Source organism: Dendropsophus ebraccatus, unplaced genomic scaffold (assembly GCF_027789765.1).
Source record: "Dendropsophus ebraccatus isolate aDenEbr1 unplaced genomic scaffold, aDenEbr1.pat pat_scaffold_923_ctg1, whole genome shotgun sequence".
Lineage (NCBI taxonomy): Eukaryota > Metazoa > Chordata > Amphibia > Anura > Hylidae > Dendropsophus > Dendropsophus ebraccatus.
Window position 1 is genome coordinate 1 of NW_027210523.1, and position 66,390 is coordinate 66,390.

The 66,390-nt window shown below is 41.3% G+C and overlaps 1 pseudogene; it reads left to right on the plus strand.

Annotated features, from left to right (window-relative positions):
* Nucleotides 1-32,791: 32,791 nt before the first annotated feature.
* On the plus strand, nt 32,792-43,518 carry LOC138781075 (neuropeptide Y receptor type 1-like; annotated as a pseudogene).
* The last annotated feature ends 22,872 nt before the right edge of the window (nt 43,519-66,390 follow it).

Here is a 66,390-nt window from a genome sequence, read left to right on the forward strand (position 1 = left end):
TTGTAGGATGAACTTGGCTCCAATCAAGTGCCTGTCCACTGGTATGGCATGGCGGTGCAAAATTGAGTGATAGCATTCCTTATTTCAGATCCCTTTTAACCCTGTACCAAATCCTTCGACCTTACCATCACCAAAACAACCACAGAGCCATCAAATACATTCCTCCACCATGGCTTGTGAACAGATGGCCGTCAGTCATTCTTCCAGCATCTTTTCATTTGTTCTGCATCCCACAAACGTTCTTCTTTGTGATCCAAACACCTTAAACTTGGATTCATCCTCCACAAACACTTTTTTCCAGTCTTCCTCTGTCCAATGTCTTGTGTTCTTGTTGCCCATCCTTAATCTTTTCTTTTATTGCCAGTCTCAGATATGGCTTTTATTCTTTGCCACTCTGCCATGAAGCCCCAAAATCCTGACAGCCGCCTCTTCACTGTAGATGTTGACACTGTGTTTGTGCGGGTACTCTTAATGAAGATGCCACTTGGGACCTGTGAGGCATCTTTTTCTCAAACTAGAGACTCTAGCTGTGCTTATCTTCTTGCTTAGTTGTGCAACGCGGCCTCCCACTTCTTTTTCTACTCTGGTTAGAGCTGTTTGTGCTGTCCTCTGAAGGAGTAGTACACACCGTTGTAGGAAATCTTCAATTTCTTATCAATGTCTCGCATGGAATAGCATTTCATTTCTAAGAACAAGAATAGACTGGTCGAGTTCAGATGAATTTCTCTTTTCTGGCCATCTTGAGGTTTAATTGACCCCACAACGTGATGCTCCAGAAACACAATCTGCTCAAAGGAGGTCAGTTTTGTAGCTTCTGTAACGACTACACTGTTTTAGATTTGTGAACATGATTGCGCAAGGGTTTTCTAATCATCAATTAGCCTCTAAGCCAATGAGCAAACACTTGTCCATTAGAACACTGGAGTGATAGTTGCTGGAAATGGGCCTCTATACACCTATGTAGATATTGTATGGTTCTCAAACACTTTTCGGGCCCCCAGTCTTGAAGTATTCGGTATCCTGAAGGTTTTGTGAGCGTGGATGGTGGGTTGTACTGGTGAGTTTAGCAATGTGAGGCTTCATATACAGTACAGTAACTAATAAGACTGCTGGAGTGCATATACAGTACGTAGTAGTACAGTCAGTGCCACCACCTCTCCCATCCATTACAGTGCTGGGGTGGGGGGAGACTCTATACAGTAAAGGATGATTGAGGAGTTAGTGACTACTGTACTATAATTGCCTGGTTTTTTTTGAATGTTTCTTGTGTATAATGTCCTGTACAAGTATAGTACTGTTCTGTTCTGTACTTTAGAGATGACACTTGGAACTATACAATGTAATATATGGGTACTGTAGGTAATTATTGGTGGTGCTGGAACCAATTAAACACACTTACATATTTCCTATTGGAAGACCTGCGTGTTTGAGAACCAGAGGTACCACTGTATATATTTATATATATATATTATATATATATATATATTATATATATATAGATAGATATATATACACACAACACACACAGGGTGAGTCTAAAGGTAGGTGGACATTTTGTGTGGTACTATATTATATATATATATATATATATATTATATATCATATATACACATACACCGCAGTGGTGCCTTGGTTACGAGCATAATTCGTTCCGACCGTGCTTGTAATCCAAATCCACTCTTAAACCAAAGCACATTTTCCATAAGAAATCATAGAAATGCAGACAATTGGTTCCACCACCCAAAAAATACATGATTTATTATTCTGAATAACATGTAAAACAGATGAAACACACATTCAGTAACAGCAGAATATGTGATGATATAAGTTACTGTAGCAGTCATGGAGAGGATGGGAAACACAAGGGCTGACAGAGCTGCAGGAGCATGAAGGAATGAGCAGACAGATGTGGGTACATACATGCAGCACTCTGGGGAGAGAGGGGTTACAGCTATGGAGAGATTACCACCACAGTCCTGTCCTCTGATGTAAGCCCCAGCCTGAAGTGGATCTGCCATGATTTGGAAGGTAAGGGGGACTTCCTGGGTCGAGTACAGTGCTGTAGACCCCGCTATGCAGACCCTGCCCCTCCTCTACTCGCGCTTCCTTTCCAGTACAGGGAGCTATTAACCAAGTCACAATTTTGAAAAACTGTGACTCTTTAAACAAAAACGCTCTTAACCAAGTTATTCTTAAACTAAGGTACCACTGTCTTTAAAACTCATACAGTAGTAATCTCCAAAGGGGAAAGGAACGTTGTAATGATACACTATGTAAGGCATGCCTAATATATTGGTCCTATATAAATGAAATGAAACGAAATAAATACATGCTATCAATAATTTTAGAGGCATTGTCATTTTAAACAGCTAGCAGGAAGAGCAGGACAAAAAACACTATCCCCTCCACTAGCTTTTGCTCTCACAACAATACCTCTGTACAGTGAGCAGCAATGCATATAGCATGGATGCTTCCTTCCAGGCAGTCACACACATAATGCTGGACTTGGCCGCTGATGTGTCCAAGCTAATGTGTTCAGTGCCCAGAGGTAAATGATGATGCTGCTTATCCTGACTTGATCACTGGATGAATGTGAATGTTTGTTTCTTTGTCAGCTTCCAAATGATCTGCAAACTAAAATGGTCACTTCAGGCCAATCTACCTAATCTACCTAGAGATCCACCTGTCTCTAAGGCTGTGTCCTCACATGCTTTGAAATGTTGTTTGCTGAAGGTGTTCTAAATGACGCCTCCATTACTTCCCCAATACCCCCGTATGAATTTCTGTAAAGAAATGGGGGTGGGGGGGAGATAGTAGCTTTGAAGGGTAAAAACATGGATATACAGTGATATGATGCATTACTTTAAAAATAACAAGTTAAAGTTAAATTGTGAAACGTTTTCTTTTTTTATTTCCATCTAAACCTGGAAGTATTTCCCCAATAAACACTATTGATTTTCTATTAGGCTTGGGCTTCACTGGAATTTTTGAAGCACAACCTTTCATTTTAAAGAGCTACAGCTGCAGTCCATATGAATACTTAGAGTTACATACAGATCAATGCACTATTGTAGACTCCATATTTTAGTGAGACAGTGGGAAACCATGTTACAGACTTGGCCCCTAGCCAAGGAGTAGGGGGTGTTCTATTTTGCTATTATATAATAGGACCCTATTGAGTTTTTAAAAAACAAGAGAATAATACCATTGTAGAGTATGCAACAATGAAAGTGCTCAGTTAAAGAGGTAACAGGGATTAGAAGGGTCATGAATCACATTAATATCCTATAACCTTAAGGCTGTATTCCACGGACGTGGAATGCATGTACCGGAGTCGTCCCCCCCCCCCGCGCCGCAGACAGCATCTGTTATTATTTGCTGGAGCGGAGATACTGTATTCATATAAGCCGCCCAGTTATGTATCAGCCGCACGGATGCTGTTACTACAGCACGGCGCTTATGAATACAGTCTCCCCTGCTCCCAGCATCTAATAACATCTGCTGTCCGGGCGCGGGACTCTGGTACATTCATTCCACGTCCGTGATCCGTCAGGATCACTGAACGTGGAATGCAGCCTAAGGGGAATGTATCATCAGGAAATTACCTAGTTTTTTCAATCAAATTTTAACTGTTCTGAACAGTTTTTCTAATAAGTTGACACTTCTTGTTAGATACTGTAGATCAGGGTGTCAAACTCACCCCTCCTCTTGTTGCAAAAACTACAATTCACATCAACCTGGACAGCCAAAGCTCTAGCCAGGGGAAACCATGCTCTTAGCAAAGTTTACCATGGGTAAAAAAACATGTTTTCAGAGCGCAAACCTTTAATGCACCTATAATGAATGATGTATTTTTTGCATCTGGAGATACTGTATCAAGGTAACCATTTCTTATTAGTTTAGGTGGCCAATGTACTGTTCCATACAATTGCGTTTATAATCATACATCACAGCTTTCCCATTGGGCCCAGAGTATTTAAATATATGTCATAAGACGTCTGCACTTAGACAGCAAAAGATTTAAGTATAAGGTGACACCTGTAGGCACAAAATACTCCCAAGGTTCAGCCACTATCTTGCCACTGAAAATGTGGAAGGAAATCCCTGCCTAGCTTAAGGTTCTGGTCTACTGACCTATTCAGTGAGTAGATGGTAAGGTATACAAGACTCCAAGGACTCTATAATATGTAAATGGTGCTTTGGTTTCACTTTCTATGACCGTTTTTAAACACCTATATTTATGCTATGTTCACAAAAACATATGTTTTTGTAAAAGTACTCCCGCTGTTGAATGGCAACATGGCCATACTTTGTATGAGAACATACGTTGCCTGCTTTCAATGGGATCCCGGCCAGAGCATACACACATAGTATACGCTCCGGCTGGGATTCCTTGCCGCATCCGCAAAGAAACTGACATGTCAGTTTTCTTGGCCGCTATTCAGTGAATAGCGGCCGTAGAAAACCATGTCAGTGCACCTATTGAGCGAGCTGCTGCGGCCGCACGCTCCATATTGTGCAGTGGAGAGTTCTGAGTCGGGCGCGCACGGATGCGCCAGCCTTCAAAAACTCTGCGGCAAGAAAGATCATCCGGCCAGTACTGCAGTACAGCCGGGATGATCTTTTCAGAGAACGGGTACGGTTCTCACGTCTGGTGAACATAGCCTTAAATGTGTATATAATCAAGAAACAATTTGGGGGTGATTTATGAAGGGTGTAAATATACACCTGGTGGTAATTGCCCACAGCAACCAATCACAGCTCCTCTTATATTTTACCAGAGCTGAAAGCTGAGCTGTGATTGGTTGCTCTGCGGGCAGTTTAACACCAGTGTATATGTACACCCTCCCCCTTAAGAGTATTGTCAGTCTTTTTATTAAAAGGCTGTAAATAAAAGAATATAAAAATCTAATCTATCTGATGAAATGTTTAGCCACACTCGCACAGAGAATGGATTTGAACTTTGTCAAGCTACTGTACTTCCCTGTGCTTTATCTTATCAAATTAATAAATTGTAAGCTCTCCAAGGAAACTGCTTTGTGATTTCCTTTCTAGGGACGCTAAGTACATTCTTAGAACTTAGATGGAAAAAAACAAACCACATTGTTTATTTTGTGGTCATGGGGCTGAAACACGGGACTATACAGTAGATCAAAGTCGATAACATAGAGAACTTACAAAACATATATGATGAGTAAGCAATGCTTCCAGTCACTATCTTACATAGCCTTTGTATTGCTTTTCAGCAAACTGAGAGAAATGCATATATAACTGACAGGATAAACAAAGGTATGTTTAAAGAAACATTTACCCATATATGACTGCCTATTGCTTCTGAAGAGGATGTTCTTTAACATTGGTGCATTTAAAGTGAAGGCAGGAGAAAGCTGTACAATAAAGGTCACAACTAGCTAACAGCTGCACAGAATTTCACATTTCCTAATGGACTATATGCATTTTAAATATGAAATGCTTAGCAAACGCAGTATACATATTCCTGCAATAAACTAAGAACATTTAAGTGATACTGGATGGTAAACAAGCAGATTGCATCCGAGCTGTTAAAGAATTGACCTTACATTGGATAAAAATGGATCTAGTTTGTAACCCTGTTTTTTTTTCTATACACAATGAAACCATTTCTCCTGTTCATGACATTGTGTGTTTAGGTTTGAGCTCAATCTTGCACTCAATATCAGCTGATATGGAAAATAAAGATAGCCATCCGGCTCATTATTGATTCTAGCCTATAACAATACAGGGCAATTAGTCTTAATATAGGACTGGTTTCAAATCTGCTCTATTTATTATATTTATAGCAAACAGAATTTACCTGCTGGCTCCATCTGCAGATAAAGGTGCTTTGAATATTGCACCAGTTACAGGTTCTAGTATATATTGTATTGGCAAATTCAAAATTAATTTGTGCTTTTAAGGAGAGGCGCCAGCCATATGATCCCAAGTAATATTCATGTATAAAAAACCGACTATGGACAATATTGACTAGACAGTGGTTTCCTTCTTTATTACAGCTGGTATTTTAAGAATATATTTCAATATAGGAGAAGCTTGGTTTTTTAATTTATGATTTTTTAAGACATAGATTTAGTTATATTTATAAATATAATTACAAATTTTCTACTTTAAGGGTATATTCACACGAACGGGCTCGCAGCGAGATTCTCGTTGCGAGCCCGGCAGGTCCTGGCAGTTCCCATACACTAACTACTTGCTGCGGTCTAAACGACCGCAGCGAGTATACAATTCTGCCGCCCTTACCCCTTCTGCTCCCGCCCGGCTCCCCCGCTGTAAGCATACATTACCTTCCTCGCTGCACGGGTTCGGCGTCTTGCTCTCCCTCCCGGCCAATCAGTGGCTGCGGCATGGTCAACACACTAATTGGCCGGACAGGAGATCAGCTGCGAGCCCCGTTCGTGTGAATATACCTAAAACTAAAGAAGGCCAGATGGAAACAATAGTTTTATTTCTGTTAGCTTTTCGTCCCCTTTCACTTCTCTGAGCAGTTCTGCATCTTGGACAATTCATTTTCAGTTAGAGGGCTCCCATCAAGATGAGAGAGTCCATATCTCCAGGCATCTGGGACGTCACGAAGTTAGCTCCAAGCTATAGAAAGTTGTAAGCAAGGGACTCTCCTTCTGCAGCGCCATCATGGAAAAAGAGAAAAAAAGGAGCATTACAAATATCCCTGAATCAATGATCTAATTTATACAATACATATAGACATGCAGCTCACCCACAGTGACAGATGTTGTTGTGAAAACTCTCTGTCAACTTAGTTAATAGGTATATTAATTGTTAACTAAAACTGCTTGAAAAGGTAATCAAGAGGGGGGGAACTATTTTTAAAAAACTCTTTCAGAAGTTAAACAGATTTGTAAATTACTTCTGTTTAAAAAAAATTACTACAGTTAAAAATATCCAATTTTCAGTACCTATCCTGCTGTATGCCTTGCAGGAATTATGTTTCTTTCCAGTGTGACATAGTGCTCTATGCTGCCACTCTGTCCATGTCAGGAACTGTTGAGAGAGGTAGAAAATCCCCATATAAAACTTCTCCTTCTTTGAAAAGTTCCTGTTACAGATAGATGTGGCAGCAGAAACATTGTATCAGACTGGAAAAGAATTCCACTTCCTGCAGGAAAGCACATGCAAAGCACTTGAAGGCTAAATTTTTAATTGAGTTATTTACAAATCAGTATAGCCGACACCAGTTATTTGAAAACATTTATAACCTTTTATGACCAAGGCCAAAATGGCCTAATTGTCTAGGACAATTTTCCATTTTTGCATTTTAGTTTTTTCCTCCTCGCCTTAAAAGGCTGTAGTCTTTTATTTTTTTTCCTTTTACAGGGCCATGTAAGGGTTGTTTTTTTTTTGTTCAGAACAAGTGGAAGAAATGCAAGTTTGTAACTTTTGGAGGGTCGCCGTGTCAAATAATGCACTTTTTGCAGTAAAACTGACATGATATCTTTATGCTATATGTCCTTCCAAACACAATGATGCATGTTTCTAAGCTTTTTAATGTTTTTACTATTTTTTTTAATAATATGAATAAATTTGTGACTCCTATTATGTTTTTTTCTATGGTTTTAAATCTGACTTTTTGAACACTTTTTATTATTAAAAAAATATATATAACATAACTCTGCGCCCATCATTACCAGTGAGGGCCTGGTTGCTAATAGCAGCTGCTCTTACATCTGTGAAGCGAGCACCTGAGCTCACTTCATAGCTACACAGCAGATAAATTTGTAGGGTACAACCTGGTCATCTGGTCACAGTCCGCCCATGCATACCTGTATGACATGGTTTGTAGAGGTGAAAGTTGATTGCCTGACATCTCTTTTCATTCCCTAAATTGGCTTGGCAGGGATTAAACAAACTAAAAATGTTCTGTACCTCACCCACCATTTCAAAGGTTTCCACTACTCTACACATTTTGGTCTTCATGTTGCAACAAGAAATGTGCCCCCTCTGCGATATCAGCCAGTGATCGGCACTTCCTTGTGATGAGATGGTGACCAGAAAGTGGTGGGCAATGGGTTCCTAGCTTTTATCCAATTACTTCACATGCTCATGAAAGCAACCATATTACTTGAGCTTCTATTCTGACTTGTGAGGCAGAATTCACAAAGATTTCCATAAGAGAAGGTACCTATCATGGGTGCAATAATCTAATAACTAACTCAAGAACAAGGGGACGCAATCTGAGGTTAGTTGTGGAAAGATCATAAGCACATGAGAAAATATTACTTTGCTGGAAGAGTAGTAGGATGTGGTTGATAAATCTACAATAACTGAATTTAACCCTGCTGATATAAAACATAACATCTATCCTATGATAATAAGAATGGAAGTACTAAAAGGCAGACTAAATGGACCCAGTAGTCTTTTTTCTGCCAACAATCTTCTATGTTTTTATGAAACACTTCATTTTAGCTTCCACAGGAGGTGTTGTATGCACTTCTGTCAAATTGGTGAAGAAGAAAATAAGAGCTGTTCTCATCCTTTATTGTAAGTATTAAAAAGAAAACTGTTGAGAAGTGATCTTCAACAAACAGGAAGTGAACAGCTAATGTTAAGGCTTAGTGGTCAGCATACATATTTGAATTTTGAAGGGTAACTGTCACATAAATGCTGTTAACTCTACCACCATCCAAGTTATAGAGAATCAGCAGCTGATGACATACAGTTGTTATATGTCATTCTGGTGTAGGAGTCCTTGGTGGTCTAATCAATACTAGACTCACTGGACTGCTAATTCCAATACAAGCAAAAGTTTAAAAATCAAAAGATTCATCTGAAGAATTAATCTGTTTATCACCCCTACTACCCTATAAAATGATGCCTGCAGATTAAACGGATCTTCATGGTGACAGGTTACCTATAAGAATGAATATATTATTATTTCAGTGAGTTAGAAATTAAAATTTACAGCAACATGAAGACACACAATAAAATTGATGCAATAACTGAATAAATACTGTAATTAAACATTTTTAACATATTAGTAACATTCATTTTTGCATTTATAAAATCATGAGATATTTTAGCTATGGTGTTTGGCTACATTATATTGTGAAGAAATGTTTCCCCTTGTTGGCTGCCCTCATCTATTCTTCAGTATGATTGCAGACAGTTTTTTTTAATTTAGAGACTGCAGTTGAGCCAGTGAGTAATGTTAATGTACTAAATTAATCAAGAAGTTTGCATAAATTTAAGCAAAACTAATTTAATGACATGGAGACACAGAGAAAATCTGGCTACTTTTTAATATATTTTTTTTATATTGTGTCACAGTGTGGCAATTCTACATCTTTTCAGCTACTTACTGATTACATTTTTGGAAATGAATGTTATTAAGAATGAAAGTACCATCAGAAAATTAAGATTTTAGGCCTTTTTTTTTAGGAAAACATGGCCTTTACTATTTCACTAGAGATAAAAGTCATTGTTTAGTTGCTCAGTTCTCAGTATGTAAACGACGCCGATCTGCTAGTTCATCGCTCCTCTACAATCCTAATGCATGGCTCAACAAGGTGCAGCATGGGCTACATGGACATGGTAGCTCTGCTGCATAAATAGAAAGTAATAAACCAATGCTTTAGCTTCTCCGTGCTCCCTAGCATCCTTCCCACCCTTCTAGCTTCTCCCTGCAGATGTCTCTGAATTGAAAAGTGTCTCAGCCAATCACTGGCTTAGATGGGACAGAACAGTGCCAGTGATTGGTTTAGCAGCCTATCACTGCGAGACAGCTTCAGTGGCAGCTGAGGTGAGCGGGAGAAGCCGTAAGGACATTGGGGATTGTTGAGAAGTAAGTATACTTGTTATTTTCTGTGTACCTTTATTATCCGCTGACCGCAACACCTCCTATTACGGAGTGTGCGCGGTCTGTGACCAATAATTTTTGATACCTGCTGAAAGACAATGATTAGCCAATGACTGGTTCCTTACATGGGAAATATTTGCCAGCATCACATTGATTAGGCAGATATTGATCTGTGTAATATGACCCGTAGTTTTTACTTATGCTTTGAAGGCTAGTGTGTTTAATCGGCATCAACTTCTTATCATTGAAAGAAAGAAATGCAGTGACAGACACAGCTTTGTGTATCGCCAAAATCTCCATTAAAATGATAGATTCTGCCTTCTAGATATAGTAGGATTGTACATGGGCCCAGTGGGGCTTTTTCTTATAATGAACTTCCAACTTGTAACCAAAACAGGAGTGCATTGAAAAACAAAGAAGTGTTCACACACTGTTGAAATTGAGTGGATGAACGTCCAATTAACCCCCTTAAGGACAGAGCCTGAAATGGCCTTAGGACAGAGACAAATTTATTATATGATGTGTGTCACTTTATTCATTAATAACTTCGCGATGCTTTTTACCTATATCCGGCTGATTCTGAGATAGTTTTTCGTGACATATTGTACTTCACATTTCTGTAAATTGGAGTCGATAATATAACGAATCGTTATGAAAAAAAAAAAAAATAGGTGAAAATTGTGGAACAAACTCATTTTTCCAACTTTGAAACTCTTCTGCTTATACAGAAAATGGTTATGCCACATAAATTATATATTAAATAGCATTAGCAACATGTCTACTTTATGTTGGACCATTTATTAAACTATCTTTCCTTTTTTTAGACAATAGAAAGCTTAAAACATTAGCAGCAATTTTCCAAATTTCAGCAAAATTTCAAAATCAGATTTTTTTAGGGACCTGTTTGGGTTTAGCGATGTTCACACTACGTATATGTCCGACCGCATATTTTCCCACGGCCGGACATATACGTGTAAAACTCCGGCCGGAATTTACGCAAGTTGGGCTGGCTACGTACGGTCCGCGAACTCACGCCCGTAAGCTACGTACGCTTCCGAGCGGCGTACGTAGCACTCTGACAGCGGTATTTTACTGGGATATCTTTGGCAAGCCCCGTACACCCCACAGAACATTTTGGATCGGCAAAACAAAGTGGAAAAAAGAAGAAATCACCACTCCGTACGGGACCGCATGTCACGCTACGGGCGTATGTTACAGCATTTCCGTTTTTTTTTTTTTTTCCGAAACACTGGTCTGTTAATTTTTTATGGCGCCGCATACGATACGAGCGTAAGTTCGTACGTATGTGAACTGTGATCAGCCGTAGATCATATACTTTCCATTGTACGCAAACTACGTAATCTCCGCTTATTCACGTAGCGTGCTACGGCCGGAACTTACGTAGTGTGAACCTAGCCTTAAAGTGTATTTGAGGGACTGTATGTTAGAGAGGCCCCACAAAGCACCCCATTTCAGAAACTGCACCCCCACACTCAAAACACATTCAAAAGTTTTTTAAAATTTCTGTGCAGAGATTTATTATAATCCAATATTTTTCATGATTATAAACCCATTACCAGAGAAATGCACCCCAATACTCATTGCCCCCTTGCTGCAGTTTATAGAAATACCCCATTGTGGCCCTATTGCGCTATTTGACGCAACCACACGCCTCAGATATAAAGGAGCACCTAGTTGAATTTCAATGCCTCTGTTATATTTGGTCATTTTTGACCAATCACTTTGGTTGGCTAAGGGCTCTGGGGTGCCAAAATACTGGACCCCCCACAAGTGACCCCAGTGCTGGAAACTACACCCCTCAAGGAATGTAACAAGGGGTGCGGTGAGCATTATGACCCCCAGGTTTTCACAGATTTTCAGACATGTGGCGTGAAAAAATAATAATTTTTTTTTACACTGAAACGTTGTTCTTGCTTAAATTTTCATTTTCACAAAGGGATACAAGGAAAAAAAACAAAAAAAAAAAACGTGTATCACAGTTTCTCCCGAGTACGGAAATACCCCCCAATTGGACATAAGTGCTAAGCGGATGCAGGACGAGCCTCCAGAGGGAAGGAGCCGCCAATTGGCTTTTGGAAGCTGGATTTCACTGGCCTGGCTTTCCTGGCCATGTCGCCTTTACAGAGCACTTGTGCTGCCAAAACACTAGAAACCCCCACAAGTGACCCGATTTCTGGAACTACACCCCTCAGGAATCTAAAGCAAGGGTGCAGTGAGCATATGGACCCACTGGTGATGGCACAAATGTGGAACCATGTGACGTGAAAGTGAAAAATTTCATTTTTTCACTTTATGGAACAAATGTTCCTCTTATCAAGGGGTCCATATCCTCATTGCACCCCTTGTTAGGTTCCTTGAGGGTGTAGTTTCCAAATGGGGTTACTTGTGGGGTTCCAGTGTTTTGGCAGCACGACGGCTCTGTAAATGCGACATGGCCCATGAAATCCATTCCAGTGAAATCCAGCTTCCAAAGCCATTGGCGCTCCTTCCCTTTGGAGGCTTGCCCTGCGCCCACATGGCCTTTATGTCCACATGTAGGGTATTTTGGACTCGAGGAAACTGCTCTACACATTTTGTGTGTGTTTTTTCTCTTTTACCCTTGTGAAAATGAAAAATTCCAGGCTAAACAAACATTATAGTGTAAAAAAGGTATATTTCATTTTCGCTCCACATTGTTCCACATTTGTGCCCGTCACCAGTGGGGTCCATATGCTCACTACACCCTTGTTTCATTCCATGAGGGGTGTAGTTTCCATAATGGGGTCCCTTGTGGGGGTTTCATTGCTTTGGCAACAACAGGGAGTTTTTAAATGTAACATGGCCCTCGAAATCTATCTATACCCAAATACAGCCCCAAAAAGCTAAATGGCGCTCCTTCCCATTGGAGGCTGAACTTTGCACCCGCAAGGGCCTTAAGTCCACATATGGGGTATTTCTCTACATGTTTTGTTCTTTTTCTTCTCTTTAACCCTTGTGCAATGAGAAATGTCAAGACTAGATCATGATGTTGTGTAAAAATAAAAATTTGTACACTTAAACATTGCCTAGCCGTGACTTTTCCATTTTCACAAGGGTTTTTTAAAAAGAGTAAAAAAACACAAACGTGTATAGCAGTTCTGTCGCGATACGAAAATACCCCACATGTGGACGATAAGTGCCATGCGGCTGCAAACGGGCCTCTAAAGGGAAGGAGTGCCATTTGGCTTTTGATGCTGATTTGGCTGGATTTGCTGTCCATGGATTTCAAGGCACCAGTACAGTTGTATTCTGTACAAACCCCCATCTACAGACTACCGTACGGTAACCCCACCCCCAACACTTACCCCATCACTGGCCACCCATACACTTCACCACCCTCAAGAACCTACACCCCCAAAACATATAACAGAGTCCATGGAGCAACCATGCGACCCTCAAAGACTATACAAGAGTGCAGTGAGCATATGGACCCCCGGGTGATGGGCACAAATGGGGAACAATGTGACGTGAATAGTGATCAATGATAGTGATTGGTGCTGTCACGGAACCGGAAAATCGCTGTAGTTGCTGATTTGAATAATCATCCAATTACAGCGATCGTCAGCACGGGGTGTGTAATCCACCCCCCGTGCTGACAAGCTACGATGGTCTGCTGTGTATTACCGTTAAGGGGTTAATGGCAAATAACTTCTGTTGTTTCAAACTAATGGCCATTTTTTTTTAAATACAGCAATTATTGCCATTAAATGGCAGTCCATCCACTCAATTTCAGCAGTGTGCAACATAGCCTTTCTGTGTTTCATCCATCCACTGGTTTGGTTGCAAAATACTGACCAAAATACTTGGTGGGACATAGCCTTAACCCTTTAAGGACTTTCGTTTTTTTCCTCCTCATGTTTAAAATTCATAGTGCCTAGCATATTTTCCCATACAGACCCACATAAGCCCAGACATAATTTTTCTATAACATATTCTGAAAAAAAAGAAAAAATTATATGTGCAGTGAAATTGGAAAAAGGGTTGCAATTCCTTTATTTCAAGGGTTTCTTGTTCACGCCATCTTCCTATGGTAAAGCTGACATGTTATCTATGTTCTTCAAGTCAGTACAATTACAACAATATGTAACATGCATGACTTTTATATTATTTGATGGCTTTTAAAAAATTTAAACTTAAAAAAAACTAAATGTGTGAAAATTGCTCTATTCCCATCCTTATAACGCTTTATTGTTTGGTCTATGGGGCTGTGTGTGGAGTCTTTTTTTTTCGCCATGGTTTTTTCTTTCTTTCGTACCTTAATTGCTTATATGCGACTTTTTATTACATTTTTCCTGGATTTGATGTAAATAAAAATGTGCAATTTTTCACTTTGGCGAGTTTTTGTACTTACGCTGTTTACCATGCGAGATCAGAAATGTGATAATTTAATAGTTCGCGGCGATTACGCACGCGGCGATAAAAAAGTGTTTATTTTTTAATTAATTATCTATTTTTATTTATAAAATGGGAAAAGGGGGGTGATTTAAACATTTATTAGGGAGGGGGTTATTTATTAATAAAAACACTTTCACATACAGTATTAGAAGCCCCCTGGTAGACTTCTATATACAGAGCACTGATCTCCATTGAGATCAATGCTATGTATATATAGAGCAATGATCCATCAGATCATTGCTCTATTATACTGGTCTGCTGCAGACCGCTACATGGATTGCCGAGCCCCGACCAGCTCAGTACAAACGATCTCCCTCCGCGATCGCATCGCGCGCGGGGGGGGGGGGGTCCCCCCACTAGATAACAGGCACAGGGGGCACAGATCTATTCAAATGCAGCTGTCAGCTTTGACAGCTGCATTTGAATAGTTAATTAGCCGGACGCAGTGGCTAATGCGCGCGGTCCCTGGCACATAGCAACCGGGGACAGCGGGCTGCAGAGGGGGCTCATGCCGGGAGCCCTCTCTGATCACCCTTAATGGGCGCATGGCTGGAATACCCGTCATGCGTCATTAAGGGGTTAAAGGGGAACTATCAGAGGTTAGAGAAATCTTACTGCACAAGAGACGCCAAGGAGGAAGGTATGTGTCTTACCTTCCTCCTCTGCCCATTCTGGTCCAGTTAGTCTTTTGTTCAACGGTCTTGTGAGACCATTAGCAGCCATTGGGGCACCATTAGGAGCACTGCCAACCCCCATAGTGCCGGTCAGCTAGCTCTAGAGATGAGCGAACCTCGGCATGCTCGGTCCATCTGAACCCAACTTTCGGTATTTGAGTAGTGGTGGCTGCTAAACTTGGATAAAGCCCCTAAGCTATGTGGAAACATGGATATAGTCATTGACTGTATCCATGTTTTCCAGACAACCTTAGGCTTTATCCAAGTTCAGCAGCCACCGCTAATCAAATGAAGAACGTTCGGATTCGATGGACTCAAACCGAACCCGTTTTGCTCATCTCTAGCTAGCTCCATTCATTATCATTAGAAGAAGCAGCCCAGCTGGGGCAGAGCTATGGCAGCAGACAGTGCTACTAGCGGTCTCACCAGACGTGGAGCAAACGACTAACTGCACCGAAACTGCGCTGAGGAGGAAGGTAAGCCACATACTTCTCCTCAGCATCTCCGTGCAGTAGGGACATTTCTGCAGGTAACATTCATCTAACCTGCTGATAGTTTCCTGTAAGAAGCACATGCAATTGTGTAGTAATTCTGACAATATGCTGGGGGCATGGAAGCTGCACAGAGGGATCGAATATATATGTAAACTACACAGAGGGCCTAATATTATATTTGAGCACCACAGAGTTGTTAATCGATATGAGAGCAAAACAGGGGGGCCTAATACTTTATGGGAGCTGCACAGAGGGGTCTAATACTATATGGAGGCTACACAGATGTTCTAATACTAATAATGGGAGGGGGTACGGGCGGAGGGCTAAAACTTTATGGAGCTTCACAGAAGGATCTTATATTATTATGAAGGATAAACAAGAGGACCTAATACTATCAGGTGCTACACTGACACAGAAGAGCCGATACTATATGTATATAGCTGCACAGATTTGTTTTGTGTATTTCTGTGTTATCTATTCTTACATTTTTTATATACACACATAGTATTCTCGCTGAAAACTGCAGAATCCGCCGCTCTCTTCCCGCGCGCTCCTACTTGAAGTTTCGTCTGCACATAAGCTCCATTCTATGCTTGGGCGGATTCCGTTGTCCACCCCAAGAGATGCATGTCAATTCTTTGGACAGACAGCGGAATGCGTCTTACCATAAAAAATGGAGTCTATGAAGCCGGCTGAGAGGTAGTGGGAGCACGCAGACACGAGCAGCAGATTCTGTTGACAATTACTCTGTGTGCAAAAACCCTAAGAAAATAAAGAATATTTTTCTCTATGATTGCAATGACATTGTATTTTTGTGACCTCAAGAAAACCCACATCACACAGAGGTAATGTCACAGCTGCTTTAACCCTCTGAATAACATGGTCAGCATTGACCGTGGCACCTAGTTGGTAAGAAGGTGTGTGCCTCTACTAGAGATGAGTGGAACTTTCAAAAGTTCGGTCCGACTGGACTTCCAGATTTTTTCGGAAGGTTTCTGTCCGAACCGAATTTAGGATTTCTTCAGATTTTATAGTTTAAAGCATCTATATGATATAGGGGTATGTATTTGGTTGAATTTAGGGCTCTATATGTCAGTACATCATTATCTTTTCGATATCTCAAGTCAATTTTTTTTTTTTTTTTAGACTTTATATTCACGTTATAGGGTTCTATGCAGGAAATTCACCATTACAGGGTCTATGCAGGAAAGGTCACAATTGCAGTGAAGAGCAGCAGTAGTCATTGGAGGCCAGTGGAGGTCCAGCAATAGTCATTTGAGGCCAGTACAGGAGCAGCAGTAGTCAACATGGAAGCCAGGCGGAGCAGCAGTAGCCACTTGAAGCCAGGCAGGAGCAGCAGTAGCCAACATGGAGGCCAGGCAGGAGCAGCAGGAGCACATGGAGGGAAGGCAGGAGCAGCAGTAGCCAACATGGAGGGCAGGCAGATCAGCAGTAGCCAACATGGAGGAAGGCAGGAGCAGCAGTAGGCCAACATGGAGGCAGGCAGGAGCAGCAGTAGTCATTGGAGGCAGGCAGGATCAGCAGTAGCCAACATTGAGGCCAGGCAGGAGCAACAGTAGTCACATGGAGGGCAGGCAGGATCAGCAGTAGCCAACAGGAGGCCAGGTAATCAGCAGTAGCCCAAAATGGAGGCCAGGCAGAGCAGCAGTAGCCCACATGGAGGCCAGCATGCAGGAGGCACATAGCCACACTGAGGCAAGGGCAGCACAGCAGTAGTCAACCTAGATGCCAGTCAAGGCCCAGCAGTAGCCAACGGAGCAAGGGCAGGCACAGCAGTAGTCAACATTGATGCCAGTTAAGGCCCAGGGAAGTCGCCATGTCCGCCTGCATCAGAGGAATCAGTTAAGGCCTTCCTCTGCTCATAGAGCCGTCGCACGTGGAGGGTGGAGTTTCCACCGCGTTGCTACATCGCAAATGAGACGATGGTTTGGGAAGACTATTTCTCCGTTGCAGGTCGAGCAGGATGTGGTGAGAGCGACTTGAACGGCTAAAATGGTTACACAGCTTTCGAGCCATTGACAGCACAGTCTGTAATGGGATGAAGACTTTAGAAGTGTGTAACTATTAGGTTTAAAACATGTGCCATACACGGGGCGTGCCTCATACCTCTTCGATGCAGCGCGGAGAGAATGTTGATCCCGTTGTCACTCACCACCGTCCAACTTTAAGATGGCGTGGAGTCAGCCACGAGAGGATTTCAGTCTCGAGCAGGCAGTGCAGCTCTTCCCCGTGTGTCTCCTTCACCCACAGGCAGGCCAGGTGCAGCACAGCGTGACACCTCCTGCTACACCCAAGCGGTACAAGGGAGGAACACTGGCGGTTGAGGAGGTTTTGGACCTACTGGAGGAGGTGGAGGAGGACCGCGACACAGGAACCCTGCTGTGACAATGGGAGGGTGGTGTCATCGCCCTTCCCTGGCCAAGTGCTGGGGGTCCGCCGGCCATATTACATTTACCCCCTGAGCAGTATGGATATACAGTATACTGCCCTTGCCCGTAATTACAGCTCCAGATGTCTGTGGTTAAATGTACATCTGCTAACTGAATGGCTCAGCGAGTCAGCAACTTTTCGCGAAGATAGCTGTACATGGCCGGGATAGCTGTGTTGGAAAAGTAGTGTCGACAACTTTAAACGGCAGAGCCTGGAGCACCAGCAACTTGGCCAGTGGGCGTTCTCAGCTGACTGCTAAGGGATTTCTGGGTGCATATGTCTGCCACCAGTATAGGGACTCCATGATTGCCAGGCTGCCTACTGCTAGCAAAACAGGGCCCACGAGCAAAGAGGGAGTGAAGCCACACTCCCTTCCACAGAGGAGGTCTGACTCTCTGAAAGTCCCCCCCCTGACTACTGCTGCTTCCTGCTGCTGTGACCATGCTCGCCTGGGCCTGCTGTGACCCACTGTCACCCCGTTTCTCCCAGGCGGTAAGGTGGGTGGCGCTTCATATGGGCAGCCATGTCGCTGGTGCCAGGATGCAACTCTTGCTCTTTTAACCCCTTAACCCCTAATTTACGCCCTGATGCCGGTAAGGGAGCGACGACCCCGCTCTGAACCGCGGCGGTCCCCGGGTGCCGCGTGTAGCCTGGGACCGTAGGTATTAGCGGGCACGGTCCGATTGCTGTGCCCGCTAATACAGTAATCAATGCAGCTGTCAAACATGACAGCTGCATCCGATTACCGATTCCGCCGTTCCCTGGTGTCTAGTGGAGGAGATCGCTCCTCCGGGATGTTATCCCGGAGGAGCGATCTCCGTTTCTGAAGCCGGCCCGGGACCGCTCCAAGATGGCGCCGTCCCCGGCTCGGCACTCGTTTACTTCCGCTGCAGCAGCCCGAAAGCAACGAGTGCCGATCTCATGGATCCTCTGCGCATATCTATGCTGCAGAGATCTCTATGAGAGATCAAAGCACTTATACTAGAAGTCCCCCAGGGGGGCTTCTAGTATAAGTGTTAAAGTAAAAAAAAAAGTGTTGTTAATAGTAAAAAGCCCCCTCCCCTAATAAAAGTCTGAATCACCCCCCTTTTTCCAGGTTATAATAAAAGTAAATAAATAAATAAATAAATAAATAAATAACAAACATGTTTGCTATCGCCGCGTGCGTAATCGCCCAAAACTATTAATTAATCACTTCCTGATCTCACACGGTAAAACGGCGTCAGCGCAAAAAAATCCCAAAGTGCAAAAATTGCGCATTTTTGGTCGCATCAAATCCAGAAAAATTGTAATAAAAAGCGATCAAAAAGTTATATATGCGCAATCAAGGTACCGATAGAAAGAACACATCATGGCGCAAAAAATGACACCTCACACAGCCCCATAGACCAAAGGATAAAAGCGCTATAAGCCTGGGAATGGAGCGATTTTAAGTGACGTATATTTGTTGACAATGGTTTAATTTTTACAGGCCATCAGATACAATATAAGTTATACATGTTACATATCGTTTTAATTCGTAACGACTTGAGGAACATATATAACAAGTCAGTTTACCCAGGGCGAATGGCGTAAAAACACATTTCCCCCAAATAAACAAATGCTTTTTTTTTTCATTTCACCACACTTTGAATTTTTTTCTGGTTCGCAGTGTACTTTATGCAAAAATTCAGCCTGTCATTGCAAAGTACAATTAGTGACGCAAAAAAATAAGGGCTCATGTGGGTTCTAGGTGGAAAAATGCAAGTGCTATGGCCTTTTAAGCACAAGGAGGAAAAAAACTAAAACGCAAAAATCGAAATTGGCTCTGTCCTTAAAGGTTTAATGCGGCCTGTCACACAGGCGATAGATGACCACATAGGTATCCTCCAGGCACTTTTTAAAAACTGCCACACAGGCGAGGTGTAGAGTACTGTCAGGCTGCGAGGATGGGCGGGGGCTGACAATACTAGACTGCAGTGGAGGAGGATTCCCCAGTGGTCATCTGCTTGTCCCGGCTACGCTTCCGACTTGTTAGTTGACTACTGCTGCCGTCTGTTTTTTTAGTTTGTGGCGGCCTGCTGGCGGACAGATTCATGGTTGACGAATCCTGTTCCAGAATGATGCTATCATCCTCATCAGGCTCCGCCCAGTCCCTCTCTCGTCTACTGCCTACTGCTCTCCTGCCAGGCCTAACATGGCCTGCTCTGATATCGCCTCTGACACAGCTATGCCCTGCACTTGATTGTCCCATGACTCTTCCTCCATGTGCTCATCATCTCAAAGAGCAGTTCGCTGCTCATAGATGCCAACAGTTCCCTTGCAGGCGGTGGTTCAAAAGTTAGCAGGATGTTGCTGAGGAGATCAGATGGAGACGTGGGGGAATGCTGCGTGACCGTGCCAAGTCACGGTCTTGTCCGAGGTACCCAGAGATACCTGGCTGGCTGTCTCACTACTCATCCTTGAGGATGTCGAAGTGTGAGCCAGCCACTCCAGGACTTTGAATTAGACATGTGGACACGACCCTGATATGACAAAGGAAACTCAGGCCTGCCACTGGGCCCTCTTCCTGGGATAATTCCTCTTCTGCCCCTTGAGCCAGACTCTCTGCCATGCCCTCTGCCTGAAACGCTTTGTGAGGTTTCCTGCTGCCGCTGTGACATGGACTTTATATTCAAATTATGATTTCTACACTTCGTAGATGAGAACAGTATTTTCTGTAATATATAGGACTTGTGTGTATGTATATATATATATATATATAATATATATATATAGGGCAACTATAGAATTGTTCTATATATATATATATATATATATATATATATAGCATTTTTTTAAGATATAATGCTATACACCTGAACCAGGTATTTTAGTCTCTCAGGATAAGACGGATGTGATCTACACACTTTCAATCAGAAGAGTCCAAGTATAGAAATTGGGTATATAGCACTTTTTTTTAAGATACAATGCTATACACCTGAACCAGGTATTTGTGTCTCTCAGGATAGGAGGATGTGATATTACACACATGAGAAGCATAGGACTTGTATAATCTTACAGCACTTTTTGTTCCATGCACCCTTTGCTTTCCTATGCCTAATCTATCTATCTTTCACCCCTCTTCTATATTTCTCTCTCATCACTAGAGATTCTCCTCTCCTTTCACAATATCTTCTCAGTAGTCTGTAGTTGCTCCTCGCCTCCTTCTTTCTCCCACATATCTCTCCTCTCATCTCTGTAGTCACCTCAACCCCACAGGCTTCTCTCTCTTCTCTCTCCCCCTCCTCTCCCCTACCCGCTACACACTGCGTGGTGCGTACCGACGTCACACAAGGGGGTGGGCTAGAACAAGATCCCTGCTGATTGGATGTGTTCCGGGCATCATGGAAAAGCACTTTTCCCGCTCTGAACACTTCCTGCTTTCTAGAATGGCGGCTGCCATTTTAGAAAGCAGAAAAAAAAAATCGGAGCGGATCCCACAAATCCGAATCCGATCAGACTCGGATTTTTTGGGAAAATCTGAACCGATCCCATACTGGCGAACCAGTTCGCTTATCTCTACTCTTACTCTAGTCCATTGGTATCTTATGATTATTCACAGGTTGTGGCATTCAGGGGTCTTTTGAGGGCTAAAGCGACTCTGTACCACAATCTGACCCCCCAAACCACATGTACCTTTGGATAGCTGCTTTTAATCAAGATCTGTCCTGGGGTCCATTCGGCAGTTTATGCAGTTATTGTCATAAAAATAAGCTTTTAATCCTGCATCACTGTGTCTAACGGCTGGGGCTTACATTTGTATATGCATTAGGCTTGCACCACCTCTCCATCCTTCGTCCCACCCTCCTCATCATTAGGAATGCTCCAGGCATATTGCTTCCTATTCCCCACCTGTGTGTATAATGAACATGGTCTGGATCGTTAAAACACCTGTGCAAGCTCAGACAGAAGTAAATGTTCCTGGATCATTCCTAATGATGAGGAGGGTGGGGAGGAAGGACAGAGAGGTGGTGCCAGCCTAATGCATTCACAAATGTAAGCCCCTGCCGTTAGACAGAGCGCTTCAAGATTAAAAGGTACAAGTAGTTTGGGGGGTCAGATGTGGGTACGCGAGTTGCTTTAAGTGACTGCTTGGGTCCTTTTAGTGATGCCCCTTAGAAGAACTAAAAAAGTACTTTTTTTTGTCTATAAAAAAAAACAATAACAAAAACATAGTTGGTATTGCAGCAAGCAACTTTATGAAGATGAGAGATGAGAAGGAAACCTTATTACCTTCCAGGAGACTGTGGATTATCTCTAGCAGACAAACTGCTCAGCTTACAGGTGCACACCCTTTCTCCCTCTCTTCTCATCTAGCATATCATAAACCCTGCCCCCACTCTCTGTAATGTGCCCTGATCCGCTGTTACTAAAGACAGATATCCTTGAGAACAGGCAGTAAAAAGCAGAGAAGTGACACAATGAAAGAAAGTAGTTTTTAATAACAGTGTCCATTTAAATACTTATAGTTGGTATTTAAATCAAATAAGGACACATTTTCTTTGAAGTCCAGTAGTTTGGCCACTCGAAACCCTATTTAAAGGCGTGGTTACAGCTTTAGCACAAGTTCAAATAAATGTTCACAGTCCAGCACCCGATTTTCAAAGCAAAATATGAGAATTTAAAACTTGATCTTATTAAGAATCTATTTCAAATAAAGTGCACAAAAAAGTGTGTCAGGCTCCTAATGTGAGCATTTAAAGGGGTAGTGTGGCGCTAACCATTTATTCACAAATACACACATTACAAAGTTATACAACTTTGTAAGTGTGTTATGTATGTGAATGGCCCCCTATCCCCGTGTCCCCCCCACCCACACTCACCGGAAGTGTTGGTGCATTATACTTACCGCATTCGTGTCAACCCCCAGCCCGCCATCTTTGAGCAATGACTCAGTCTTCGGGAGGCCGGACGAAATGCTCCTCCGTCCCTCATGCCGGCCCCCCTATGCCGCGTCATCAGCTGCTCAGCTGTGATTGGCTGAGCACAGTTATGCTCAGACAATTGCGGGCTGAACAGCTGATGACACAGCATAGGGGTCCGGCTTTGAGGGATGAATGGAGCGGTTCGTCCGGCCTCCTGAAGGCCTATTAAAAAATCTCAAGTCTTCCAATACTTATTATCTGCTGTATGTCATGCAGGAATGTTTTATTTCAGTCTTACACAGTGCTCTCTGCTGACATCTCTGGCCAAGACCGGAACTGTCCAGAGCAGTAGAGGTTTTCTATGGGGATTCATATATAACCGAGGCAGAACTCCTGTCTTGGCCAGAAAGATTGTCAGCAGAGAGAACTGTGTCATACTGAAAATAAAACAACATTTCCTGTAGTACATACAGCAGCTAATAAGTATGGGAAGACTTGAGATTTTAATAGAAGTAAATTATACTTTGTGGTATCAGTTGATTTGAAAGAAAAAGACTTTAGCTGGACAACCCCTTTAATACTTTACCATTGGCCGTTTATCGCTCCTTGTAATAGTGCCCTAACCTAAGTGTTTGGACCTGAGGTTACTGCTCATTTCTAAGTATTAGAGAACAGCCAGCAGGGCCATTCCCATATTCTTATTTAACTTTGCTTTGTTCCTGTTTATTTCTTGTAGTTTTGTATGTTTTCTTTTCCGTTAAGTCACTATATTTATTCCTTAACTATTGTGTGATCTATTTATTCTTGCAGTCTTTAAATCCACTGTAAGCACCCAACTGGTCAGCAATGCATTGCTATAAGCCTGAAAATCCCAAGACACATATAATAGAATTACTGGTTCTTTACACTTCCTTGAAAATTAAAATAATAATATTGATTACAAACAATATGTTTTTGTAATGAATTGTACAAAAGTGATACAACCACCCTCTATTGCTCTGCCTTTTACTAAATTTGGTAGCGCCCCCCCCCCCCCCAAAAAAAAAGGGGGGCATGCTTGAATTTGCAATTAAGCAAAAAAACTGTACGCAAAAGTGGCAGGAAAGATACTAAATACTTATGTGAAGAAGCTTTATGTGAAGAAGTTTAAATGTTAATTATCACGTTTTAGTCTCTATGAAATCCCCTGCTGTGGACAACTGTGTTGATCATTTATAGTGCTGAAGTGAATGTGTCATTAAAAAAGACCCATTGTTTAATAGTGGTTTTTATGTTTAAAATATTTTTACAGATTTTTGGTTACTTTTTCTCATTTTCTATTTTTTTATCAGTATTAGTAAAATAACCCTAACATTTTACACATTTAATGTCATCACTTGGGGCTAAAACTAAGCTGAGACTTTGTTCTTATTGTGGTGATAAGAGGATGCTGATTTTAAACTGATCTGTACATCATTACAGCATCATATGACACCAATAGATAGAGAAGACAACAGCACTCCCTGTGTAGTTACCTCTTTAGGCTATGTTCACACTCACAATAATGGCCGTTGGTTGACACAGCAGTTGTTTACAGTGTCAACAACAGCCATTGTTTTACATGTGTATGCGACCGATACTGCATGATTGCCAGATGAACATTATTTTCAAATCATTATAATCCAGCCGCCCTTTGGTTGTTTCTGGAAATAATTTAACCATTGATCTCCATACGCTGTGTGGCTGTCAATAATTTTTGCCGCTGTTTGGAAACGGCTGTTGTTCAATACACTGTGTAAACAACAGCCATTGTTTCAATTGGCTTCAACGATGTTCATTTTTTAAGACAAGAACAGACGTTGTTTTAATTGGCAACAATGACCGTTCTTGTCACAGTGTGAACATACCTCAAAGATTACAGAGTATGCTCAGTAATGTTTACATTTATCTTAAGGGGACAGACTCTGCTATTGTCGTCTATGTTCATGAGTCTTGCTGTAATCATTTCACTAAATGACGTTAAAATCAGCTCAGGCAAGAAGGGCAGTTCCTATAACAATGCGCAAAAAATTCAATAAAAAAATGCAGTCAGAAATAGAAACAGATTAGGACATGTTTTCAGTATCAGGCTCTAATCATAAAACAAAATCTAGGTGGCCACTTTCCCATTAGGAGTTAAGCTTTACATAAAATTGTCAAATCTTAACTTTCTAACATAAAATAAATAAATAATCATGAAACAACATGCAATAGGCAAATATAAACAGACGATACAGCTGGGAAGATCTCAAATAGTTATGTATATGAGTGAAAATGCACAATTACAGTTAGAAGTGATTCTTATATTGCAAGCACATGATTGGAATTTATTTGGCTTGCTTTATTTTACTGGAAGGCATTTACTAAACGTTCATCTTTTACTAACTTTACAAGATCTGCTGAAGACGGAAACCTAAAATAAAATCCATAAAATTGTGATCACAGAACTGGCTTAAGGAAATATACAGTAAATTGTTCTGCATGGATCCATTTTCTTTGGTACTAAATAGTCTAATCTTTGTCCAAGGTGTTGTTCTATAATAGGACAGTAAAACTTTATTAATTATGCCACAATAACCACAAGTGGGGTGCTTTCCAGAATGGGGCCAGCTCTGTAAAGCTTGAGGAGGAAAGAAATGGAGATTAATACTGGCGCTGCCAACAATAATTATCAATAGAGAAGATACATTTAAAAGCATGGAAAGACTTTTATTCATAATAATAATAATAATAATAATAATATAATAATAATAATAATTTGGACCGAGAATCCCAGTGTGGGGTTGATGAGACCGTCACAGGCAATGAGAGCTGGGAGTTAAAGGGGTTGCTACTTTACAATAACATTGCCTCAGTGTACAAGTATTCGTAGTGTACTCACAGCCCTTACTGACAGCAGCTTCCTGGTTCACTGCTTGAAAAAGGCTACCATGCAGAAATGTCGCACTGGTGTGTAATAAACACTACAAGGACTATATTTGGATACCTGATGCCAGCCTGGTCCGGTTTGGTGAGGAGTGCCCCCGCATTTCATTGTATACTTGTGCTGCTGAAAGACTTTATGGTTGTAAACTCTCTAAGTCATAGCTCTGTGGGGTACACAGGGAGCTGCTGTCAGTAAGGGCTGTGAGAACACTTACTAATACTGTACACTGAGAAATGTTACTATAAGGTGTACAACCTTTTAAGAATTCAGCCCACTCTCCTAGTGATCATTTGAAGTCTGACACACATAACTCTCTAAAAGTCAAAAATGAAGAGTTTATGCATGGTGGGTTGTTAGGATCAGGACAGAGAGACACAAGGACAGGTGAACCCTGAAGCTAGCACCCGCCCCACTGCCCCTACCTGCTTGCCTCAGATGCTCTAATATAGCAACGGACAACTGGACGCAGTCCCTGATCTAACTACAGTGAAACACAAAACAACACAAGACAATACACAACAAATAAAGGGAAGTCAGAAGTCCGAGTCAAACCAGCCGAGCAACCAAGTACCAAATCGTGTCCAAAAGAATAGTCAAGTAGTCAAAGCTGAAGTCAGGTAACCAGGATATAATGCAGGGATGCTAGATCAGTAACACCAGGCAAGCCGGGACTTTCACAGGCGAAGCATAGTAAGAACTGTGGAGGATACTTATAGGTTCCAGACTCAAGATTACTGACAGCTGATTGGTAGTGTCAGCTGTCAATCACAATCAGCTAACCACACAACACCTATGCTGCTCAGCCAGGGCAGTGGAACCTGGCCTCTGCTACAATACAGAATAGGCAGAGCCGAGTAGGTAAAAAACACAAGAAGCAGTCCAGCTGCTATGAGTGCCGTCGTCGCGCCCTAGCAACCGGCCTGAGCGGTATTGTATGCTTTGACTGCATGCATCGGCGGTGCCAGGAGCCGAAAACGAGTCCTAACAGTGGTGACCACAGATATTTATATTTAAAGAAATGCATGACTATGCATCTAGCCCACAAAACTTTAGCCTGACTTCAGTTTCTTTTAAATTCTCTTTCTCACTCATCACAGAAGAATATTGAACTATACCACAAATGTAACTCCTTGTGTCTTACATTAGAAAAAGCTTAATGGTGACTTAGTGATTCTTAGCTAATCACCACTTGAAGAAGATGATTACTCTCGTTCTTAGTATTTTTTCATTTGGTCCATAAATTAATTGTTCTAATCAAGCATTCAAGTGAGCTACTCCTACATCTGGTCAAGCAGCACAAACTCATTACACTTGTTTCACCGACGTTCCATGTTTATTTTCAGTTAATTACTTTGTTTTGTGTCTGTTTTCTTAAAGTTTAAGCTTAGGAACTGCTTAACCTGAACTGAATATTATGATATCCACTATTAAAGAAGCCCTTTGCAAAGCGTATTGCTATATGTGTACCCATTTTGATAGTTTAGTTGTATTAAAGGGATTGTCGAGGGAAAAATCATACTTAACCATGCTGCCGGGGCTGCAGTTTTTTTTTTTTAAATAATAGTGGAAATAGCTTATCTAAAAGTAGTAAATATTAAAGAGGGTTGTCTGGGAAAAATTCATACTTTGCATGCTGCCGGGGCTGCAGAGCACTTGTCAGTAATGTACTGTATACTTACTTTCCTGCTCCCCCTACGCAACTGGTTCCAAGGCCAACCACTCTGTGCCGTTGTCAACTTTTGAAACTTCAGGTGACGTAATGCTCCCGCTGCAAATGTCTGCTCAGCATAGACTCTATGCTAACCAGTCATTTCTTATGGAAACGGGACATCATTGCATGTTATGAAAACACAACATGCGAGTGGGTGGTCCAGGAACTGACAGCGCAGGGGAGCGGGACAAGTAAAGTATACTAAAGAATTATAAAGTATTACTGACATGTCCCCTGCAGCCTCTGCAGCAAGGCTAAGTATGAATTTTTCTAGCTGTTGTGTGTAACCCATGTTCATTATTAGTTTACCAAGAAATCCAGTGCTTATAGAGCTATTAAAAAAAAAAAAAACGGTATAAATAAATATACACAATTTCAAATTTTTGTGAAAAATAGATTATTGGGTAAAAAAAACTTTATTGAGGGGATTGTTTGAGGAGGGACAAAAATCATTTCCTTTCTTCACTCTGAAGCTGCTCCCTTTCTCCTCCATGCACAGCCCTATAACTTTCTTCCACTTAAAGAGGACAGGCTGTGTTAGTGGAGTAGTACAATTTTGCAGCTACCACATTAGGCAAATCCCATACATGGTGGCCAATAGCCACAAGATGTTGTAGAAATATTGTATGACCATTGGCCTCTGCATGCAGACAATGTTTCACCTTCATGCAGTGGATGCACCATAGTACTTGCCCCAGTGATACAATACATCCGCCATACATGTTGGGAGCAAGGAAATGTAACATGTTTCCTTTTTCCATGACCTCTTTAAGGGGAGTGTGGAAGATGTTTTAACAATGTGGTTCAGTATTTAATGTCAGACAAAACCTGAAAATACAGTTTTTTGTCTAGAAGTATGAGTCTCCTTTTGCCTGCAAGGACTATTTACCAGGATAGGTACAGTATATCTAGGGCAGCTACGGGAAGCCTGAAGTACTATTAACGCAGTCTTTTTAGAACAGCTTATAGGTGGTGGCATCAGGATATCTCTAAACTCCAAGGATGGGTGAATATAGAAAACTTTGTATGCAATGTTAATAACCGTCGTAGGTTCTGTGGGCTGCGAGGCTACCAAGAGGGATAGATTATCCCTACTTACTCACTGCCAAAGCCACTTAAAAATATGGAACATCCCAGCAACTAATTCCATCTCTTCCCAGTAGATATCTGGATATGACCTTACAGTCTATAAACTTTGTATACCTAACATTAGTTTTGTAACTGGATTGTGGGTGGCTTAACCACAGTAAAACAAATATACCAAAACTTGAATATCCACACACGTTTAGGTCCCTAGTCCCTACGCAGGATACCCCTATTACCCCTTCAAGACTAAGCCTATTTGGGCCTTATGACCAGGCTCATTTTTCAAAGTCTGACCTGTCTCACTTTATGCGCTTATAGCTCAGTGATGCTTTAACGTATGCTAGCGATATAAGATTTGTTTTTTCGTCACTATGGCACTTTATAATAGTGGCAAAAGTTGGTCACTACTTTGTGTGTTTTTTTTTCAAAAACATCAAAATATCATGAAAAAAAAATAAAATTGCATTTATTGAAATATGAAATTCTCTGCTTCTAAAAAGAAAGTCTGTATCACATAATTAGTTACTAAGAGTCACATTACCAATATGTCCTGTTTATTCTGGCTTCATTTCATAAACATAATTTTACTTTTTAGGGTGTTACAAGGCTTAGAAATTATCAGCAATTACCACATTTTCGTGAAATTCCAAAACAATTTTTTTTAGGACCATTTTTTTTTTAAGTTAATTAGGAGGCTTGTATACTGGAAACCCCCATAGGTGACCCAATTTTGGAACTACAACCACCTTAAAGAACTAATCTTGGGGAATAATGAGCATTTAACCCTACAGGGGCTGGAGGAAAGTATTCACCATTAGGCCATAAAAAAAATGGAAAATTAAAATTTTACAAATAATATACGTTTAGATTAAAGTTTCTCATTTCAAAAGGAACATGAGAGAAAAAGCACCCCAAAATTTTTAACGCAGGTTCTCTTGAGTACAACGGTTCCCCATATGTGGGCGTAAACCACTTTTTGGGCACACAGCGGGGCTCAGAAGGGAAGAGCGCCATTTAGCTTTTCCATGCAGATTTGCTGAAGAAGTTTTCTAAAGCCAGTTGCGTTTTCAGAGCCCCTGTAGTGTCAGCAGAGAAAAAAAAAAAACATAAGTAACCCCATTTTGGAAAGAGCACACCCCTCAAAGAATTCATCTTGGGTAGGATGAGAATTTTGACCCCCACAAATATGAGGAAAGTATTCAAAATTAGACAGTAAAATGAAAAACTCAAATTTTATTAAATAATGTTTGGTTAGTTTGAAATTTCTTAATTTTCACGAGGAAAAAGAGAAAAAAAATACACAAATTTGTAACGCAGGTTTCTCCTGAGTAAAAAGTACCTCACATGTGGGCATAAACCACTGCATGGGCACACAGCGGGTCTCAGAAGGAAAGGAGCGCCATTAGCTTTTTCAATGCAGATTTTGCTGAAGGTATCTGAGCAGCAGGTGCGTTGCAGAGCCCCTGTGGTGCCAGCGGAGTAAAATCTCGCTATAAGTCACCCCATTTTGGAAAGTGCACCCAACAAAAAATTCATTTTGGGGTGTGGGTAGCATTTTGAACCCCCAGATATTAGTGAAAGTATTCAAATTAAGGCTATGTTCACACTGCGTATGAGTACGGCCGCATTTCGTACGCCGCTGTCCATGTGCGGCTGAGACTATGGGCGTGGGAAAAATCGACATGCGCCGGATGCGTACGAACCGCGAACATACGCTCGTAGTACAGTTATGCTTCCCTAGCTTGTTTCGAAGCGATCTGAAACAGGTCATTTACTTGGAAATCTCGCCCAGCCCAATAAAACTACCGAACCTTTTGATCAAAAATCAGTTCAATTTTGCTGAAATAAGTACTCCGTACTGGACCGCTGGAAATCTACGGCCGTGAGTTGGAACTTTCCGTCTCAAACAATGGTCTTTTCATTTTTTTTCACGGCGCCGTATACGCTCCGGCCGTAAGCTCATACGTAGTGTACATTGTGCGGGCGTATATCGTATACTTTCAAGCAAACCCATCAACTCAAACTATGTGCGTATATTTGCGTTTTGCACTACGGCCGAAAACATACGCAGTGTGAACATAGCCTTTAGACAGTAAAAATGAAAAACTCACATTTTTCCGATAATATTGTAGTTTGTTTAGTTTGAAATGTCTAAATTTCACAGGAACAAGAAAAAAAAAAGTACCACAAAATTTAAAACGCAGGTTCTCCTGAGTAAAAAGGTATTAGAGGAAAGTATTCAAAATTAGACAGTAAAATGAAAAACTCAAATTTTTCTATATATGTTGTTTAGTTTGAAATTTCTTAATTTCACGAGGACAAGAGAAAAAAAGTACCACAAATTTTGTTAACGCAGGTTCTGCTGAGTAAAAAGGTACCTCACATGTGGGCATAAACCACTTCATGGGCACACAGCGGGGCTCAGAAGGAGGGAGCGCCAATTAGCTTTTTCAATGCAGATTTTGCTGAGAAGTATCTGGCAGCAGGTGCGTTTGCAGAGCCCCTGTAGTGCCAGCAGAGTAAAATCTCGCCAAAATTCACCACATTTTGGAAAGTAAACACCTCAAAGAATTTTATTTTGGGGTGTGGTGATCATTTTGACCCACAGGTATTAGAGGAAGCTATTCAAAATTGGCCAGTAAAAATGAAAAACTCAAATTTTTCCAATAATATGTTGGTTTAGTTTGAAATTTCTAAATTTCACAAGAACAGGAGAAAAAATGTACCGCAAATCTGTAATGCAGGTTCTCCTGAGTACAACGGTACCCCATATGTGGGCATTAACCACTGTAGGGGCACACAGAGGGGCTCAGAAGGGAAGGAGTGCCAATTTGCTGGAGCAAACCGCAGCTAGTAATAGTTTATAAGAATAGCGAGTTACTAAATAAAATAAAAAAATGAGATTACAGGTAATGTGGGGTGTTTACGGACAGTCTGGGGTGGTTACGGGTATCTGGAGGGTGTTACGGGCAACCTGGGGTGTTACGGGTAATCTGGGGTGGATACGGTCAACATGCGGTGGTCACGGGCAACCTGCTGTGCTTCGGGCAACCTGGGGTGGTTACGGGCACCTGGGGTGGTTACGGTAACCTGGGGGTGGATACGGACAATCCTCCTGTGGTTACAGACAATCTAGGGTGGTTACAAGCAACCTGGGGTGGTTACGGGTAATCTGGGGTGGTTACAGTCAACATGGGGTGGTCACAAGGGCAACGTGCTGTGGTTACGGGCAATGTGCTGTGGGTTAAAGGCAACCCTGGGGTGGTTACAGCAACCTGGGGTGGTTTACGGGAACGTGGGGTGGTTATGGACAATCTGGGTGGTACGGATAAAGTGCTTATGATAATTGAGGTGGGTACCTGTAATCTGGCGTGGTTACGGGCAATCTGGAGGGGTCATTGGCAATTTGGGTGTGGTTAGAGGCAACCTGCAGTGGTCAGTGCCAACGTGCGGTGGTCAAAGCAACTTGCGGTGGTTAGAGGCAGCGCGCGGTGGGTTAGAGGCAGCTGTGCGTGGGTCAGAGGCAGTGTGCAGTGGTCAGAGGCAGCGTGCGGTGGTCAAGAGGCAGCGTGCGGTGGTTAGAGGCAGCGTGCGGTGGTCAGTGGCAACCGTGCGGTGCTCAGAGGCAACGTGCGGTGGTTAGAGGCAACCTGCAGTGGTCAGTGGCAAGATGCGGTTGTCAGAGGCAATGTGCGGTGTGTCAGAGGCGACGTGCAGTGGTCAGAGGCAACCTGCGGTGGTTGCATCAATCTGGGGGGTTACATGTAATCTGGCATGATCACGGGCAACCTGGGGGGGTTACAGACAATCTGGGATTGTTACGGATAAAATGAAGTGCTTCTAGGTAATCTGGGGTGGGTACATGTATTTGGGGTGGTTACAGGCAATCTGGGTTGATTACGGCTAATATGGAGGGGGTCCCTGGCACGTGCGCTGGTACGGGCAACGTGCGGTGTTATGTGTATCTGGGGGTTTACGTGCAATCTGGCGTGATTTAAGGACAACCTGGGTGGTTACGGGCAACCTGCGGTGGTTACGGGTAATCTGGGGGGTTAGGGGTAATTTGGGAGTAAAACTGCAATTATTATATAATAAAAAGGGTGTGGTTTAATTTTTTTGTATGTTTGTCACTTTTTGCACTTTACACATTCATTTCACTATATTACTATGACTACGTGATATTTTCTATCATAGTTCAGTGACAGGGACCAAATTGGTCTCTGTCACTTTCAATTTTCAGAGTTGGCTGCTTCTGGAGCGAATGCGCACTTCAGAAGTAGCCTGGACGCTGAATGAGGAAGGACCTCCCCAGGATCAGGTGAGTATAATGGGAAGGGGGGACACTATCACTTTTTATCCCCTGTCACCAATCATTTATGGTGACGGGATAAAAAGTGCTGATCGGCACATTGTACAAGCTGATCAGCAGTATATAGTATATGCCGCTGATCGCTGTACCGGAAACCCCACACAGGGGGTCTCCAACCACTGCCCCATGCTCTCCACTACCTCCGGTGGCGGAGAGCATGGGGCTTGATTTTTATTTTCCATCGCTTGAACAGACATAGTCTGTTCACAGCGATGCGGCGGCCATCTTGGATCCAAGATGGCCGCCAGGGGCGTGAGAGGGTTAGTCACCAGCCTACTAGGGGGCTGATCGGGGTCTGATGGACACATTTCATCTCCCCCCACCGTGGATTCACGGTGGGGGGAGATGAAAGGCACTGCAACGATTTCCTATTAGTGACCGTCGTATCGGCGGTCACTAAGGGGGTTAAATGCAGAGATCCGGCTCGGCCCGGATCTCGGCAGTTGCGGCGGATACCTGCTATCACTGATAGCCGGGCCCCGCTGGGGATGACAGAAGTGCAGGTCCTGCACCCCTGTCATTCCGAGGACGTACTGGCACGTCAATCTGCAGAACGGGCTGCAGAGTTTGAAATGCCGGTACGTCCATATGCGCAAGGGTTTAAACAAAGATTTATTATAAATACCTGCAGCTTGGGCATTTTGCCAAATCACTCCTTATATCTACCAGCTGCCCTGTCTTCATTGTATGAGCATTATTTTTACTCTTTCCCATCAGTAACATGTATATATATACGTTCCTACTGCACATACCCCGGCAGTAGGGATATATATATATATATTATATATATATATATATATAATATCTATATAATGTTCCTGCACTGCGGGGCTTCTGATTTGTGGGACCTCTGCAGTGTGAGCATCCCACCAAATCAGTGTGTCTGGGGCCGGAGGTAATGAGAGGCAGCTGCGATTAGCTCAGTTGCATCTCATTAACCCCTTAAAAATGCCGTGATCTATAGCGATCACAGCGTTTAAGGCACACAGTGACAGATCAATCATCTGTCACTGAGTCATCGGGGCCACGGGATCCCGATCGCTTGTGCCAACAGACGGGGCTAAGTCACTTAACTCTGTCCTGTCGAATCGGCGATACATGTAAAGAATCTGCTCTCAGGCAGGCTCTATACATAGATCGCCGATAACACTGATCTATGTTATGCTATGGCATTGATTGCATATATTGAGTGCATTTATTGATTTGCATCCATTAATGGCATGTTTAACCCCTTAAGGACAGAGCCTGAAATGGCCTTAATGACAGAGACCAATTTTATGAATATGACCAGTGTCACTTTAGTCATTATACCTTCGGATGCTTTTACCTATCCGGCTGATTCTGAGATTGTTTTCTCGTGACATATTGTACTTTACATTTCGGTAAATTGGAGTCGATACTCATAACAAATCTTTATGAAAAAAACCCAAAATATAATGTGAAAAAATGTGAAAAAAGCATTTTTCCAACTTTGAAACTTTTTTGCGTATACAGAAAGTGGTTTATACCACATAAATTATATATTAAATAGCATTAGCAACATGTCTACTTTATGTGGCGGCATTTATTAACTATTTTTCATTTTTTTTTACACACAATAGGGAGCTAAAACATTAGCAGCAATTTCCAAATTTTCAGTCAAATTTCAAATCAGATATTTTTAGGGACCTGTTCAGGTTTAAAGTGTATTTGAGGGGCCTGTATGTTAGAAAGCCCCACAAAGCACCCCATTTCAGAAACTGCACCCCCCAAACTCTGCAAAAGCACATCCAGAAAGTGTTTTAACACCCTTTAGGGGAGTCACAGAAATAAAGCTAAGTGTGTAAGGAATTGAAAATTTTAATTTTCTGTGCAGAGATTTTATTGTAATCCAATATTTTTCATAATTATAAACCTATTACCAGAGAAATGCACCCCAATAATTATTGCCCCGTTTCTGCAGTTTATAGAATACCCCATATGTGACCCTATTGCGCTATTTGACGCAACCACAAGCCTCAGATATAAGGGAGCGCCTAGTGAATTTCACGCCTCCGTTATATTTGGTCATTTTTGACTGTACCACTTCAGGTTGGCAGAGGCTCTGGGGTGTCAAAACCTAAAAAACACCCCTAAAGGGACACCATTTAGAAAACTACACCCCTCAAGGAATGTAACAAGGGGTGCGGTGAGCATCTGACCCCACAGGGTGGCTTCACAGATTTTCCGAACAATATGGCGTGAAAAAAGAAAATTTATTTTTTACACTAAAACGTTGTTCTAGCCTTCATTTTTCATTTTCTTAAAGGGATAAGAGGCAAAAAAAAGACAAAAAATGGTGTAGCGCAGTTTCTCCCGAGTACAGAAATACCCACATGTGGCGATAAAGTGCCAAGGGGGGCGCAGGACGAGCCTCCAAAGGGAAGGAGCGCCAATTGGCTTTTGGAAGCTGAATTTCACTGAAAAGGATTTCAAGGGCCATGTCGCATTTACAGAGCCCTCGTGCTGCCAAGACACTGGAAACCCCCCACAAGTGATTCCATTCTGGAAACTACACCCCTCAAGGAATCTAACAAGGGGGGCAGTGAGCATATGGACCCCACTGGTGACGGGCACAAATGTGGAACAATGTGACGTGAAAGGGAAAAATTTCATTTTTCACTTTCATGGCACAAATGTGCCCGTCATCAAGGGGTCCATATCCTCCTTTTCACCCCCCTGTTAGATCCTTGAGGGTGTGCAGTTTCCAGAATGGGGTCACTTGTGGGGGGTTTCCAGTGTTTTGGCAGCACGAGGGCTCTGTAAATGCGACATGGCGTTCATCATCCATTCTAGCCAAATCCAACCTCCAAAATCCAAATGGCGCTCCTTCCCTTCGGAGGCTTGCCCTGCGCCACATGGCGCTTTATGTCCACATGTGGGGTATTTACGGACTCGGGGGAAATTGCTCTACACATATTGTGTGTTTTTTTCTCTTTTAAACCCCTTGTGAAAATGATAAATTCAAGGCTAAACCAACATTATAGTGTAAAAAATGTAATATTTCATTTTCACGCCACATTGTTCCACATTTGTGCCCGTCACCAGTGGGGTCCATATCTCACTACACCCCTTGTTACATTCCTTGAGGGGTGTAGTTTCCATAATGGGGGTCACTTGTGGGGGGTTTCAACTGTCTTGGCAACACAGAGGCCTTTTGAATGCAACATGGCCCCCAAAATCCATTCCATCCAAATCCAGCCTTCAAAAACGAAATGGTGCTCCTTCCCTTCGGAGGCTTATACTGCACCCGCATGGCGCTTTATTGTCCACATGTGGGGTATTTACGGACTCGGGGGAAATTGCGCTACACATTTTGTTTTTTTTGTCCTCTTTTAACCCCTTGTGAAAATGATATATTCAAGGCTAACCAACATTATTGTGTAAAAAATGTAATATTTCATTTTCACGCCACATTGTTCCACATTTGTGTCCGTCACCAGTGGGGTCCATATGCTCACTACACCCCTTGTTACATTCCTTGAGGGGTGCAGTTTCCATAATGGGGTCACTTGTGGGGGGTTTCAACTGTCTTGGCAACACAGGGGCCTTTTGAATGCAACATGGCCCCCTCGAAATCCAGTCCATCCAAATCCGCCTTCAAAAACCAAATGGCGCTTCTTCCTTCGGAGGCTTACCCTGCACCCGCATGGCGCTTTATGTCCACATGTGGGGTATTTCCGTACTCAGGGGAAATTGCTCTACACATTAAATGTTTTTTTTATCTTTTAACCCCTTGTGAAAATGAAAAAAACATGACAAGATTATAATTTAGAGTAAAAATTTTACAAAAATTACACTAAATGTTGGTCTAGCCTTGATTTTTTTCCATTTCCACAAGGGGTTAAAAAAGAAAATGAACACAAAACGTGTAGGGTAGTGTCCCCTGAGTACGAAAATACCCCACATGTGGGCATAATGTGCCATATGGGCACAGGGCAAGTCACCAAAGGGACAGAGCGCCATTTAGAGGCTGGAATGGAGGATGGAGGCCATGTCGCAATTACAAAGCTCCTGTGCTGCCAGGACAGTAGAAACCCCCGACAAGTGACCCCATTCTGGAAACTACACCCCATAAGGAATCTAAGAAGGGGGGGCAGTGAGCATATGGACCCCACTGGTGACGGGCACTTACGTAGAACATGTGCCTGAGAACATAAAAATACACCATTTTTTCATTGTTCACGTCCCAAATGTGGCCCGTCACCAGGGGAGCCTATCCCCGCTGCCCCCCTTCTTAGATTTCCTTATGGGGTGTAGTTTCCAGAAATGGGGTCACTTGTGGGGGTTTTTCTACTGTCCTGGCCGCACAGAGGCTTTGTAATTGCATCATGGCATCCTCTAATGGAATGGAGGCCATACCTCTTAGCTGGGAAAAGGGACAATTCTAATTATTTGGGGGTATTAGGCCAATTTTAGTTTTATAAGGTTGGAAATGACAGGTGTCCATCAATTCAACCTGTGTTGATCCAGAGGAAGGCAAAAATCCTCGTGAGGCAGACACAGTAGCCTCATCACAGGGGAAAAATTCCTTCCCGACTCCATAATGGCGATCAGAATAATCCCTGGATCAACGTGACCACTGAAATAGGAATAAGGGGAAGAATTTAGATAATGTGGAACCCCAGTGACGTGTGGTACGCCTTGGAGCGATCCATATGTAGAGGCCGGGTGATCAGGACAGGCGTCACACTGGAAAATGGTGTCCTTCCTGATCCCCTGTTACCCCACACTCTGCACTTCTCTGGCGCTCTGTTCTCCAGTGTGGGGGACGTCACCTGGAAAGTTGTTGTCCTGGTGCGATACGGGGTCCTTCATATCCAGAAGCGCTGGGTCCGCTCCATGGCTGCTAAATTTAGGGCGCTATTACTACTTCTGATATGTTCGGATCGTGCCGGAAGCTACAGGGCTCGACGGGACGGAGAGGGGGCGCTGGTATAAATGTTATCCCCGTACAGGTGGTGACCTTTATCCAGCAGTGGGAAGATCAGTTCCCGGACGATCTTCCCACTAACTCCGAGGATGGGGGGGAGGGGGCATCTGGGGGCTGGATTCGGGTGTCCCTTCCTACATACACTCTAAGGGTACATCACACTGCGGATCGCGACAGATAACCCTTCGTGCATTCCACAGCTGGCACCCGCCGGCGGACTGATGCAGGCGCACGTCTCCGTCCGTGTCATAGACTCCATTCTATGCACGGGCGGATTCCGCTCTCCGTCCAACGTGTTCATTCTTTGGATGACGACGGATTCCGCCCGTGCATAGATTGGAGTCTATGACACGGGTAGAGGACATGCGCCCGCATTAGTCCGCCGGCGGGTGCCAGCTGCGGAATGCACAAAGGTTATCCTTCGCCATTCCGCAGTTTGCACGTACCCGAAATCTGTAAGTGTACCCTGAGGTACGCTCACAGAGTTTTGTAAATTTCACACCCATACTGTGATCTCTTATTGGGACGGTACTGGCGGAAAAAGACGTGTCTGGGGGCAGCGCACACACTACGCTACCCCCAGACAGTCACTGGATGATGAGGATGAATGGGAGAAAGAAGGATCCCCCATTCATCCTCACTGGCTGTTTTCGGTGTCGGAGGTAATAATAACGTATCCCTCTGACGCCGAAAACACCCTGGGGGCCATCTTTATTACGGGGATTGGTATATGGGGTGGTAGTGGTGTAGTGTCAAACTTTATTCAATGTAGTGTGTTGTAAATGTAGTGTTTTTACGTGTTTTTTACAGTAAGTATAAAAAAAAAACCTACGCCAACAAAGGAGTTGCTGATAAATGCCGCACTTATGTGCGGCACTTATAAGCAGACCGGGCAGTAGGATATGAAAAAAAACACCCTACGCCAAAAAGGAGGAGTTGCTGATTAGCAGCGCACTTTCGTGCGATGCTGATCAACACTCAGCGGCGATAGGGTGCGAAAAATAGAAAAAAAAAATTTGGAAAAAAAACAAAACCTTTTTCTACATTCAGAATATCCCTGTAGCTGCTGATAAGTGTATTACACATATCAGCGCTAGGGGGCAGCAGAGCGCAAAATCCGGAAAATGACGAGGCTGGAGCCGAAAATAGCCGAGAGAAGAGACAACGGGTGACCGCCGGCAAGACCCGAAGACCGAACGGAATGACGGAGGACGCCGCGAACCGGAAGACGCCGTCAGGAGCCCGGGACAGGTGAGTATGTACAAATACCTGCTCTGGACCCCTCGGCTACCTAGCTGATGGGTCCAGGGCAGGTATTTACTATATTGTGGGGCTCTGATCGCCGTGCCACCGGCCCGATCGCCGTGAACGGCCGGCCGGCCGTTCACGGCGATCGGGCCGGTGGCACGGCGATCACCATTACTTTTTACAGTAATGGCGGTCGGTGCCGTCCTCGGACAGCACCGACCGCCATTTTTTTCCGGGTCATCGGGTCACCGATGACCCGGAAAGGTTCCGATCGCCGCTATTGGCTGATTGAATTGATCAGCCTATAGCGGCGATCGTAAGCACGGGGGGTTTAACACCCCCCGTGCCGTGAAGCTATGATGGTCTGCTATGATTTATAGCAGGCATCTTCCCCGACCGCTGTGTGTGAACACGCAGCGATCGGGGAAACATCGGTCGTACCCATACGCCCGTTTGCGTTAAAAGCCCAGGCAACGGGGCGTATGGGTACGCCCGATGTCGTTAAGGGGTTAACAGTGAAAAAAGTGTAGAAAAAAAAAAAAGTGTAACTAAAAAAGTTTTTACCTTTAAACACATCCAGGGCCGCCTCCATGTGTTCAGAGGGGGGCCGCGCTCTGAATCGCCAGGGTGCCGCTCATAGCCCGGGAACCGCGGCTATTAGTGGGCACAGTCCGATCGCCGTGCCCACTAATAAAGTAATCGGATGACTGTCAACGTTGACAGCTGCATCCAAATTACTTGAATGCAGTGGGTCTAGTGGGGGTGGAGCGATCCACTCATCTTACTGCGTCCGGGGTCAGCACTTGTAATGGGCAAAGTACAATTAGTGGCAAAAAAAGGGCTCATGTGGTTTCTAGGTGAAAAAAATGCAAGTGCTATGGCCTTTTAAGCGCAAGGAGGAAAACGAAAACGAAAAATTGAAATTGGCCCCGTCCTCTAATTGCCCCTTATAAAACCCCTCACAATAAAAGTTTAAAATACCCCCTTGCCCATTATAAAATGAAAATATAAATATAAATAAATAAACAAACATTTTACCTACGTAGTAGCATGCAGAATTGTCCAATCTATTAAAATATAACATTATTGTTCTACATGGTGAAACGCCTCCAAAAAAAAACTGAATTGCTGTTTTTTAATAAATTATATATCATTCAAAAATTCATAAAAAGTGATAAATTTTTTTCTCTTACACCAATATGATATTTATAAAACAGAGATCATGGCACAAAAAATTACACCCCAACCAGCCCTGTAGGTCGAAAAATAAAAGTGCTATGGCTCTTACTAGGCGGGGAGGAACATTGCATTAATCTGACCCGGACTTTTGTGCATCAAAGGGCTCTGTCTTAAAGGGGTTAATAATATACTCCAAAATAAAAACCAAAAGGTACTGTAGATCTGAAGGGTATATCTCGTTGCAAAATGATTATTTACCCATTGCGCAATTGCTAAAAAGAGCAAGAGCTTAAAGGGAACCTGTCACCCCCCGTACCGGGGTGACAGCTCCCGACCCCCCGTTGAGACCCCTATAGCTTACCTCATCCCGCCGGGTCCCGCTTCTGGATTCGGTCGGGTCCCGGAGATCTCAGCCGTGCAGCCCGGCGCGCGCTCTGACAGATGAGTCCAACAACGCTCATAGAGAATGACGGAGCGCTGGACTCTCCGTCATTCTCTATGGGTGTTTGACTCATCTCTCAGCGCGCACGCCGGGCTGCAGCGGCTGAGATCTCCGGGACCCCGACCGAATCCAGAAGCGGACCCGGCGGATGAGGTAAGTATAGGGGTCTCTAACGGGGGGTCGGGAGCCTGCCACCCCGCACGGGGGTGACAGGTTCCCTTTAATATTATCCCAATTACGCAAACAGTGGTCATGTACATTTACAATTACCTCTACTGTCAGTCACTTGTACTATTCACTAGAAGGCGCTCTAAGCTACTTTATAGTGTATCTAACACCCTATCATCTCTCGCAAAAACTTCCTTCTTGCTCCAACACTTGCTAAACATGAAATGGGTTAGTGGGGAACTATTACTGTAGGGGTGGAAATGTGACCTTATAAAACCCCTATGGCAAAGGTATATAATTTATTGGAGAAAATATTATTCTTTAGTCCTCCTGGGCCCGTCTAAACTTAGACTTTCACTTTCTGAAATCATAGCTGGGGTTTCAGCCACTTGTTATGAAGGAATCTTAGTGGCTAGTATAGGCTTTGTGTAAATCAATTTCAGGAGATTGGGTGAAATGGTTGGATTCGATGTTTCACCCCTATAGCTTTAACAATGCACAACCGTAAGACTGGAATTAGCAGGTACCTTAGCGTTTCCGACGTCTTGTGAGGCATTACTAAGTGTACATGTGAAATCTAATAGAATGTGTTTTCAAGTAGTATTTTTTGCAAAGTAAGCCCTGACCTTCGTTTCCTCTTATGTTTAGACCTATGTTTAGTCTATTGTTTTACCCCCACTTGCGTGTTGATATGTTATTGTCTGGACTAATATCCTACATAGGGATATATTGCACTAATTCTGATTTCTTGTACAGTTTAACATTTTGTATATCCAATGCATTTCATTTTTAATTTTTCCAGACACTGTTAGTATATTTGTAAATTGATATTAAAACTTAATAACATATGTTATAGAAAATGTAATATTATATGTGTTGTTTTATAAAATGCTATGTAGATGATAAAAAGGAATATGCCAAACCTAAGTTTATTTTACATTTCAATGTTTTCCACAGATAACCATAGTTTGTCACAGCTTGAATACTTTACTTATTACCTCATGCAGAATGGAACCTAGAAAAGGCATATCATTTGCAGCATTGAAGCTCTGATTTCCTTTTTTCTTTTTCTTGTCGTTGATGATATTTTGAGAACAATTGCAAGATGAATTTTTCAACAGATTACAGTAATCAGTCACTACTGAATCATTCTTCCCAAACATGACCCATTTATTCCATTAAGATGAAGACATAGACTGTACTTGCCACTGGCATAATTTTCACCCTGATCTCTGGCCTATGGAGTTGTTATCATACTTGGACTCTCTGGAATTTGGCTCTATTATCATTATTTGAACAAAAAGAGATGCGCAATGTCACCAATCTTCTCATTGTAAATCTCTCATTTTCTGATCTTTTAGCAACAATACTGTGTCTCCATTTACTTTGGTTTACACCCTAAATGATCACTGGATATTTGAGAAGTAATGTGTAGCTGAATGATATATTCAGTGTGTTTCAGTCACTGTTTCTATTTTTTCAGTGGTCCTCATTGCTATGACGCCATCACTCATCATAATCCTCGTGGATAGAGACCAAATAACAGACATGCTTGTGTTGGAATTACAGCAATTTGGATTGTAGCCATGGCTGGTTCTTTGCCTTTTATGATATTACAATTCTTTAACAGATGAGCCGTTTTCGGAATATAAGCATTGATTCTCATTGGGAATATGTGTGCATGGCAAGAGTTCCCAAAGGAGAAGTTCAGACTTTCATAACAACTTTGCTATTTGTTGTACAGTACGTGGGACCACTCTTCTTTATTTTGTCTGCTATACAAAGTTACATTTTTAGATTCCTCAGATGGTCTTTTTTTGCTTATCTTTTCTTGTTTATTACTTCTTGCTACATTTAATGCATAATCTGTTTTATTCTGCATGCAATGACGGATTCTATTATTAGCATAAATTGTAATGACTCACATTTTAATGCTTTAGTCTTAGGTGTTGTTTCTCTAATCCTTAAAGATGCCACCTAGGAATTTGCTACTTTTAAAAATTTTATTTGTATAAAATGCCAAAAATTCTTAAAGGGTATAAGTTTAAAAAATTTAATTTATAATAAATAATATCTCAAAAGGTTATACAATTTTACTTTTTCCAGGGCTAGTACTATGTGGAACTCAATGCATCACAATGTTGCTAATGTTGTGGCATATTTTTCAGCCATTGCAACTAGTGAGGCATGATTTCACATTGATGATTACAGTATAGTACTTGCCCTGGTGACACAGTCTTACAATTATAGTGAAAGTATCGCGTCCAGCACCTCCCCAGAGCTCACTGGGGTGCAAGGGTAAAAAATTACATTTTATTTGGAAAACACTCTATTTAACCTCTTAAGGATAAAAATCTGTCCAGTGATTATATATTGGACAAATAGGTGCCTAGCTTGTTATAAAGCGCTCTGATCATTCCTCCACTTTGCATTGCAAAGACTAAGGTTGTACTCTGTTCTGAAAGTGAAGGTTTCCTATTGAAATTAGTTGAAGTAGAGATAAGGCTTAAAACCATTAGTATACGCGTTGGTACCACAGGCAAAGACGATCCTAAGCCCCAGACTAATACCGGTAAATTTTCATGTTTTTCTTTTATAGATATTTCTCATATTAAAAAGACGGACCCATGATGGACAGATGAGAGACAAAAGTACAGATCCCTTTGAAACCAAGAGAATCAATATCATGCCTGTTTCCATTGTGGTTGGATTGCTTTATGTTGGCTGCCGTTTTTCATCTTCAACTTAGTATTTGTTGGACCACGAGGCAATTGCGACCTGCAACAAACTTGTTATTTCTGATTTCCATCTACAGCAATGATCTCTACTTGTGTTAATCCAATCGTCTACGGTTTCCTCCACAAAAACTTTCAGATTGATCTCCAGTTCTTCTTTATTTTCTGTGACTTTAGGATCTCGAGAAGATATATGAGACATAGCTATTTCCTAACCATGCCACACTGATGTTTCTAAAACATCTCTTAAAAAGCAAGCCCCAATAGCATACATGGATGAGAAATGCCAGTATACTGGCTGGTAAGTGTGTTAAAGTATGTTCCTTTAATAAACACAATCCATTTATATGACTTAACTATACACCATGCGCGGTTCATGAACATTTGTGTCTTTGGAACTGTGTACACCTGAGTTGCATCTGGCTTTTGGGAGCTTTTGTATTGTTTGCCTATAATCTCCCACACATTTCAGTATAATGGTTTCTGTAATGACTCTTATTACCAATATTTCTTCATACATATAATAGCATTATATGGCTAATGTGATTTTACTTTGTTCTAGGAGTTTGCGTGGCTTTTGCACTAAGACAACAAAAATACACTGATCACCCGAACTGTGATGTTACAATATTTTTACTTTTCACTTAGCTTGTACGATTATTATAACCACCGTATTCAGATGCGCTATTTACTATAATTGTTACTTTTTCTTAAAAATGTACCGAACATACACAGGTATAGTTTACACTGCGTTATTACGTCACTTCTTTTAGATATAGGCTGAATCTTTTTTTTTCTTTTATTATACACTGCATTTATTGAGTACCAGGGAAGACAATATTTAAGGAGTGTGGCCTTACAGTTTATACATTGAAAAATTATTACTGTATAATTGAGATTTCCTTCCATAAGGACTATAAAGCTAGTGAAGAAACAAATATTGTATTACGGGTTTAATTTCCATTCTTGTTGAGGTAATTGTTTTCATAGCTGTTAAACACCTAAACAATTTTATTAAAGGTAGGTCATTTTTATAACATAATCAATTAAACACCTTTGCTGCCTTGTCTTTGCTTAGTGCTCTGACTAGACAGTGTAACCAGAGTCATAAAGTATCATTTCTGTAGTATTAGGTTAGTTTCCCGTACCAAGACTGTCAGACTTGAAAATTCAACTGCATCCCCTAAGCTGATTCTGACTTCAGGTTTCATTTGATTCATATCATTATTCAAAGCAACAAGGACCACAAATAAAGAGAAGTTAAGCTGAACCTGGAAGACACAATATGTAAAGTGACAATTAGATAAAGAGAAGATTAAAATTACCATTGTTTTAGATAAAGTTATATTGCCTTGGCATTTGTTTTTCTATAGATATTTTAGTTATTTTTATCCCTTCTTTAGATTTGCATAAATATGGATAAAGATATGATCTTTTCTTGTGTTTCACTTACATCCCGTCACATGGGGCGACTTTTCAAACCACCAACATGCGGCAAGATGATGTTTAGTTCTTCAGGACAATCCTGCACTTTTCACATGACAGCTCTTTCTTGAGTCATGCACTAAGTATCAAATTACCATTGTAAATATTGTTACAGCGCATTTACATTTACTACTGTTATTGCACTGATAATAAACATGTATATCAGCAGATCTTGACATCATATTTATTGATGGTTGGATCAGTGGGTAGCACTGTTGCCTTTCAACAGGATACACTGCAAGACAGGTACACTAGACAACTCTTAGAAAAAAAATGTATGGGCATATTTTAATTATTAAAACAGTTCTTTAAATTTACATTTTGCCACTATTTGTTACTAGTAAAGAAAAAGATATAGCATAACAAGAGAAATATTGCTGTATAATATACATTGGAGGGATCAGAGCTGATAAACATGACTGATGGTACACCAGAAATAAAGTCCCATCAAACACATCCTAGAAAAAATCAGCATGGCTCATAGTGAGAAGTCCAAACTTTTTCCATACTTAAAGTTCAGCCAGGGCCATTTAAGACTTGGCACAGCAGTCGGTTTAGCAAAAAAGCGTAGCTTCATTTGCTAATAAAGCTGCCTCTCCCGTCTGCTGAACTATTGAGCAATGACAATAAAATTTAACTTTTAACCACAGATTTGGTGAAAGCTGCTGAATTTTTGGTATGATTAGTTGTGTTTGGCGTGATTTATTATCATGGAAATGTGTGTAGTAGAAGCCATGGGGGCCTGCCCTTTGACTCATGGTCAGACAGCTTGAAAGAGTGACGGTTCCTCTTTAAGATCTAAAGAAAGGGCCTGGGCCTAATAGCAAAGCTCTCCCCCATCCCACTGTAGTAATCCCCCTGTTTGTTAGCCCTCTGCCTTTAGATAGCATGTGTTTATCCCTCCCTCAGTTCCCCCCATGGTAGACAGCCCCCTATTTCCCACCGGGAGACATCTCTACTAATATGCCCCTTGGCAGGCATCCCCCTAGTGCCCCCATTTAGGCATCTCACCTCATTCCTCGGTACCTAGTGCCCCCCCGAAAGAGACATCTCCCTATTATCCTACGCCCCAGTACATAGTGTCCCCCCATGGTAAGGGCATCGCCCTTGGTTTGTAATGATGACAGTTCAAGAGGCCCATGTATTGCGGATGGGCCTCTAATGTCGTGGTCCCATAGCTGCCACTATGAACAGTGGTAGTTATGGCCCCAGGAATCTGCCCCTTTTTCAGACTGACATATTTGTAGGGCCTTTTTACTGGTTTAAACTTTGAAATCACATGTATGCTATACTATGTATCCAGTGCTATTAAAACTTCATCTTAATACTTTACAGTATTTTTTATCTTCTTCCATAGATACTGGATTTGCTGCATTTTCTTTAGACACACAGTTAAACATGTAATTTGTTTTTAGAGACCATAATGAAGCTAATTTATATGATAATCATTGCTTCCTTTTCCAATTCGCAAGGAAATGATTTTTCCCTGATACTGTATTTTATAAATTGCAATATTCTTTTAGCTATAAGTAGTTAATAAATGCTCTGCACGTTCATTGCATTCATTTCGACAAACAATGCTATTATTTCATTTACCAGCTCCACTGGTCCTGGATTTTGACTATGGAGAGATTTATTTTCAGATGTGTTTTGTCATTGTACCAAGCAATTTAGCACCCCTATGCCAAGAGATGTTTGCACTGGTGCCAACAAAAAAAACCTAATGTACTAATTTTCTGTATTCTAGAAAGGAAGACATAATTATAGGCTTTGCTCTTGAATTTTTATTCTACCCTGATGAATAAAATTACTCCTACCCAGATCATTCAAACAATGGGCAAACGGACATTTAGTACTTTGACTGGATTTTATAGAGTAATATATCATGCACTCTGATAATATGCTGTCCAAGCATAATTCATCATTTTATGGCAAGGACATAGATCACACAAGAGCTAATCAGGAATTTTTTTTAAGTCAAGGGAAAATAGAGAGAGCTTTATTATTAAAAGAGTCCATGAACTAGAGCATCATATGTACAACTCAAGCTCTCAAACTACATGGTACAATAGTCTGTCCTTGTAATGCCTTGTGCAGTGATTATAGATAGACATCTTGATCTATAGTCAGAGCTCAAAGTGGTATTCCACTGACGATTACCAAAAGCTACAATGTGGCAGATAAAGCCGTCAGAGACTTGTTTTACATCAGCTGTACTCCGAAGGGAGGGGAGTAGGGGGAGACAGGGACAAAGGCGACACACAGATTTTTTGTGTTTTTCAGCAGAAAGCAGCGCTAAGAAATGAAAGAAGGAGAATGATGATAAATAAACAATCTGAATGAATTGTTGTCTCACAAGCGGCAACGTATCAAAGTTATGTTTGAGTTGCATACCCCTTTAATATGGTATTCGGCTGGCAAAATAGTCTCATGTTTTTTTATTTGTAAGTGATTTCTCAACACAAATTTTTTTTTTTGTAAAGTCTAAGCTAAATGGGTTGAACCCTCAGTGCACCCATCTTGAATGCCCCTGCATCTAAGAAACATTGGTGAAGAGTTTACACCAGGACAACCAACCCTGAATATGTTTTTCTCATAAAAGTGTGCCAAAATTTACAAAAGCTATACTGCTCATTGTCCACTCCATTAGAATATTAATAGAATCTATCAGTGTTTTGATGTAATGGTATGTATGTTCTGAATAACATCATTTTAACACATGAAAATAGGATGATTATAATCAATTACCCCCTTAAGAGGCTTCATTGAGTTTCCAATGTTTTAACATAGTAACATTTTCTTTCTCTTCCCATTAAATGTCGAAGACTATAATAGTGCAGAAGTTAAAAAAGCGTAGTTCCGCGCGAGAGTTTTCACGCCTGCCTCAGTGTGGCACTGCTTCTCTATGAAAGAAGCATGTCACTTCTTTGAGTTCAGACAGCCGCATACATGCTATTGGAACAACTGAGACAGGCGGGATTTCCATGGTGGAAAGTTCGGCGTGGAATTCCGACTTTTTTTGACTCAGTGTGACCATACCCTTAGGGTATGTTCCCACTACGAATATGTGGGGAAGTTTTAAAGTGGTGGACTCTGCTCAAAATTCCGCCTGTTCTCTCCCTGTCAAAACGAAATCACCATCTGCCCAAAGAATTGACATGTCAATTCTTTGGCAGACCAGTGGATTTGTTTAGAATATCATTGAGTCATGGACAGATGGAACTTCAAGTCCACAGTTCCAATTTTCTGCCATATTGCATAGTGTGAATATAACCTTATAATGAGTTCACCTTAAAAGTGGAAGCGTCGTCAGGTTGCAAGCATATCACCTGGTGATATGTCTCTATAGTGAGGGTGTGCACAGAAGATGTTAGGATTTCACCTGGATTTTCAAGAGGCTTCAAGATGACTTCTGAGGCTGCCCTGTAGGAACCTTAGAAGCGCCATAGCCCGCGCAGAGCTTGGCGTAGACTTCCCTTGCAATTTCTTTCTGCTACAGCAAATGTGTAGCCCCCTACCCCTCTTTAAGCAAAGACACAGCTCTTGATGGACACATCAGAGGATCGAACAAAAATTACAAATGTTTGTGCAAGCAAGAAGGACAACGGGCTGGGGAAGAAAGAAGGGCACCCGGACTGGGGACAATGCTTGTGCAAACCAAGAAGGCTTTGTGCAAAAGATTGAAACTTTTTGCCAATCTTTAATAGATTACCCCATTTGTCTGTTGGGAGGTTTCCGTGGCCAACAGGAAAACACTGGCTCTCTAGTAATTTCAGCAAAGCAAAATGTTAAACACAAGAATATTCATCTAAAAAGTTAAATCCATTAAGTTAAAGTCTCTTTGTATATTGTATAAATACTAAAATAAATCTATTGATCTGTGTAGGTCAATAAGCTGAATAGGTGTGGGTTACTACTGGGGTCAATTAATATTAGTAGGTGATCTGAACAAGACCATTCCACCTATAAGTAGGAATGCAAATAGAAAAAGACCCTTTTTATTGACAATGTCAGGCATGACAGATGCTGATAAATTGAATTGTGTAAAAGTATTTAAATATTTAATATTTATACCAAATCATTACCATGATTCACTTAAAGCCTCCAAAAGACCAACTAATACCTCATAACCCAACAAAATAAGCTACATTTTCTTTACTCTTTTCAGTGTCGCAAATTTCAATACTGTTATTTCTTTGAAGTTGTTTTCATGGGGGAACTAAGATTAACAGGTTTATTTTTCCAGGTAGGTTTACTTTTCCAGGACAACTATCATACATTATCTGATTCTTTTCTTGTACTCCATTGAGAAGCTTTTCTATAAAACCTACAGAAATCAAGCTAGTACTTATTTTTAGGGTAAGAGGCCTTTTTTTTTTTTTTTTTTTTAAGAAACAGTAATATTTTCACAAAGCGTTTTTAAATTTTGCAATAATATATTTTTTAAAAACTTGGTTTAATGATATTTTATATATTGTTAAATATTTTGTTTCCATTTAATAAATATTTGGCACAAATGTATTCAATTTTAAATAGTACCAGAATAACATCATAGATGAGTACTAGATTGGATCATAAAGATATAATATTCAGGAACTATCTGCTGCATGTGCGAATCTGATTTTTTGTAGCTATAATGTAATGCTGCAACCAAGCACACTCTGTAAATTATGAATATCCAAACATCTTGAATAACACAGTGATATAAACACCTACTATGTTACCTCAAAATATTTTGAACTCCTTCGAAGGCTCACAAATGTCAAAAATTGACGAAAAGCGACCGATTTTTGATATTTAAAAAATCTGTTTTTGCCGTCATTTTAACTGACTGCAGTGGCAATACATTAAGTCACTGGGAAGACGGACGCCCAATGCACACAATGCATTGAATAACGGACGTTTTTACCCGCGGAATGTGGGGGGGGGACCAATAATGAACATGATCATTATTTTCAGACGTCTTTTGCAAACGCGGATGTTTTTTATTAGTTGTTCACACACAGTTTTTTCTTTTGTCACCGTTCCTTTCTTTCTCCGTTTTTTACTATTAACTCACTGGACTTTTCATGAGCCACCACCATCGGGCACTTAGTAATCCCCACTAGAATAATGTACAAACACCAGTCATTGCACACTATGGAGGGCCAGGCTTCTAAATGACATCCGTTATTTTAGACTCAAATGACGGAAGTTTTTTAAACGGAGCTGAAAAAACGTTGTGTGTACATAGCCTTAAATAGTTCTTCAGTGGCTATGCATTGACATCAGTAATGGTAACAGGCACTTTTCTAGATCAGTCCCATTAAGTAATATATAACGTCGCTACATTTGTAGATATCCAATTTGCAAGTACTGATCTGTTATAAATTACAAGCTATAAGAAGGTTACAGGTTACCATGGAAGTTAGAGAATCTAGAATGTACAGCGTTATTATTTAAATAATGTAAAAAATTGTTTTGCACTCATTTCCAAGGCCACATGGATGATTGAAGCACGTGTATAACCTTTGCCCTAATAAATTTTCTTGTGCTAAAATATGTATTCTTTAAAAAAACTTTTATCATTATATTTTGCAAATATTCCAGCCTTTCTAGAATGTACTGATGGCTAGTATGATGGTTGATGTATAGTTTTGTTCTATAATCTGAGACAATGTTTCATATTAATGTTCCCGGGTAATTATTAATAAGTTGCTTATTGAAATATTTTTTGATGTATCCACTAAACTGAGGTATTATATGCGTCCATTCACAATATACATAGCATACAAACGATATAGCAGTCATCTACAGCTACTATAACTCTATGTAGCATACTTGCGCCGCCTATCACTGACTTTTCCACTAATGTATACTAATTAAAGAATGTATTACTGTTATATATCACATAGGTTGTGTGTATTGTCACTCCTTCCATTACCATTGTAGAACAGAGCTGGCAATCACACACAAACTGTGGACAAGAATGGTTCTGTTTCTGGAAGAAAGTGTCTATGCTTTTACTATCCTGGAAGACCCTTTTATGGTGGGTTGAGTAAGGTTAGAAAGGGGCATGTCTTACCTTTTTTTTTCCCCCCAAATCTAAAAACGTGCTGTCCATAAGCTTGTTTGACAGCTCAGCTCCTTGAATTAAATGGTGGAGCTGCATACTACACAAAACCTGAGGACTGGTGTGGTGCTGTTTTCCTAATCCACACAACCCCTCTACAAAGGTAAACTCCCTAATATCGTTTGCTGGATTGTGCTCTATTCGATTAAGCATTTGCTAACAACGTGATTGTATAATAATAATTAGAGTATACTATGTACTCAGTGTTCATGATGAAATGTTACATCAGCTTTGTTTTCCATCTGTTATATACCAAACATAAACAATAGGTTTTCAGTGAAATTTTAAGTTATTTATTTATTTTTTTCAGCCTACGGCTAGGCCACAACCGTTAAAATGACACGTGTTGTTAATATTCGATTGCTGTCATGGTAACAACAATTAATGACGGCTATTTATAACAATAGCCAAAAAGATGTTGTAAAATATTGTTATGTGCCATAATTTATAAGGTTTTTAACTTATATTATTTATTTATAGCTATCCTCTTGCAGGCAATATCTTAGCCAAAAGATTGATTGATTGCAACACTGGCCGCTAGTTATGAAAGTCTGAAATGCATTGTTTTCAATGGAACAACTCCGCAGTGTATACACTGCGGCTTCTGTTCTGTGCTGGACCAGAAAGCTGCATATGGTAAATTGTTGTGCGTCCCCTATTTAAAGATAGCGACCGTACAAAATAAGCCAGTTGCAACACAATGTAATACAGCTCATGGCCGTACTTACATTGTTTTTGCTGTGGTAATTGAAAGTGCATTGAATGTCCCGCATTCAATAACATGAAGTTGATGTTCATACTGCAGTACAGCTGGTAAACATCACAAACCATGGCCTTTCTGTTCCACAACGCCGGGTCCACAGAATGGCCACTGTTTTTATAGCGCTTGAGACTCAGTCTTCATCTAAGTATTTTAGTTGAAAAACAAATGAGATCTACACAACAGATGGCAGATAACGAGGGATATTTTGATTTCTGCCTTGTTTTTATTAAGTATTATCGGGTATAGATGTTGTTTTAGTCAAAAGGTTGCTTTTATCATTGGTCCCATTTCCCAAACCTGGGCTTCAGTATTGCGGCTGTAAATGCTCACTTAATGTGTGTTTTTATCATAATATATTAGCACAATACCTAATTTTTTAAAGTTTTATTATTACATGTAACAAATAGGCAGGCAAACATGATCCTAGACAATGAGCAAAAATTATTGCCTAAAGGGGTTGCACAACAGGCTCATAACCTTACTGATACCGTGCCTGATGAATTATAGTAGCTATAAAGTGTGGCCAACCTCCTTTAAAACCATACAGATATTGGCAAGATGATGGCCTAGACATGTAATGGTTATTGGCACAATAATTTTTTTTAAATATAACCCCTTGTTTTTTTTCATTATGATGCTTCAACTTGCTATCTTTCAATAGAAATATTCTTTGTTTTACTTCTGTAGCTAACAATTTGCATCTCTCTCCAGGTCATGTGGTGACAGTTGCTTGCCAATAAACCAAGCGCTGATAGCCTAATAAATGTTTGTTTTTTGACAGGAAAAACTGCTTTTAATAAACTCCTCTGTTTTACTTAGGTTGGTGTCTGTGGGGGGGGGAAATGTTGAGCCAAAAGCCAAGCCAGAAGTGATTCAGAAGAAAGGAGTCCTTAAAATTCCTTCCTTTGTATTTTTCAATTTAAAAAAAATGTAGACATTCAAGAGCCCAGCACTAAATGCATCACTAGGCCTAGGTTCACAAACTATGACTGATAAAAACAACGGCGGTTGTTTTTACATAGTTTTTACATAGCCAAAACTGTGTAAGCAATTGGAGTTGATTACCCATTAGCTAACTACCTTTATTTCATCCGATGAGAAGGAAAGTAGACAAAGGAAGCACACTATGAATGTTTCCTATTGATAATCAGAACCTAGAAGACAACGGGGGAATTTATCAAAATGGGTGTAAGTAAAACAGGCTCAGTTTGCCCTACACCAATCTATTTCCCCTTCTTTCCCAAGGAGACTGTGGGAATGTAAAGTGGAAAATCTGATTGGTTTCTAGGGAAACTGAGCCAGTTCACTTACCCATGTTGACAATCTCCCCAACTAGATAAGCAACCGAAATGTCAATTGAGACCTCTATTTTGTCACCCCGACAAATGTTTGTCAACACAAGTCAACAACCAACAATTACAATGTATTAACAAAAGTATTGTGTCTGGAATACGATGTGTTACACTGTATAGAAACATTCTTAAAGGTTTTTTATGATAAACCTTATGTAAAGTCATCATATATAAACAATTGTATTACAAAGAGATATATAGTAGTGTATGTGTTTGATCTTATTTATATTAGATGTTTTTAAAGTTAAATGATATACATAAGGGCGAATTTAATTCTTTTTGCATTACACTTTTTTTTCATGCTTTTTTTCACAGTAAGAATGTTTATCTTGTTATATTGTATTACCTTTCATAGCCTGAAATTCAAGCAATTCATTACACAAGGCAATAATGTATGATACAAATCAGCTGGAAAAAAAATGTATCGAGAAATAATATGTTGCTGTATATTGCCAAATTAATTGTATGCTTTGTTATTTGTTAACAGAAAGACACTGTTATTTACATAAAAACAAAATAAATGAAAAGATTTAGCCATGTAATAACTGTAATTTTGTAGCATTCATTGCTATGCTCTGAATGATCTTCATGAATCATCCAACAATATTAGAAGCTTTACTTAAAGTTCACTGTCCTATACTTTCAAAATCTCATCAACAAGGAATGTAATTAAAAGCTGTTTGCATTTATTTCTTTTATGTTATTTTATCATGGCTTTAAAACAAGCTAGCCTTACTTGTTTCCCAGGTCTCAGTCTCATGAAGGTCGTTTGTTTAAGTTCCCAGTCCAGTACCGAGTGTTGCGTTTCAATGTGTCTGTCAACCATGACTGTCTTCTCTGTTGAGCACAGATGATCGGGACTTCCTGCTTTTCTCGGCTCTTTTCTTTTAACCAGACCGACTAAAAAGCTGCCTAGGAACTGGACTTTAATATTCTTGGAGTTAGCATAATATTTTATTAATTATTATTAGTATTATTATTATTATTTTATTATAATATATACTATATAAAAGGAAACGATGCTTTACTATACAAGAATCCTTTTTGATTTTGAGTTTAGATATGGGCCTAAGCTGTGTACTCCTGGGTTTGGGCTACACCGATGACTTTGGTCACATGACAGGAAGATTGCAATGCTGTAGTTCTGACATCATATCGAATTATTGTTGTCTTTGAGCTACAACTGATAGGTCCAATCAAATATTTTTGCCACATGACATGGATAACATTTGCTGTTGCCATTAGCTCTATCATCATGTATACTAGCCTAGTGCATCATAACATGTTTATTCTGTAAGTTTAAGTTTTTATATATATATTGTTAGAGTCTAGAGGAATAAGTGCCTATCAAATATAAACATTTGGTATTGAGATTTTACTCGTGTGATGATATTTTAGGAGCCACAGTCACTAATTTATGGCAGTTTTGCCATAAGACTTCTTGAGAGGCCTATGACAGCCCACTTGTCACAAAGATGTAATGCACATTCTGGTTTTACCACAGTGTTTTTGCCGTGCTTGTATCAACACTGGCCAGATTATTTAATGTAAACATTTTTTCCCTGCTAGAAATACCATCACAATGTGCCAAACTGATTTGTGCCATCATTTTTTGGCCTAAAGGCTGGGTTCACACTACCTATATTTCAGTCAGTATTGTGGTCTCATATTGACAAACCAAAACCGGAGGTGGATTGCAAGCATGAAAGGATCTGTTCACACCACGTGGAAAGTTAAGTGGAACGTCGCCATATAATTGCAAATATTTTTTTTTTTTAAACTCTTTTTTTATTGAAGGGTTATACATATTTCACATAAGCAATTACACATTGTCGAGGCGAGAGTATTATCATGACATGAGAGTACAGTGGCATATGAAATAAAAATCGCATGTGTCAAAACTTTAGTATATGTTCCAACCGCAGGTGCAAAACATTCTTATGTGAACATGAACCTGTTGAATGACATCACAAGAGGGGTACCAACATATTGCCAACCGGCATCGCGGATCCGCCAACACTTTCACAGACCATAGGAAACGTAGTCGGGCCCACACAACAAGTGCACGCATCTTAGACAACCTTAGGTTTCCTCACGGCATGGGTAATTTGTCAAGGTCCATCCCTGCGAACTGTTCGGAGTTGGAAGGCCGTCAATGTGAGTCACACCAACCATCCCATACCTCCTAAATTACCGGCACAACCTCTGATGGTTTAAACCACATATATTCATATGATAGAGTGGATTGGTAAGTTTAATCCATTTGCCTAGCGTAGGGGGGTCTGATGTCCATCACCTCATAGATATAATAATGGCAAATATTTGCTGTTTTTTAAACAAGGCTGTTATATTTGAAATAATTATTTCATATTTACCGGTATTGGCGACATTACTCATTTCACCATTCTGTGAAACAGATCCTTTCTGTGTTTTCAATCACACTCCTGGTTTTGGTTGCAATATGTATGACCACAATACTGACTGAAATATACGTAGTGTGACCCAGCCAGTATGTGTGCATGACCTGTCACAGATTAGTCACATGACCATATAATTGTTCAGGTCTTTTCACTCGGGACCGTAATAAATATGGTCACATGACAAGAGATAGCAGTGTTGTAGCTGTAGGATGACGTGTTCGCAATGTGATGCAGCCACGATGTAATGGCCCATCTGCCCCTTTCACCACATACTGGCTTCCTGTCCTCCTGAATTGGCTGTTAAAATGCCGCAGCTCAGGGAACTGATAGATAGAGTTTGTTTACAACAATGTTACAATGCTGCCACTCAGCCTTGCTTGTGATGCAGGCAGCTCGCTTGGAAAAGGTGAAAGTGATTTGGAAAGGTGAGTATTGCCCAGGGAGACAGGTTATTGTGATTGCCTGTGCTTCACCTGTGCTCTTTAGTGTTGCAAAAACTACAACACTCATCACAGTTCATTAGGTAACAATGACTGTTTATTAGAGGACAGCTGCACAGTTGATCTTGGGGCTACAGTGGCACAGTTTTTTAGGCCACCAATGGGCACAGCCTCAGTGGCATTCGTTAGGGTACAGTGATACAGTCCATTAGGGGACAGTGTCACAGTTCAATAGGAGGGCAGTGGCAACTTAATTATTTAGAGGACACAGTAACATAATATTTTAACGTGCTGTAGCTTTAGTCCCTCTACGATTGCCTTTTTGGCCTTTTTTTTTTTTTAAACAACTTCCCTGCAGATGATGTTGCTTTATCCCAGCAGACAATTGACTGGTTTCTGGGTCTCGATGACAGCTACTGCTGAGGCCCGTGATAGCTGCAGGGTACACAGGTATGTCATCTCTAGGGAGCAACCAGAAGGCAACACTGAATATGGTGTCGAAATAAAACAGGTGATATAGCATATCTTTGTTTATGACAATAATGGCTGTCCTTTTCTTTTTAGATGCATTCGGCAACCTTTTTAACCATTGCCTCTGCCCTATTCTGCCTTAAGGACAGGCCATTTTATATTTTTGCCATTTTTGTATTTTTCCTCCTCGGTTTTTAGATCATAGTGTCTTCTATTTTTCTGTCTAAAAGGGCTGGTTGGGGCATAACTTTGTCCCCTAACCTCGTTTTTATTAGAATCATATTGCATCATATTGGTTATATTTTCTTAAAACTTTCTTTTATTATTGTTTTGATAATGGGACGAAATTCCTCAAACTTGCAACTTCTTCCTCTTTTTGCTGACTGCGTTCACTGTTATGGAATAGTTCTGCTATAGCTCAACAGATCAGACTATCGCACATGCCATGATATATAATGTTTTTATTATTTATTTTTATTCGTTATTCATTATTCTTCTCTACAATCCCTTTAGTAACTGCATGGAGGTCAAAATGAGACCTCCATCAGACAGGGAAATTAACGAGATCAGAGTCCTGATCAGAAAAGTGAAAGATCACAAACCCTACTGTTTGTCTTTATAGTCTCAACTGACAGATTCCTTCTTTAAAATACACACTGTTGATGGTATGCTCACCCAAAGAGCTGTCTGTGTGTGCACTCAGCCGAGGTTAGGGGCGACATGATTAGTAACAGCCCAGCCTCCACATATGATAACACTGCTAGTGCTTTAATATATATCCTTGTGACTGGTTCCACTTTTATTGTATAACAATACATTAAAAGAACAAAATGCAGTGTAACACATGAATGCAGAATTAAATTGCAGTTTGTTTACAGTCTGAAAATCATAGAGACCTTGGTCTGCTTAGGAGCTGTATACACAAATTGTTTCATATTTGGAAAGTAGCTTCATTTTAAAAAAAAAAAAAAAATAGATACATTCCATATTGTACGTATGTATCTTAATCACTCCAAAGCTTTGATTGTAATTACTTAACATAGTATGTGTCCTGGAGAATAATTTTTAGTACAATGATAGTTGGTTAATTTGGCCAACTGACCTCAATAAATGATGGTAATGAAGAACTATAATGTGTGCTTAATGGATTCATGTTAAAAAAGAGAAACTTCCAAAGAAAAAAGGTGAGTGGATTCCATCGCTTTCCAAAAAAGAAGGAGTGAATGCTTCTAAAACTTGATACTTTATATCATCTTGATTAAAAAGCTGTAGCGCACTACTGGGAATGCAATGGCTATAGACGCGTTTTCAGCGCATGGCACGCTTATCATGGCAAAGCGTCGTCTAGCATTGCACTCCCAGAAGTGCGCTACACCTTGTTATCAAGATGAAATAAAGTGTCCAACGTTTTAGGCAGCATTTACCCTTCTTTTTTTGAAGTGCTGGATCCACTCACCTTTTTCTTTGGAATTTCTTTGTGTCAGCGTCTGCTACACGGTATCCTTCACCCTCGCCCCCCACACACGACCACACACACTTCATCTACAAATGGTTCTGGACTAGGCAGGTGAGCTGACATCCACTCTTTTCATTTTTTTGTATTTACAAAAGAGACTGGCTCCCAGCTGCATGCAGGGCATTTTACAATGAAAGTGCTAGTAAGAAATGTTTAAAGATGCTTTCGGTATGGGGCTGCAGCATTATTTCTCAGATATAAATGCTGTCTTTCAAATTACACACGGTATAGTGCCCAGTAATGTTATAGGCCCAGTGTCCATTTCATCGTACAACCTAAGGGGTCTAATTTGGAATTTAAAATTCCATTAGCATTAACATAAATACGACACACCAGTACATTAAAGAGATGATACAGAAAGTAGACTGGGTCAAAATCCAGGAAGGGACATCATAGAAAAAAACATAGCCAAAGCAAAACGCAAGGAAAAGCAAAGGTCAAACCTGAGGTCATTTAGAGACAAAGTCATAATCCAAGGCTGGTCCTAGAAAATATGCACAGGGCCAACCACAAGATAATCAAAGGAAGGGAGAAAAAAACCTATGAAGGACTAAACAGTCCAAGGACCTGCTGTAAAAGGAGCTTATTTTAATACGTCCTTCTCTTCTGTGAGGGGTGAGTGCTAGGATAGTGAACCGGCGCAAGGTTGTATCCACTCTCTTCCACGGAGCGGGCAGACAGTGGGAATCAGAACGATAGTTCCGGTTCATACGAACCCGACACTCGGACGGTTCGCTCATCCGCTAGTGTTTGCAGCACAGCCTGCACGAGCTCTGGGAGTGCTGCTTTGTGAATACACCATTATCCAGAGGTGAAGCCTTGATGCAGAGTAAGTGCAGGGAAAAGCCCGTTAATAAGCATTTCCCATAATAGTGTTTTGGTGATTTGTATAACTTTTGGGGGGCAATAAAATCCTTTATAAAATTTTCGCGGACATTCTCCTTTAAACCCCCCTTGGGATTATTGAATACAGTCATTACTGAATACTGGTTGCAGTTAGTATTTACTATATATGAAGCTCACAAGTTTGTGTCATAGACTGCCATCATTGTGATGTACATGTAAGCACGTCATTAAGCCCCAGCTGCCAATTCTATTGTCATTATCGTGCCTGAAAAGGCTCAGTGCCACCCTCTGCTGGCGAAGTTTCGCCTCTGCGCCAAAGCTGCGCTTTTGGCCAATATCCGGTCCTGGTTTTACTGTGTTCTCTGCTTATGTCATCTTGTTTCCAGGTCCATGTTGTTCTTAGTTCTCTCCCTGCACCTTCCTTGCTGTGGTCTGTTCACTAATTGTTTTCTGCTGTGGTGTGATTGACAGGTCTCTTCTCCTCTGGTTTTCCTGTGATTCTCTGGTGTGTTTCTTCTTACTCACCTATCGCTTTGGAGTCCAGACTTCTGATCCCTTATACCTTTGCCTCTCCCTTTCAACTGTGCTCTTGATAGCGTTGTTCAGCATTGTCTTCCAGCCTAGATCCTGCCTTTCTCACAGTTTTGTCCTGTATTCCTATTCCTGAGTCCTTTGCTTGTTTCTTGCCTTTTGTCTTTTGGTTCAGTGTTCTTGCCTTGTCCTCTAGGTTACCTGGTTATTGTCTCTGGTTTCTGTTTCACCGGTACCTTGTTTACTGTCTGTTATTGCGTTTTGTTCCTTGTACCCTTTCCTTGTATCGCCGTTCCGTAATTATTAGTGTTTTCTGACCCGGATTTTATTGTGTGAGTTTTTTTCTCGTCCTTGTTTTGTGTTCGCACTTATCTGCAGCGAGGGATTGCCGCCCATTGCGGACAGTCATTTAGGGCCTGGCTCTGCAAATAGGTAGGGACAGTGTGGGGGCCTTAGCCATAGGGGCCCACTTGTCCGTGTCTCTGTTTCCCCGGGGCCCTGACAGCTATACAGGTAATGCACATGGTCCAAGGGTTAAAAAGTAAAAATTCTGGTCACTTTTATGACACAAATTGGGGAAGTAAATGAGTACAGTATAATGGTTTATTAGTGAACAATGATATAAAGAAGTTCCTATTCTGCCGCTCTGTTTTTAAAGGTGGACTCAAAAAGTTAGTATAGTCGTGTAATTTTACTACTTTTATTTTAAAATCTGCAAGTTTTCCCATACTTACAGCTGCTGAATGTCCTACATGTAGTGGTGTTTTTCCTTATAATCTGACACTGTGTCCTGCTGACAGCTCTGTCTGGGACAAGAACTGTCCAGGAGCAGGCAGCAAATGTTCATAGAAAATCTTCCTGCTCTGGGGCTCCTTTCTTCCTGGTTCCCGCTTATCCAATCAGCGCACTGCCCCACTAGACAGCACTATTGCTGTGTAAGCCGTGTACTGGGGTGGGCCCCCAGAAACAGTAAGCCAATAGCGAGAGGAGACGACATTCAACACCAGTTTAACTCAAACTGTAATTGTTACTGAAATGCACCAATGCTGTGCCACAGGTACAAAGAACCCCCGAACTTACAATAATACTAGTGGAGATCCCCTGTACTACACAGCTTTCACCACCTTTATCTAATTCGATGTCACAGCAACTGTTACCTACCGCAGTCTCAGATATACCGTCCGCTTATTTACCTCTTAATGCCCTCACAAGACCAGAAATGATTTTTATGATGCGTCACCCAGTAGGCACTCGCGTGTATGCAAAGCAGTTTACAATCTTAACAATGATCTAGAAATCCCGACCCAATTTAAGAGTAAGACACGATCATCAGCTGACAATATTCCAGACAGGCACTTGCTGAGGTATATAAGTGCCACACGTGTGTTGTTCTGTGAAAAGACATGTGGGCCAAACTACCTCAGGCTCTCATTACAGTAAGTAGGCAATGCATGCTACTGCCCCGGGTCTGTTTTTACATGAAATTTGCTCAGTGTTCCCAAATGAAACGCTCCCTGCCAGCATCCATGTAGCCACAATGCAACCACTATTCACGGTCAGCACGATCCAGCTCAACCAGTATGTGCTTCCACAGCCACAGTCTAGGGTTGAATCTCTTTCTAAATCGCATGGATCCAATTGCCAGCAACACAGCTGAATCTGCACTGCAACTAGAAGTGCACAGGAAACTACCAGCATAGATTTTACCAGCACACTCACAGGGAAGATGGCTTCTGATCTGCTGCTTCACTTTCTTCCTCTCTGAAAAACTGACGGACCTTCGTGTGTAAAGACAGGTGACCAGTCCAATACTTAAAAAGCGCTCAAAAAACATGGCCACTTTTCCCCCCTACTGTTTTCTCCAGTTCAAGGTTGGGTTTGCAATTAAGTCTCTATTACTTCCAATGGAACTAGTTTCAAAACCACGCCAAACTGGAGACCAACAGTATTGGGAAAGTGGCCATGTTTTTTGTAGCGCTTAATAACCCCTTTAATGTTACCCCTTACCGCATGAGGGCGTAACTGTACGTCCTCATGCGGGTGGGGGAGTTTCAAAGGGGAGGGCCGCGCCAGCGACCCCACTCTGAATGCTATTAGGCGGGCAGGTCCCGATCGCCACGCCCGCTAATTTAGCATTTTAAATCAGCTGTCAAAGCTGACAGCTTCTTTAAAATTCTCCTTTGGCCACTTCCCTGGTGTCTAGTGGGGGGGGGGAATTCGCTCAACATGTTTTTGGTGTAGTGGGTGTTTATTTATTTTTACTTTTATTAATAACCTGGGAAAGGGGTGATTCAGGACTTTTTATTAGGGAGGGGGCTTTTTATTAATAATGACACGTTTTTTTTAACTTTTACACTTATACTAAAGCCTCCCTAGGGGACTTCTAGTATAGGTGCTTTGATCTCTCATTGAGATCTCTGCCGCATAGATATGCCTGCAGAGATCCATGATATAGCACTCGTTTATTTCCTGCTTGCAGCCGGAAGTAAACGAGTGCCGGGCTGGGGATTGGGCCTCTTGGAGCGGTCCCCGGCCGGCTTCAGAACGGAGATTGCTCCCCCCGGACAACGTCCGCGAGGAGCGATCTCCCCACTAGACACCAGGGATGACAACTGCAACGGTAATCAGATGCAGCTGTCAACTTTGACAGCTGCATCCGCTTACTGTATTAGCAGGCACGGCGATCCGGACCTGCCCGCTAATACCGGCGGTCCCGGGCTACAAGCAGCACCGGACCTCCCGATTCAGCGCGCGGCCGCCGCGCGCCCTGCTCTGACGTCCTTAACCGACCGCAGGGCGTAAATATACGCCCGCGGTCGTAATGGTTAAAGGGGTTATCCAGTGCTACAAAAAACTGGCCACTTCAAAGAACAGTCACATTCTCCAGTTCAGGTGCGGTTTTGAATTAGCTCCATTCACTTCAATAGAGCGAACAGTAAACCCCTGCCCAGCTGGGGCTTTCTCTAGAAGAAAAATGGCCATGTTTTTATAGTCACTGGTTAACGCCCTTTAAGTAAATTTTCCTTAGACAACAAAGTGGCTTATAAGATACTGAAGGGTACATTCCTACACACTAACCTAACAGTAAGCATACTAAGCAATCCAAGCAGCGTATTGTGCATTAAACCTGAAAACATCAGTCAGTCAAGAATTATGGACCTAAAAAATGATCATCACTGTAAGTAACCATTGAAATGGATTCATTCTCTTTTTTTAATAACATACAAAATTACCCATAAATTGCAATTCTACTATTAGTTTTTTTTTTTCAAACCCTCTTGTAAGTTCAATGTAATAAATGGGTTACAAGGACACTGGACAGCACACCAATGTTTTAGTACTGTATCTTCATTGCCCAATCTGTACGTCTTTGCCTGAAAAAAAAAAAAATGATAGTGTCAAGAGTGTGTGTCTGTGACACTGCTGGCCCCAACCACGCTCTCTGACCACCAATACCCCACCCCCCCTCCGCCTCACTGAAAGACTGAAAGGCAAGCTCCCTTGCCGCGCGCAGGATCACTGTTGAGTGATGAAGACGGGGGCGGCATGTGACTTGAGGCGGTAACAGAGGGCAGGATGGGTGCCAGCATGTCACAGACACCCTCTGTGGCACTGTCTATGGAAGAAAATCTGTTTTTTTTTCACAAACGTGACAATATGGGTCAATGAAATAAAGGGTACTAACAAAATCCATGCGTAGACATAACCTATAACTGTACTCATGTATATATGCATATATGTCTGTCATTACACTTTAACACCTTTCATTGAATACTCAGTACATCACACATTTTTTTCTATACAATTCTTCTGCATTTAATTATAAATGTATTTAATATCATGGCTAGAAGTTTCTGGCAGTAAAGACTGACAATAGCAACTTTTTGGTTCTAGGCAACACACTTGGGACCTAACGCAACATTTTTATGCACTACATAACACCAATAAGGATTAATTTTTTTTAAGAAACTTGAAATTCACAGTTTGATCTTTAGGCAGAAAAGTTATATGTAAAAAAGTTATAATTTCTATAACAATTTGTTGAAATTATCAGCAATATTGTGAGCAGTAGGTATTATTATACTGTCATCAGCCATTCCAATTAAAACCAATACAGATCATATGAATTAGATATTAGGTAACAAATGAACAAAAGGAATATAGTACGAGGGCTTACCCGCTCTTAATGTCTCGGTATCTAAGGCAGATGGCATCTCTCCTTGATGTATGAAAAAACAACTTTGGGGATGGAGACCAATACTCCATCAATGAAGACAATTCACCAGAAATTTTCCTGGTTTTAAAAGATTAACACCTGCTACAACCAGCTGCTTCTGAGACTGCTGCAAGTCATCCTGCAGATTTGCCAGATTTAACTGGGAGGTGGATCTGGCAATGCTAGACCGGCATACAAGTATAAATGGGTCTTGATAAATCCCCTCGATATGCTCATTGTGCATTTAGTTCGCTTAATTCATTTCAGACATGTCCTTTAAAGGTTATCCAGTGCTAACGAAGCATGGCCATTCTCCCCCCCTCTTGTCCATCCAGATTGGGGTGGGATTTCAAACCTCAGTTCCATTTAAGTAAGTGAGCTTAATTGCAAACCACACCTAACTGGAGACAAAAGAGGGGGAAAAAGTGGCAGTTTTTTGTAGCGCTAGATACCCCTTTAATCACAGCCGTCATTTTCTTTAAATTAAAACGACTAATACATGTGCCCACCAAAGCACCTCCAACATATGTAATAATGTCACATGCTCATTGTACAAATTTATTATGCATGTCCTTAACCCTTCAGAGTGGAATTGTTGGTGAGGGTGTCCCCAGACACAGCTTTTTTGCTGGTGTTATTTTGGCCTTTAAAAAGCCTGACAAAAACTGCCAAAGGTTATCATGGCTTTTTTTCTCACATTTTTTGAGTGATGTTTTGTTTTTGCCTTTGTGTTTTTGCGACTAACCCCACTGGGGAAGAAATGACCCATTTTTGCAGACAAATATGCAACCCTCACCATGCGACATTTAGAAAAAAGTGCCACAGAGGCCAAAAAAAAAAAAAAAAAAGCCAATAGGAGAGCAAAACACCACATGAAAAAAACAAAAAAGCCAGATGTGCATTTTCATATAAATTCCATTACTCACAGTCATAGCTAATCTCCGTCTGCCACAGGGGTCTGCGCATGAGCCCCTGCTACACCTGTGGTTGTCACCCTCTTTGGAGAAATGGTGCAGTACACAACGGGGATGTAACAGGCAATCATCTTGGATCATCCCCCGACATCTAGAATGTGGCACCGTAGCCCACCATGTTGTATTGGATCGTCCCAAGGGGATTGCCTCAACTGCATGTCCATCCAATTGGCAAGCATCCGGTAACCGCTTAGGTTTTTTCAGAAAACACACCTGCAGCAAAAGCTGCACTAACTACTATATGACTGGTATTTATGCTCACACTATCCAACATATCAAGTTAAATAAACATAGTAATAAAAAAAAAATTAAACACCTAGCTAATGTTACAACTGCCGTGTATTTTGTCGATTTCCACAGGTCCGCACCTAGTACAGACCTGCCAATACCTAAGGCCATTAGCCAAGTGAGAGAAAAGCAGATAATTTAAATCCTAAAGTATAATTTAACCTACCAGGTTAATGTTTTGCGGGTGGGATCCCTTTTGCTTCACTTCTCTTCACTGTGAGCACTCGTTCCTTCCCCGTCCACTTTTCGACACTCTCCAGATCACAATACTAAGATCCTGATCCTATGGTGCCTGTTTGTTGAAATGATGAGACATTGGAAAATTTTTCCACCAGCGCAAATAATAGACTTAGTTTTTTGTGATCCTAACCCTGCATTAATCGTAGTCTCCTCAACATTCCAGACAAATGAGTGAAGAACTCAGACAGTGAGAAACTTGATGATCCTCAGAGCCTGTCTAAGGGCATGTTCACACTTAGCACTATAAGCGTAATTCCGCCGTGCTCAGTGCCCCTCTGTGAGTAAATAATAGGGCACTTGCTCGCTCCACTGCCGCCGCTCACACGCACAAAAGAGTGCATGTCCTTCTTTGAGTGGAGAGCAGTGGTTGCGGAGGAGGCTCAGCACTCTCCCATAGAAAGACAGGCACCTGAGACAGGCAGAATTCTCCCATTTTACTCAATGTTGAACATACCCTAAGGGTGATTAAAAAATTAATGGGGTCCTTCTACATCGATGTACAAATACCACGCTTAAAGGGAATATGTCAGCTCCTGTTCCCCTAATAAGTGCTGCGAGTGTTCCTGTAGCTGCAGTCCCCCAAGTGAGCTGGTAACCTTTTGTTACTTTGTCCTACACAATCTCAATTTCCTCCTACTGTAATGAAGTGTCAAGGAGGAGTTGTTTGTGCCACACTCTGGAACACCTCCCACTCTTTCCTACTCCCTGTTCTTCATGAATAATCCAATGCTTGCTCACTGTCACCAGTGTCCCCTGATTGCAGTAGAGTCCTCTGTAGGCAGTTTTATGTCTAAGAGAAACACTCACATATAGTTGAATCTCTTAGCCCAAATGGTGTTGTAGCTAGTGGTCTAGGGGTAACGCACCTTCTACGATAGGCTTTTTTCTTTTCTCATTATTTGATCATTTTTAGGAATTATGTTCGACACTCATATTTTTGCTCAGTGTTTTGGTCAAAACCAGTAGTGGATTAAAGATACGAACGGCTTATGTTATCTGTTTAAATTGAGTGGATGCTGTCCATTTGAGCAAAATAACGGCCATTTTTTCAAAACAACAGCGGTTGTTTTAAAATAACGGCAATTATTTGCTATTAAATGGCGGCCACCCACTC